Genomic DNA, 71,887 nt, shown 5'->3' with positions numbered 1-71,887 from the left:
CGACGACAGCAGACGATCGTACTGGCCATGTCGATGGCCTGCGCGATATTTCCTCGTCATATAAAGAAGTTCTTCCCTATTTGAAACGCTCTATCCTTTCGTAGATCTTGCTTCACGATAAACTGTCACCATACTGCGCTTGCATTCGATGAATAATTTCGGCAGGTTCAACACCTTGTGCGAACAAAAAGCTAATCACGGCCATCATTCTCTCCTTAGTGCAGATCGACAATGGAGCTGCCATGTTTAACGGTCTGCTACACTCTAACGACTAACGCGGGAGTAAGAGTGACACGTTCCATAGAAGTGTTGCAGACGACATTAATTTAGCACTTCATACTAGCAGGGTTACCAAACCCTAGTGCGAGAAATTGCAAAAGTCCCTTTGCTTTTTGACTTTCACTCGTACATATGCTAGTTTATATCAATAAGGGCCCGTAAGGCAAGAAAAACCACCGCATCCCTTACAAAGTGTGCCCACATGCACTATTCCATTTTTTTTCCTTTGTAAAAACATGCAAGTACAAAGTAAAGAAGGGATCAATAACACGTCTATATTTGTTGCTTTGTTCAAGTGGTTTCATTTAAAAGTATTATTATTGCCTGCATGCGAACTGAGATTTGTATAGATGAGTTTGTCACATGATTTGCGAGCACCTCTCGTTTTCATTACATATTCCTGTGAGCGAATTCGCTTCTTTAAATACAGAACATTGATGTCTAAAATAAGACCGTTGCGTGTGTTATTGGTTTGTGAAAGTTACCTCAAAAGTCCCTAACTTTGGGCTGCCAGACAGAAATGCGTCAATTTCTTCCATTTTTAACTTTAAATATCACAACCAATTTTATACCCTTTCCCCCACCGCAGAAATTTAAAAAATATACAAAACCCGAGAACGAAGAACCCTAGTTATAAATAACAATAACATTAGCACATTAGAAATGGTTCGATAACTAGCTCTCAAAATTACATTTATGAAATATAGTGTACTATTGATTCACCAGCTAGCAGTTATGAGAAAGCAAGGCAGTGCAAGCTAGAGGTTTAAAATAGAACAAATGTTATTGGTCTCTTTTCTTTAAAAGAAGGATAATAAACTATCGATAACTATCCATGCTTGCAAAGAAAAGCATGCAGAGTCGCTAGCACCGTAGCGCACAAGAAATAACATATTTAAACATTTCGATCAATGACAGCACATGACCGATTACTGCCTACGTCACTAATTAGTACTGAAAGTGCTGAACTTGATCCATGCTCAATATGTTATGGTTATCGCTGTCGTGCACATTCTTTTAGCTTTAACATTCGTACATTTTGCATGCCACGTGTTTGTTTGTTTTCTTAATTGTAAAATTGTTTGCTTTTTTGCACCCCTGCTTGGCTCAAACAGTCCTCCGGTATATAATAGATAACTAAATAAGTTATATATTGAATTGGTTACAAACTCTTACGGTATTAGTTGCAAATTCTTATGGTAGTGTGCCATAACCTTTACACCATACTTACTGACAGTGTTGCTTTTTTTTACTGCGCAGCCTGAACGAAATCCACAGCGTGAGCTTCGTGGCTACGACGGCCCGTACAGGGCTTCGGACCCAGCCTCCTTACGCCGAGAGAGGGACCACACGTCGCTATGAGAGCGCTCACTTCATGTTATTCATTTTTTTCTTCTGCAAGTCCTTTGTTTTTCAACATCTGTCATCACCACGATCGATTACGGGTTGCTCATTTGAGTGCTAGAAACGTGTTCCCCAGGACTTCGCTGTTTTCATACATGAGCTGCATGGCTAAGCCATTTGATGATGCGAGCCTTGAAAGTCATTACGAACTATCGAAATGAGCTGCATGGCTAAGCCATATGTTGCAAGCGTAATAACCACGGATGTCCAAACTAGCACCAATCAATGACAGGCAACTACATTTTTTCTGGGCAGAATCATCGATAGTAACATTAGACGTTGTTGTTTTTTTTTTGTTTTTTTTTTTTTTGAAGGTTGTGTATGTCGAGTAAGAAAAAAATAAAGGTGACTAATTATTTAAGACACCGTACTTTGTAGTTCATGGGTGGCTTTAGATCGATGTGGCCCTCTCTTTCCTCTCATCCTTTACTATCAACATTTATATTAGCTCTTTGCGCATAAGAAACACAGGGTCAGTGTAGACAGACGTAGACGAAGCGCTCACTTCCAACAATAATTTATTTTCACAAGCGTCGCACACACCTATATCGGAGACAGACAACCAGCTTGTGCAAGCGGATTTATCCAATTTGACAAATCAGGAGATGCATGAAGCATGAAATATATGAAAATAACAAATGGTGATAGAACCATTCTTTGTCTGCTGTCTCATTGGGCACATCATGGATTAACAACAAGCCCAGTCTCACATGTTTCCTTAAGGTACGTATTTCTAAGTAGAGATGACGCCTCACTGAAAAAAAGTAACAACTGAAGCAAGGAAACTTTTTGGGAAATGTAACCTCAACAAACTTGTTCGTGAAATGAAAGTCATAAAGGATGGTATCCTTGAAATGCTCTCTTGAGTCAAAAACGAAAAGTCAGGGTGGCCGTTATGCATTATTGTGCCAGAATTACCCACATGACAACAGTCGTTAGGCTTCTAAATTCAACAAAATTTGGATTGGCGCTCTTTGGCCATTATTGGCCCCTGCACCATAAGAACCCTACACATCATCGAAGTTACTGGATATTAATGATGCGTTTTTGACAAAGAATTCAGAAGTGATAAATAATCTGAGAAACCAGTCAGGCAATCACTTAGATGCCTTCTCGATAGACGTAAAATATCTGTATCATTCTTTACCACAATTAAGCGAGAGGACGCATTGATGTTCACGATGAACTGAAGATTGCGAATACCATATATATAGGTAGCAGGTTTTCTCGAGCTGGTATCTTTTTATTTGGAAGCCATATTTTCTGAATGGAATGGGAGCATTAATTCTTCAAAACAAGGACTTTGTATTGGTTCTTCTATCGTGGCTATATTACGTTACCTGTGTATTACCCGTGATAAAAGAAAATTGGAAATCCAGCTAGAGAATTCAAATGTTCGAAATAGCTTTTCCGGTCACCAGTGAATGGTGTCGCCTGGTGGTGGAATCTGAACTACTCGAAAGATGGCTGCTGTGGTACCTCCAACTTAAGGCACCTGAAAACGCACCCTCTCACGCACACCAAATTTTACATAGACGAACTTCACATACAGTCAATACTTACGAGCCACATGCAATACAAATAACCATTGTGAAAATAATTCTGCTAGCCTCAAGAAGAATTGCCTCATTGCAGCACCTTTGCAGTTGTCACTTTCTTGTACAGCTTTGCCTCTATGGTTATAGTACTAACTGGATGATTAGAACCACTACGATTTTACATTATTAAAGTGTACTATAATATATTCTAGTACACACTGCGCATGATCCCGGCGTCGCCGTGAGGTTCCCTATGAGTGAAAGCGTGTGAGGATTAGCCGGTGAACGCGGTACAATCTCCCGTGCGCGAGCGAGGAACGTGGCCCGGATGCGTGCCCTCTCCTGTGGCGCGCTAGGCAGAGGAATCAGGCAAGGGAGGAGGGGGCGTTCTTCTCCGGCAGCTGCTAGGGTGCCCCGATGTCCTATTCGCCCGGCGCTCCGTACAGAGTGGAGACAACCGCGGCGTCTACTACGGCGTTGGCCACGCGGACGCTGTAGTAGACACTTTTAGGCTGTTTCACATGACGCGATTGAGGTGAAAAAAAAAAATTCTGCCGCGCACGTCGCAGAGCGATTTTTGCTGACAGCTTTCACATGCGTTTGCGGCAGCGCGATTTCCGTCGCAGTGATGCGCAAGGTTGCCCCCTGCTCACGAAGTATCCGTGCCTGCATCGTTAAATAAAAACAATATAGAAAATAGTCAAATATTCGAATTTTCCTATTATTCGATAATAGAATAGGCAAACCGTTTTTTAACGTTTAAAAGCGTTGAGACCACGGCAGCTTGCAGATACGGTGAGTGAGGCGCTGCACAATACCGCAAGTATGAGCGTGTGGCTTGTGCTATGTCGGTGGGGTGGTTCCGTTTAGTATACTCTAGTTTCGTTGTTACTATGGAAGCCACAACTTTTCTTCCTGGATGAGTATTTGCTTTTGCAGAAGAACAAGCTACTGTTTAGTGAGCACGTATAAGCAGCTGGCGCAATTTGTAGTGATGAAGAGGTTGACGACGGTGGCGATCAAGTGGGTACGTGCGTTATGTTGAAGCGGCGTCCTTCTCCCGACCTGGATATCGTGCAGCTCCTCCTTTTAAACGAATTGTGTAAGTGGAAGAAAATACAAATGTTTATGAAGCTCCTAAGCTGCAAGCTCGTGGGTACGCCCTATTAAGACGTAGCTAAAACTGGCGCGTGACATTGCTCCACAGAGCTACCAACGCGCGCGCGGTAAAACGGGAGAGCGCCTATTTTGACGGCGTTTTATTTCGTCACACATTGCCCCTCCCACATCGCGCCGATCGCTGCGATTCAGCGACGGCGCGACCAACTTGTTGGAATTAAGATCCCTCTAGTTGGAATCCAGTTGTGGAGAGCCCACGACGTCGCGGCGGTCGCTGGGCGACGGAATTTTCTGTGTCGCTAACTGAAAATCGCGCCATGTGAAACAGTTCTTTGGCGGAAGCCGGACGCATTGCCGGCGCTCGTGCCTTGAAGGCGATCTGCGATGGGGCCAAAGTGCGCACCCACGTGGGCCTCATCTTCTAAGTGATCTGCTATGTTTGTAAAGTGCTCGAAGCGTCGGTAGCTTCGTTTGCGCTGTGCTTTCGACGTTTCGTTCGCGTTGAAGCGAGAGATGCATGAAGGTCAGTTTGCTTGCTGCTGCCGCGATTCCTCACTCCAGCGTTTTCCTAGACAGTTTCCGCTGTCATCGAGCGAGATGTGTTCATGTTTACCTGTGTGTGCGTGACACCATGCTGGTTAATTTTGTTAAAACACGTTGGCGGGCTATAGTTGGTTTGAATCCATGATAAAATGTGTGAGTGCGAGTGACCAAGGATGTAGAAAGAAGCAAACACACAAAGACAGCGCTCTCTCTGTGTGCTTGTTTCTTTCTACGTCCTCGTTGAGTCACACTTACACATATCATCATTGTTAATTTAGTTAGTAAGCGAATGTTTAACAGTTTATACGGCCCATAATACTACTATCCTTACTTCGTACAGCTATCTGCTAATTTGCTATCGCAATCGGTGCTTCGCCTTTCGGGCGGAACTGCGATATTAAGCGTAATGCGCTCGAATATTCTAATTGTCTCCTTTACAGAACTGCTCTAGCACACTTTCGCTCTCTTATCAGTAAACTCAATTGCTAACTCCGTAGAGAGGAACCGTAGAAAGGTGTAAGTGTCCTCGTTGAGTCACACTTACACATACCATCATTGTTAATTTAGTTAGTAAGCGAATGTTTAACAGTGTATACGGCCGATAATACTACTATCCTTACTTCATACAGCTATCTGCTAATTTGCTATCGCAATCGGTGCTTCGCCTTTCGGGCGGAACTGCGATATTAAGCGTAATGCGCTCGAATATTCTAATTGTCTCCTTTACAGAACTGCTCTAGCTCACTTTCGCTGTCTTATTAGTAAACTCAATTGCCCAACTGAACTCCGTAGAGAGCGACCCAAATAAGGCATATAATTCATTTTATGATAAACCGGTTGCTTGCTATGATAAGGCATTCCCACAACGCAGTAGCACAAGACATAAAAAAAATAATAAAGCCGTGGTTATAAACGCTGCACTTTTCAAGAATTTTGAAAAGAATAATAAATGGACCATACTTTCCTTAGAATGCGAAGTTATGTTCAAGTAGCTTAATTTAAGAAATATCGTAGCCTAGTTAATTCAGAATTAAAAAAGCGAAAGAAACCACAAAAAGGTATTCTCGCAGATTTACACCAATCCAAAGAAAATTTGGCCGTAAGTTAGGAACCCGACTTGAAAGAACGATCTCTGAGACTCTCCGAGAATATCTTCTCTTTAACTGACACCCTTGCGGAAGTTCACTTCGTTCAATTATGTTCAATATTGTAGCAACGCCGCTATCGGAGAACAAGGTAACATTTATTATAGAGATATTAAAACATCCTATCCCAAATGCTTTAGTACTTTTCCTGACAACATCTGGAGAAGTAGAAAAGGTGATCGCTGTCTTTGAGAGCAATACTGCTACGAGATGCGACACTAATACATTTTCTATAAAATATGTATCTACCATTTCTAAAGTCCTAGCCCAAATTATCAATAGAATGTATTGATCTAATTTTTCCAAAGAAACTTAAAATTGCCGGAGTTTTCCCGGTCCACAAAGGCGGTGCTCACCACACTGTGGACAATTTCAGACCAGTGTCGATCTTACCACTTCTTACGAAACTTTTATCGCGATAGAAATTATATGGACACTTCCGGGCGCATTTACGCTGTCGTCGTTGCTGTGACGTTTCGTCCAAAGTCCAAGTGCGATAACATCGTGGCAGCGCGCCGTCTGCTTTGGGTGCGAGTGAAAACATGCGAGGGTGAGCCGAGGATGGCGGCTCGATCTCGCGCGCGCAAAGATACGCACGATCTTCCATCGCGCGCAAGGCGCTGCAGGGGAGAGGCGTTCTACGGTTCTACTAGGGAGCCGGTTGCGTATGGCCACGCTTAGCCTGGCCTCGCGGGCTCTATCTTGAAAGTGATCTGCGGCTGGTACAGAGTCAGGTTCGCCGACGGCTTTTGGTTTCGTGTGCGCTGTGTTCTCGCCGCTTTGCGTTGAAGCGAGAGGCCGCAGGAAAGTTACTTCGCTTGCTGCTGCCGCTCTTCACGCCATCGTTTTGATAACGAGTGTCCGCGCTCATCGAGTGAGATGTGTTTATGTTTGCCTGTGACACCGTTAACAGACTTAGATGCGCTAGTTGGTTAGCTTGGTGAAACATGGTTAAATCGGCGCGTATAAGCACGGGACAAAGCCTGTCTGTTTTTTTCCGCAGTAAAGCTCAGTTGAAGTTCAGCGATTGTCCTCTGTGCACTCTTTCTTTGTACCGTCCTTACACGCACCGATTTAAGCATGTTTCGTCAAGCGTGACACCACGCTTGTTAACTTAGTTAGCGACAGGGTTATACGGTTGATAAACCTACTATCCTTACTTCGTATTAATAATTTGCTATCGCTATCGATGCTTCGCCTTATCGGGCGAAACTGCGACTTTTTTTCCATCTGTTATATAAATACAATATTAGAAGATGTTGTTAGGAAGTATGGTATTATTAGTGAGGCACGATACATGGCTTTCAAAAATATATCGTGAACATGCACTTCTAAATGTCAAACATAAAATATTACAAAACACTGAGACAATTATACATCATAAGCTTATTCTTGGACATGCGTAAAGCATTAGATAGTGTGAACTATGGTATGCTGTGGTGAGTGAAAGCGTCCACGACTGTGGTATACGTGGAACGCCATTGGAGCTAATGAAAGGTTACTTCACTGACTTGTACGAGTTTCATTTAGTCAGTTCACCTCGTCACTCCTTAAAGCATAGGTCGGTGTTCTGCAGGATTTCATATACTTGGTTCCTTATTATTAACCTCCATATAGACGACCTACCAAGCATTTCTTCCTCACCTGATATAATCATGTATGCAGACGACACAAATATTCACGAACACTTCCCTGCAATACACCATTAAAGAAATTGAGCACTTAAATCTACTGTATGACTGTTTGTATACATAAACAGCTTCAATTAGATAGTAACAAAACAAAGCATATGTTATTCAAACTGCCAAACAAGCAATGTCATAGTAATGCAGCTTTTATTTCAGAGGACATGCCTATAACAAGTAAGAATACTAAAATTCTCGGGGGTCTGGTTCCAAGATAACCTCTCTTGAGACACTCTTCTCATAAGCTAACCACTGATCTTAGTAAAGTAGTGCGTTGTATGTATAAAATTTGCGGTCTTGTTCCGTTATGGCTAAAGAAAGCAAATACTTCACTCTAAGCTTACTTAGTGTGTGTTAAACTGGGGAACAGCGATCTCAAAAAAAAAAAAGAAGGATAACAAAAACTGGTGCTAATACAAAAAAGGGTAATCCACATATTCGAAAACTATCATGGTAGGTTGCAAGATCTGACATACCTCTTCAATAAGCACTCATTGTTCCAAGCCAGCCAGATATATCATTATAAATTACTTTTACATTTAAAAAGCAATAGGCTTCAAAACTTCAGCACACCTACTTCAGCATTACGCTAACCAATACGCAAACAAATGAGGATACCACTTAGCCGCAGAAATCATGGACGTCAAGACCTGGACTATCAAATACTCCGACTAGTAAATATTGTTCAGCAGGAATTTCATTTTTATGCACCTCAATTTTAGAACTCATAAAAGCTTTCTTTGGTTAGATCATGACATTTCCTTAAAGTAAATTTGCTTCTTGTGCTGTAGTAGCCTTGGTAGGAAAAAAAAAGCTATTTGGGGTGTTGTATTTTTTGTTGCATTTCAAATTTGCCAGATGTGCAATTCATGTGCATGATTTTTGGTGTGCAACATGCTTGAAGAAAGTATGTCACGAAATGTGCTTATAATGCATGTCAACATACCTGCATCAAATGTAAAATGTACCTGTATGCCGGACGTCAACAAAAGCAAGAGCATCTGTCAGGTCACATGGCAGACCAAATTGCATGTTGGAGCAGCCTGGAGCAGACTAAATTGCAGTTTGGAGAAATTTGTAGCAGGCCAATCTGAATTTTGGTAGAATAATAGAATATGAAATAAGGCAGCGCACTTCGAAACCACATCGAAACAAAATAAATCAACACGAGCGCTGTGCTGCAGGTGTCTTAAGCAACGTCTTAAGCTGAATTTCGAAGATTACCCTGATACTGCAACCGTCTAGTACATGCGAATTTCGATAACAGTGCCTGTAGATCTTTCATTTGTGGTAGCAATCACAAAAATCATGCATTCTGCATCAGTTTTTCCCAAACTTCCAAAAGTAGCCCAAGACATTTTTTATAAATGAAATTTTCTTTAATGTCTCCACAGCGTGGGTAAAGTTCCTGGAAATGCGCTTCACCAACAGACCGTGGAGAAGCGAGTTATGAACTACGGTGGTTCACTATTGCTATAGGAAATATATGGACACACTACGCGCATTCCTGCCGTCGTCGTCGCAGTGGTATTCTGTAATAAGTCGAAGGATGATAACATCGTTGCCCCGTGCCGTATGCTGTACGTGCGAGGGCGAGCCGAAGATGGCGGCTCAATCTCGCGCGCGCAAGAACGTGAGAAAGCGCGCCGTCTTCCGCCGCACACAACGCACCGGGGGAAGGGCAGTTCTACTCCGCCGGCAGTTGCGTATGGCGCGGCCGCACGGGCCTTTCTTGAAAGCGATCTGCGATGGGGACAGTGCATGCGTCGAGTTATGACAGCTTCGCGTGCGAAGTGTTTTCGTCGCTTAGTTCGCACTGAAGCAAGACGCAGCACGAAGGTCACTTCGCTCGCTGCGGCTGCCGCGCTTCCGTACTCCGTTTTGACTGCCAGTGCGCGCGAAGATCGAGTGAAATGTGCTCACGCTTGCCTGCGCATGCGTCATACCATGTTTGTTAATTTAGTAAGCGAATGTTTATACGGCCGATAAAACTACCATCCTTACTTTGTATATCTGTCTAATAATTTGCTATCGCAATCGATGCTCCGCCTTTCGGGCGAAACTGCGACATCTATTTTTTTTGGGGGGGGGGGAAGCCATTTCTACGCAATAGTCCTGGGCGATTTCAAATCACCTAATGCTTAACTTTCTGGTATAACGTAAAACTATTCCAATGTTTTATTTCAAATCCGCCACTACCGTAGTGGTAGGAGAAAATGGCGCAGGCCTCACCCATATGAGTATAAAAACTTATTGGAATAGTTTTACGCTATACCGGCTTTTGGACAGCGACGCCCGCCCGCCCGCGCCTCCCTAAATCTAGTTCGCTCGCAGCGACCTCAGTCTACTTTTTGTTGTTCTGCACCTCAGCTCGACCCGCCTCAACCGTATTCTCGTACTCTTAATTCTCTAAATACAGCCGCCCTGGCCATTCCGACAGCAGCCACGACACCCGGGAGTGACCACACGGGACCGGCCACTTGCTGGAAGCGCCAAAAAGTCGTGTTATGAGCGCGAACATTACGAGAAACTATGCGGGAGGCACCGTCGCGCGGTGTGCGGAATGTGAACGGCTGCGCATTTTTTCAAGAAACGAATCCGCTCGCTGTTTGCGGCTACTGCTGGAGTACACATGCCGATGCCGTTCTGGTGCAGCGTGGAACAATTTCGGTCAATTTTCCAAGTTTGTCGCGGGAATTTGCGTTTGTATCAAATTTGCACAGGAGTCCCACTCTTGCAGTTAGTTTTCATATGATGCACCGATCAAGAAACGCTGTCAAAGCAAATTATGAATAGGCAGCTCAGCGACCTTTTACAAACCCGCTACATGGTTCAAAACTCAATTTAAAAGGGCCCTGAACCACCCCCCCCGGGGGGTGGTTCAGGACCCTCGGGCTTGGTGAAATATCATAGTCCGCGGGTAGCATACGCTGTTGTGAACATCTCAGCCAAGTTCTGCTGTCGTACGCGGCGCTCGCAAGCGGAGCGCGAAGTCACCTTCGAACGCGACAGCCTTAAGGAGCTCGTGTCGCAGAAAAGCCGGTGTCGTCGGTGGCGTTGGCCGTGAGCGAAAAATTTCGGAAGGCAATTCACAAATAAACAACTTGCAAGATGGGCTGGGTGGGAATCGAACCGGGGCCTCCGGAGCGCGAGACGAAGACGCTACCATTCAGCCACAAGTTCGATGGTTGAAAGCGCGACAAAAGTGCCTCAAGTGAATGCGGTGTTGCCTTAGAAACGTGCCGTAGAAAGTTAAACTGCGGTGTATATCGGTAATTATGAGCATGTAAATTACAGAAGTCGCACTTACATGAGTAGCAAAGTACGTTCCCACTACATTTCTTCTGCGCTCTGCGTACACGCAGAGCCATCTTGCGGCAAACACAGATCCCCTCCTCGCAATGTACGGCGCTGCCCCGACACGTGGCGCACCACTCGCCCGCTTCTCCCCTCCGTCTCGTTTGAGCGCATTGCGGCCGTGCGGGGGCCGGTGCGAGGATGCCCCAATACCCTTGCGTTTAATAAGCTTTCCCGCTCTCTCCCCGTCCAACTTCCAGCGTGCGTCACTCGAACCCTCGTGTTTAGGCGACGAGACTCCTCTTTCTGTTGACAGGGCGATTCCTAGGTGCAGCGTCCGATGCGGGACGCCTCTGACGTGATCGCTACGCCGTAGCGCGTCTGGTGGGAAAGCGTCCCTTGCGATGTTTGTCGTGCTGCTGGCGAGGAGTCATGCGTCTGCGTGGTGCTCCCAAGCGAGATAAGAGGACGACCCCATCAGGCGTCAGCACCATGATCGCGTCCGCCTTCATGACGCGTCGTGGCCCGGCTGTCCGTGCCGATCACGTTTGCCTCGCGTAGATCGTTTTGAGTGGGCGGTGCGAACGGGGTGCGATAATGCTGTCGCGTTCCACTCTTGAGGACGAAGCTTAAGCGTCCAATTTTTTTTCAAGCGCTCTCGTTTCAAAAACCCCATGATCCTCGCTCTCTTCTGTGTGCTTTATTACGTCATAAAGCACACTCCAATACGCGGCTGCTATTGGTCGCTGCGCTTGGCTACACCGCGGCCGCCGCTAGGTGCCGCCACGAGTCCAGTGGCTAAGCGCACTGCGGCTCTCCGAGGACGGTCGCGTTTGGCTTACGTTTAGCGCGGCATAGGCACCAAATCGGAAATTTGGACTGCGCGCCACGGCGACGTCTCCGCCGTAGCCTTCGCAGTGCAAGGCATTGGAGGAGGAAGGGGAGCACAGCTGAGGCCGTGTTTGATTGCCGGTACTCCGCTTCTGCTGAACGCATTGAAGTACTTTTTTGCGGCAAAATGGTTCTGAAATAGCCTATCTTCACTTCAGCTGTCTTTCTCCACTTCGATAACAAGTGTTTCAGGGCCCCTATAAGCACATTTACGCAGCGATGACTGTACAATACCTTGTTAGCCAGAGACAGTTCAATATGATGCATCCCATTATATCAAAATATATTACACTGTAGGTAGAACAAGCAGACAAGAAACGGGGCAAGGAGCAATTTGTACTTTAATACACGGCATCGCATGGGCACTGTGCTCTGTAGAGCACCCATGTATAATGTGCGCTTGTTCATGCAAAGATAGGATCACAGCAATGTTGTGTGTCCTGAACATGACAAAATGCACATGAAATACGGTAGACATGACATTCAAAGTGCAGGCCGAGTGAGCACAAATCAAACATACCAGGAAAAGAAGGAATGTGCCCAAATGTGCTAAAAAATATTGAAAGGTTTTTTAAAATTTTTACCTAACTCTTAAAGCCATGGTGATACAGGCAAATCATTAATACTGATTTCCCTCTTTCGAAATTCAAACTTCAAATCTCCACGTGATGTATGAAAACAGTAGATATAAAAATTTCCATAGCTTCATAGCAACAGTAACAAATTCATTACCACGAGATCACGAGTATGCCTACCTTCCAACAAATGTATATTTATAGTACAAGAAACAATCATATATCAGTACATTGAAATTGTAAATCAATGACATATTCATATTATACTTAAAACACTTTGCCAACGTGGGCAAGCTAAAGTCATAAAAGAAGCAGAATGTGCCATATGTATTTCTTTCACATCACCATAATAAAGAGCTCTGCAAGTGGAGCTGCTCGGAAGTGTTTTTATATCCCTGCTTTGTAAATACACCCTGAATATTTTTTTCGCTCACACCCATGAGTTAAGCTGGCTTGTCATAACAGCATTCATGCACAATTTTGCATGATTACACTGGCAAGAATGCGCCATTCCAGGATTCACCAACAGAAACAACAGAAGCACACTATCCTGCATACATCTTGCTTGCCAAGATATACAAGCCCCAAGTTGCTGCGATATTGCTGTGATGACTGTGCCCCCGAAAACTTGCCTCAGGATATATGTATTTAAACTTCTCGTAGGGAAATGAAATCTTGTAACAATTCATGGTGGAGTGCAGTTAATTAAGGCATGCATAGAATGCAAACACACATTTAATCGTTTGCATTACAATGCATTAACTGGCAGTACAGAAAAACCTCAACCTAAATTACTGTATCTTCCAGACTATACAAGTTTAAAAGTTGAAATTTCCTGGGGTGCAGACTGACTACGGGTGCAGACTATACACAATTTTATTTCTTAAGATCGGAAGTGCACTTGAGGAAAACGAGGCCATACTGGCCCAGTAGATTTTTCCCAGGATAAATCACATAGCAAGATGAGCTCAGCAATGATCGTCGCTATCCATGACCAATGTTTCCAACTTGTACCGGCAGCTCATGCAATGTAATTGAATGCTGCTCGAGACACTTAAAGTAGCTAGTTTTCAATACTTTGATTTGGGAGTGCATGCACAAAACCTCATTGCAAAATATGCAATGCATTTATATGCAACTATACATGCTCAAGAGACAGGAACAGTCATGATGCCATCAAAAATAACTTTCACGGCATAGTCGGAGCTCAGTGTAGCTGAGCATGCGCAAGAACTAAACATTCTGAAGGCAATGAAGACACTTAAGAGCCGTTCATCAAGCCGAAATACTTGACTTGCGTTCTGGCAGCCCCAACATGAGAGATTGCGATAGCCTTTTAGAAGTGACTCCTATATTCAGTTAAATATTAAAAAGGACATGATTTTTTACTGGTTGGTAACTTTTGGCTCCCCTACCATTTACTGGTTGAAGAAAAGCTCAAAAACCTACCTTCAGAAGAAGTTGAGCCCTGTTAACTACACAGCAGCTGTGGACTATCTAACAAAATTTATTTTATGCCAAAATTAGCTCATACAGCCTATTGGGTGAAAACTATAGTCCAGAAAATACTGTATACGAATATAAAGATTTATCAGATATAACGAAGAAAATCTGAAACTTTGTTGCCCATGCTTTATTTCAATGTGTGCTCAATAGCTATTTCAGCATGGAAAGCTGCTTACAGGCCATCAAAATCAACAGAAGGCCCTTTGCTTGCTTGTTGCAGGCATCACGTACAGGTGTCTCTTTCACATAGAATTGACTGCACCATTTTTTTTTTATTGTTAGCATGTAAGCTTATATTGAGTATCAGATATAACAAACATACTTTTATGTCATATACGAGTACGCTAAAGCAAGCTCCCACTGCACACGCTATATCAGTTAAGCAGCTCCCCTGGTTCAAAACAAAGGGGTACTTGTATGCTAAGTGTGAAAAGAGTGGTTCAAATCACTGTGGACCAAAGCACTGTTTTACACTAAAACCATATGATCCACAGCATCAAAAAAGAAATTTGTTTTTCAAAGCCCCAACCTTTACTCTCTAAGGTTTCCAAGCAGAAGTTGCAATGATTCTAAGTATGCCATATGACAAGCCAACTCCATGAAGACAACAAATGCTAAGAATGCTGAGACCCCATTGTCTGGTTCAGCTGTGACAGTATCTGAACCACCACATCCTTGAGTGTTTGGGGCTTGCAGTACTCTTCGAGCCAGCTGAACACACATGCTGACAGTTCAGCAAAATTGGAAACTGATATTGACGAGTTGAACGTCTGGAACAGGGAGTCTCCAATTGCCTGGAACTGAATACAGTAAAACAGAACAGGAAATGTGAATGAGGAAGCTTGAAGCATGACAATTTCAAAGCAAAACGAAGAAAGAAGGCTAAGCAGCATCTCATTTCAACCATCAAAGTAATCTCACTTCAACTATCATAGTACAAATAGCTATTATTAAAGCAGAACAATAATTCATTTTAAGTGTGCCCATAGTACTGCCTGTGTAAATAATTTGACAAACTTGAGCGAAGTTGCAGAATCACAGCCCTATATCCCAGCGATGCTGTTCGCACAACTAATACCTCTAAAGCCCTCCACTTTCTGCATGATCCCAACAGGATAAACATGCATATGAACATGCAGTTCATTGCAGCATAAAGTTCACTCCATATCCAATCAGCTTACCAGCTGCATTATGTCTATCAACTTCATAGCTATCAGCTGCAGGCTATCAGCTGTGTTCAATAGGTGCTGCACTGCAAATTGGCAAAGTTTACCATTACTTGGAGATGCTCAGGCAGAGCAATTGCCAGTATGCCTTTGCAAGGTTAAATCCACCCCATGGCTTGCACTATCTTCCTCACTACAGGATCACTATGATAGCATGAAGAATGCTATGGTTCGAGTGCTTTTCTAAGCACTTGTGTGATCTCCAAGATGCTTTTGGTCGAGCACTTTTCTCAATACTGAAGTCATTCTTTGCAGAAATATCATTACGGCTTCACCAACCACATAGAAAGCTTTCTGCCTTTTCTCCATGCTGTTAACACTGGCTGGTGAAATGATTTTTCCTCGTGATGCTGTTGGTTTTTATCTCACTATAGTGATCTTGATGCTTTAGCGCAAGGAAGGTCTGATTGTCTTACGTGACAATTTCAAGGCAAGTCGCTGCTCAAAAAAGCGTTTCTGCAAATTCTGCAGCACTTTGTTCAATTTATCATGGCTCCACTATTACTAAACAACCTCAAGCATGTTTATCCTAGTACACAATTAACCCCTCAAAATTGCTGAAAAACACAGTTCTTCTATGTCAGGAGCTTTGAACTCCCTGCTATGAGGCATGCCACAACAGTTTAATTCTGGTATTGCATTTTGGCTCCTTCATTATGCCTACAACTTTCAGACTCTGCCGGCAAGTTCAGGAGGGTAAATACTGTAAGTTTTGGTCGCTATCCAACAAACCCAAAGGTTCACTCACAGCCCTTCTATAGACCTTTTCAATAGTATCGCCCAGGGTACCATTATGTACTTCCTGGGTTGTGGTAATTGGACGTGAAACCTCGCGCAAAAGCACTGCAGGCAGTGATGCGGGTGCCTTTGTAATCCCACGCCACAGTTCAGAGAGGTTCTTGCTCTCCCTGATGAAAATGTCTATACAGCCTCAAAATGGACTCAAGCAAGCAATTGCTGAAACTACTACCCACAATGCACCTAATCCACCTCCAGATCTGTAACTTTGCCTGCACATCACCCTTGTTACATCCAATATTGCTGCCTATATTTGGCGAACTGCAAAGCTTGAACTGAGGTTGAACAGCGCCAAAAAACAAGGACACGAGGAAAGATACCACATCGCTTGTCTGTGGTATATGTTTTCTCGTGTCCTTGTTTTGTTTTGTTTTTCGCTGTTCAACCTCAGTTCTAAATATAAACCAACTAGTCCTCATCAAGATCTTACTAATGCAAATCTTGGTTCTCCAGATAGGTGCTTATACAGCGCCTAAATATCTGTTTCACATCTCTTGTTTAAGCTTATGAATTTACATTTCAAGTGCTTCTAGTCGCAATAGCTTCACTGATAAACTCACTGCCATAGCTTGAAAGTCCATACGCACGGCAGAGCCCAGTCCTGTTCAATTCCATGTTAAATTATTCCATACAATAGCAGAAGCATGGGCAGCCAGTTGCTAATCCACAGCATATGACCAGTACGGAAGACGAGGACACAACCTTTAAGGTGCACATAGTGAGCAGATGACAGAATGGCTTATGAAACTGACCCCTCAGTCATTGTCATGCATTGACATGACACACTTCGTCACTAGTCTTTATACAAACAGAATGCATGCAGCAGCACTACGATGAACACAATGAACTATGCACTTCCGCCACTACAAACTAAAAGATATGCAAGCTTTCAATGCTACAATATTGAAGATGTCTTATAAAACACAAATAAATTTTTGTGAGTATCTTCACTCATGTTGCATCATTGATGTCAGAAGGCCAACCGAAAAACATTGAAGCTTAATTAAATGTGTGTGCAATTTTATACCATATGATTTGCACTTCCTACAGTGATATTCAGATTTTGTGTGACAAGCTGGAATGGAGAATCAGAACAAGAATATACAACAAATATTACTTCTATTAAAGCACCTAAACTCGAGGTCACAAATCTTGAGGAGAAATCAAATGCACAAGTTTGCTGCAAATGACTTTTCACTGCTGCTTTCAGAAGTGCGTCGAAGAGAGAAGTTTGCAATTTAGACACCAAGGACACTTTCATCTCTTCAAAGGACAAGACCAAGATAATGAAAATCCACACATGTAACAATTGTTATCTTAGGTTTGTGATGTTCAAAGTCCACAAATGGCCATGGTAAAAGTTAGTGAGGCTTGCATATGCCGTGCAGCTGTGCTGTGCTTGCATGATTGCCCATGCATCAAACAACACAAGAGATGCATTCAGATTTCGTACGTCAAGACACACAGCCAAGAAAATGACCACATTGTGATAAGGCCAAGACCTGCTAAAAACAATAAGATGGTCACATACTGCTGTCTCTAGAGGCACCACAAAAGGGTGCCGCCAGTTTGAGTTATATTAATAAATTTCTTTAAGCTCAGACTAAATTACACTCCAAGTTTTCTAATATCTATTTCACACTCACCTACTTTGCAAACAGTCAGTTGTGTGAATAGCAGCACTTTTAATGTTTCAAGCTCCATAAAGTTACCTAGCTGATGTAAACCGTCTAAAACCATGACAGAAGACAGTGAATGCCCCAAGCACGCAGTATATACTTCTCTACTGTAGTACCACCTGCTTTTTGTGACATGGATGAGTTTTCCCATTATTGGTGGTACTGTTGCTTCACTGCCCAGCACTATGCTGCCGCTACACAGTTCAACTTCAAGTTTATTGAAGTGTTACAAATTCTTTTCCTTTTTATTTTCTTACAAAATGTAGATATAATACAGAAGCACCAATTATCAGCACAAAATTTGAAACGAAGCAGTAATGCAAACGATACATATTATTGTCAATGTAAGCAGAGGCGTACTTATTTGCATGTTATAACAATATCCTAGAAAGGTTCAGTTGAACCAGTACCAATATGTTTCTGATGTTTCTGTCCCGCCATGTCACCGACACGCGCATACTTTCTCCACTTTCTCCATTCACATGTGCACCGTAACACAAAGTTGGCAAGCGCCCACGTGGTTCTGCTGTCTATTGTGCATTTCTTGAAGTATATTACTGCAATTAGCATTCTTTGCCTACTTCAGCTGTTTTGAGCCTATCCATGTATCAATCTAGCCTGTCACGATGGCACAGGGACCCAAAGTTGTCTACCAGCTTGGGCCAGTAGGTTTGTGCTCATGGTAACGATGCCATTGTGCTTGCTCCATCGTCGTCATTCCAACTTCACGATATGTCTCTCGTCATGCTGTTGTCGTCATGCCTTCTGCACCGACCCAGTGGCGCAAGCTGTCCAATAGCTGGGGTCACTAAGTATGTGCTTGCGGTCATTGCATGATCATCATTCAAGCTTTGTAATCTAAGCGTTGGCACGCTGTCGTGTTCACGCCACTATCGTCGCGCCATCGCTGCATGCATTTATTGTCACACAGTCGTTGGGATGTTGCCATAGTCGTTCCATCGTCGTCACTCTATTCATCATCTGACTCTTGTCATGTCGTCATCGTCGCACAGGCTTCATGATGAAGTCTTCATCGTGCCACTGTCCTCCTACACTCGTCGTCACCCCATGATACTCGTACCACTGTCGTGCCATTGTCGTCATACATTTGTTGCCATACTGTTGTTGTGATGTCGTTGCAGTTGCTCCATCGTCATCAATATAATTTCGCCATCTGATTCTCGTGATGCTGTCATCGTCACGACATTATCGTCATCATACCACCTTTGTCATTCCACTGACATCAATCCTTTGCTATTCTACAGTAATCAAGAAGTCGTCACTCAAACGTCATTATGCTGCCATTGTCATGTAACTGAAGTCATTGGGTTATCGTCAGAGAGTCAGTATCACGTACCCATTGTCATATTGTCATCATGCCAGCATGGATCTGCTATTGTCATCATTCCAGCTTTGCCATCCATTTATTGTCATGCCATCGGCCTTACACACTTGTCATCATCCCACTGTCCTCATGTTGTCCTCACGCTGTCATTATATCATCGTCATCTCATTTTTGCCATGCCGTTGTCATACTGTTGTTTCACTGACAATTTCTTTATCATTCCATTGTTGTCATCCCACCATGCTCATGGGTGACCTTGACAAGCAAGCAACATAGCAAAGTGGGACGATACTGAAGTATGTCGCACATAGCCGAAGTAATGGAATGCTCAGAATAACCACTACACATGTTAAGTGTGACTTCAGAGATATGGTGTGTCGCTACATACCTTGAATGCTAATTGCATTACCCTTGACAGTCATCATGAGACGAGTTCTGCAGTATTTTTTTTTCTCTCTGGGTTTGCTCAGTCAGGGTTTTTGTTAGCGGCTGTGAGACATGCCCCTTCATTATGCCATGCAGAGCATGGGTGCCTGCAAGTAGAAAGGGTGGTGCCCATACTTTCTACACTACTATGGCAGCGATTCTCGGTTCAAATATTCACGCTGTAGCGTAAGGACACCACTCTGAAATGTTTATGCCATCTGTCATATGTCTATAAAAGCCTCTTTTATTTCTTTTGCCATCATCATTAAGGCGCACCTCCTTTCCAGTGGTGAGGGTACTCCTTTCATTGGTGCTTTCTTCAGGATGGCTCTGCCCTCTATTATATCTCTGATCTGTTGCTTCGTTTCTTTTTCTGGTCAAGTTACAATAAATGAAAGCACTCCTTTCTTGAGCCTGGCCATGTGATCACTCTGAGACGGCTATTCGGACAGCACCTTCAACTGTTGACTGGAGCGAGGGCAGCTTGTTTTCCAAGGAGGAGGAAACTTCAGCCGCATCAGGTTATGGCCCTGACACTATGAAAAAGTACCGAGAACGATGGTTGTAACTGCAGTATTTTTCCTATCATTTCCTAGTTCAACTAAAGCTGACAACTACACGTGCCATTCTGGCTACCTATCTGAGGTTTCCCTCACTCTGGTTCCCTTCCGCTCCTTCCTTAACCTGTCTTTATATTTACGATGTGAACTGAAAATAAACGCCTATTCTTTCAGCTTGTCAGCTTGCGTCTACCTCGCCTTCATCCAGCGCAGTGTCCAACTAACAATGTAACAGTAGGGACGAGGAAAGGAAACAAAACCGTGGCAAGAACCTTCAAGCACAGGACAGCAGCTTTGATACACTATGGGGCGACGAATCGATGATGGCGCACCAGCAACTGCCCGACTTCGACAGTGAAACAAACAACTGGAAGGCGTATGTCATTAAGGCAGAGGCATACTTTGAGGCAACAGGTGTGATGGAGCCAGCAAAGAAACGGGCGCTTTTGGTGGCAGCTTTAATCACGCTAACCGTTCAAATATTAGCAGGAAGAGTAGCATCAAAGAAGCTGAACTGTTTGGAATACGAAAACGTCTTGAAAGTCTTGGATGAGTTCTTTTATCCCCAAGCACTACGAGATTACAGAAAGCTTCTGCTTTTTCAACTGCTGCCAGCTTGACGGCGAGTCTGTTCAAGAATTCATTATTGAAATTTGTCGAATTGCAGGCAACTGCAATTTTGGTACCATGCTCGACCGAATGCTACAGGATGGAATTGTGTGCTGTATAAGATCAAGCGCACTGCAGAAACAACTCTTGACAAAAAAAAGATCTGTCCTTGGAGGATGCTGAAACAATGGCACTGTCAGCTGAAGTTGCAGATAATGATGCCAATAAAATGGCCGCAGACACGTCAGCGGTGCTTCAAATTAAGGCGCAGTCAACCACAACGAAATAGTTATTGGCCGAATGTGGGCGTTGTGGCAGCGTAAAAGAGAACAGAAATGCCTGCCGTAGGAGTAATGCTCGTTATCATCGCGGCCGACGTGGTCACCTAGCATGAAAACGCCGGAGCGAAGAAAGTGCAAGGTCTTGAACTCGAGAAGAGGCCCAGGGAATATGTGGCTGAGTAATGGCTGTTAAGGAAGGGGAGACAGATGAACACGTAGAGGACAGCCTGCACGTTTGGACGCTAAAATCGACATGGGAGGTAACTGCGAAGCCTCCAATGTGATGAACCTTTATATGGGGAGGTGTTGACGTACCAATGCTTATCGATACGGGTTCCCCGGTTTGCGTCGTGTCCCGACAGCTATTTGAGCAGCACAAGAACACTTGGCCTCCGCTGCGGCCTTCCCATACGAAGCTGTCATGCTGCCTGGGAAAATGGCCAGTTTTTGGAGAGTTCCTGCTGGCGGTGTCATACGACAGTGTAACTGTAGAATGCCCATTGGTGGTGCTGGATTGCCCCGGTCCGTGTTTATATGGCCGAGACCTAATTCCCATTCTGAGCAACGCAGGTTTCCCAGTCCTCAGCCTCCCAGCCAAGCCGCTGACTGCACAGCCATCTGCCATCACACAGGGCACTGCTGACGTGTTTGCTGAGTTTCCAGATGCCTTCAGCTTGGATCTAGGCCTCATCAAAGGACCCGTGGCACACCTAGAGCTGAAGGAGGGAGCAACACCTAAGTTCTGTAAGGCCCAATGTATTCCTTTCGTTCTATGCGACAAGGTATCTGAAGAGCTGGATAGGCTCGTGGCACTAGGCGCCTTGTCACCAGTGCCGCACTCAGAGTGGTCCACACCCATTGTACCCGTGCTTAAGAAGGACGACACCGTTAGGATTTGTGGCGACCTTATAGTCACTTTGAATTCGGCATGTGAGCTGGAACAGTATCCGTTGCCAGTAATCAGTGACATGCTTGTGTCCATAAGCGGCAGAAAACATTTCAGTGCACTGGATTTACGTGATGCATATAACCAAATTCCTTTCGATGAGGAATCGCACCAGATATTTGTTATTAATACACATAAAGGTATTTTCTCCTTCAACAGATTACCTTTCGGTATTGCATCTGCACCAGCCATTTTTTAACGAAGGATGGAAACAGTTCTAGAAGGCTTATCAGGCACACAAGCTTATATGGGCGATGTCTTGGTGTCTGAAAGAGCCAGAGGCGATGACGTGCTAAAAGCCGTTCTGCAGCGTTTCTGCGAGAGTGGTGTCAAACTGCACCTCGACAAATGGAAATTTTGGCAAGCATCCGTTACATATCTTGGCCATCGAATCGATCAGCAAGGCTTGCACCCGATAGAAAAGAATATAGAAGCAATCGCAGAAGCCCCTAGCCCGAAAAATGTAACTGAGCTTCGTTCCTTTCTTGGCATGATCAATTTCTACTCAAAATTTTTGCCGAACATATCACCTCTGCTCGCTCTATTGTATTGGCTTCTGGAAAAGAACAGACGGTTTTGGGGAGACGAACAACAAGCGGCGTACGATTAAGCAAAACGGTGTTTGCTGCAAGCAGGGGAGCAATTCATTTCGACCCCTCACAACTGTTTAAACTAGAGTGCGACGCATCGCAAGAAGGTATCGGCACAGTGCTGTTTCACACAAAAGGGAACGTCAACAAGCCGATCGAGTTTCATTCGAGAACATTGTCAAAAGCAGAAAAATTACTCGCAAGTTGAACGTGAAGCATTAGCCCTCGTATTTGGAGTAATGAAGTTTTGAGATTATCTTCTAGGCCGAGAAGACATCCTGGTCACAGATCACCAGCCGCTTCAGAGCCTGCTGGGATCGGATCGGCCCACTCTGCCTCTTGCTGCTGCTCGCATACAGCGCTGGGCACTGTTTTTGGAATGATTCTGCCACAAGCAACAGTATTCACCAGGCAGGCAGCTCCTGAACTCCGACGTGCTTAGGTTGCCAAAAGAAACTACGCAGCCAACCACAGAAGGGGAGCCAGCTGACTACGTTTTAGCACTTGCATGTGCCCAGGAGAGGGCGATCTCGGCAGAACTGCATGCTCTAACCGCAGGCGACCCAGTACTTTCAAAGGTAGTGCAGTCAGTACACAAGAGACAGGTGGCCTCCAAGTGCTAAAGCACTAGAACGAAGCCTACTGCCCTTTTATGACCGCAAACTGGAACTGTCGTTGGCCCACTGTTTGCTATACTTGAGTCGCAGAGTTGTCATTCGAGTCAATGTGCGACATAGAATGCTGCACATGTTGCACGAGACACATCAAGGGTTATCGGCAATGAAATCAATCGCTCGGTCAGCTTTCTGGTGGCCAGGAATGGACCGCGACATAGAACAACTGTCAGCGGGCTGCACAAGTTGCATCCGAAGTCGACCAACATGGGTATGTGCTCCGCCAGTTAACTGGCCGATCTGCCAGGAAAACTGGTTGAGAGTACATATAGATTTCATGGGGAAAATTAAAGGAAGCATGATCCTTGTTCTCGTAGATGCTCAGAGCAAATGGATTGAGGCCGTACCAATGAAGCAGGCGACCACGCCTTCGACTCTCACTTGCCTGCGCAGCTTCGGCATTCCTCGCACCATTGTTTCAGATAATGGAACACAGTTCACTAGCCATGAATTTGCCGATTTTGCAAACAAAAACAACATAACCCACCCGCGCATGGCTGTGTTCCATCCCCAGTCGAATGGCCTAGCACAGAGAGCTGTTTGAACCATTAAAGATGGTCTGAAGAATACGAGCCAGGGCAGAGTTGAAGATTGTTTTTGCAGACTACTTTTCAACTACCGGAGAACACCCCTTGCCTTAGGCAGATCTCCTTCTGAACTTCTTCTTGGCTACCAAATCTGGTCTCGTCTCGACATGTTCTCCTCCTCTAGTTGCAGGAAGATCGGGAACATTGGACTGGACCCTGGCGCCGGATACAAATGTTTACGTCCGTAATTTCTGTAAAGGTGAAAAGTGGAAGACGGGAACAGTAAAGTCCGCAAGTGGAGCGAGGATGGTGACAGTAGAAATGCCTGAGGGCCTCGTTTGGCAACACGTTGATCAAGTTCACACAAGGAAACACCCAACAGCTGCCGAAGGCTACAGGGAAAGTGAAAGCTCATCTATCCCAAGAACTCCACAAGCAACTCCTGGAGCAGGGCCAAAGGCAACAGCAGAAACCCATGAAACGTCACTACCCCTGCGTCAGTTATCACCCCAACCCCAGGATGCACCACAGCAGAGAAACGGTGAACCTACAGTGACCACGGAACTCCGACGCTCAACACGAGAGTGGAGACCTGTGCAGCATCTACAATATTATTGATGGAGAAATGTTGTAACTGCAGTATTCTTCCTATAATTTCTTGGCTCAACTGAAGCCGACAACTACACATGCCGTTCTGGCTGCCTATCTGATGTTTCCCTCACTTTGGTTCCGTTTTCCTGCTTTCTTAACCTGTCTTTATATTTTATGACGTGAAATGAAAATAAATGCCCTTTCCTCCAGCTTGTCAGCTTGCGTCTACCTCGCCTTTGTCCAGTGTAGTGTCTGACTAACAATGTAACATATGGCGTTTTTTAAATCTGCTTCATGTTTTACTCCTTTTGACAGATAGCAATATGAGGATTATACTGTACCAAGAGAGAATTAGTTATTATCCATGTTATCTTTCCCCTCTGCATAAGCAAAAATAAATCCCTGTTTGTTTTATAGCATCAGACAAAAAAAAATGCTGTGGGTACATCAGCTCTGCAAAAACCTGACGCTGAAAGGGTTAAAACTTGTTCTGTGTGTCTAAAACAGATGGAGGTGTTGTCATGCTCAGAGTCTATGAGAAAAAATAAAAAGATGTGAGAGAGGTTGCAGTGGGGAGCTAATGTGGACAAATGAGATAGAATGGTGAAAATAAGAAGCTAAGTTATAGTGCAAGGCATTACACAAGAACCCATTTAGGATAACTTGGGTTTAGCTCAGTTCAACGATAAGCTGAATTGTCCAGACAATTAACTTCCCCTGATTCGGTGCACTTAACCCTTAACATTTATGCCTTCAGGTAGCATGTGTAGGTGTATTGACCAGTCGCCTTCACGCAAAAAGATCACGTTCTCGTGATGCCTGTGGCAAAAAGGACGTTCCATGTTCGCCACCAACGTCTGTGAGTGGTGGCACTGGCTAACACTCCCAGGATTCTATTAGGAAACGTAAATACTTAAGAAAGGGGATGGGGAAACGGCGCTGCAGTAGTTCAATTGGTAGAGCATCGCACGCGAAATGCGAAGGTTGTGGGTTCGGTCCCCACCTGCGGCAAGTTGTTTTTTCATACACTTTCATTTCCATTAATTTATCGTTTCTTTATTTCATTTATTAAGCACAAGTAATTTCCCCTATGTTGTCCTTGGTGTCAGTGTTTGTTGGCTTCTTATGATATGACTAATAAAAAAATCGGGCCCCTCTGTTAATCCCCTTCCTTCTCGCTTATAATGCCCAATGCATCATATACAGTTAAATTTCAGTTTATAACTAATTTCGATATAGTGAAATTCTAGATATAACTGTATTTACATGTTTTATGCTCCTTGTCCATAGAACACCATGTATTTTTAACTTAAATATAAGTAAGTGTGCCATACACAACTTCAATATGAAGAGATATTACTGCCACCGCTGAGGAATACCGAGGCCATTATTTAGAACTGCCGCAGGTGAAGATGGCCAAATGGTTGAATTACATGTGGTTCCTTGTGAATGCGCCTCTGAAATTGCACGCCGCATGACAGAAGAATGGTATTGGGCCTATAAAGAATTTAAAAATAATAATGTCCCACTGCGTGTGAAGTTAGCGTTAAAGTTAATGTCTTCGCTGGTGGTGGCGAATTCAGCTGGGAATGGCCTCCCAAATCTTATGGCACGTGCCGCCTGTTTACCGAGGTCATAACTGGAGAATGCGGTGCCAGCACAGCATATTATACATTCGTATTGATGAATTTTATGCTCTGTATAGTTATGTGTTCTGAGCGTGGACAGCATGAGCACTCGATTCGGTGTTTTTTTTGTGACCAATTATCCCTGCCTCGTGTGGCAACAACAGTGTGGCAATAACACAAGTAACGGTGCTAGTACTAAATGCCCCTCTCACTGTCATGTTCCGTTTTAAAGTCCAAGTGCGATAAGATGCTAGCGGTCCATGTGCATGGTACGTTGTGGGTGCAAGGGAAAGCATGTGTGAGTGAGCTGATAAGGATTGTGCCTTGATGAGCACTGCCTTCCTGTACTTGCAAGAAAAGGGGGGGAGGGGGAGGCATAAGGGGAGGATGCTACAAAAAAACAACGGACTTTCCATGACCGACAGGTGGTTTTGACATTGGTTGGACTGTGCGGAGAGCAACTCGCTGATAGCATCATTCCACTACGGGCGACACTATCAGCAGCAATGGCAGAGTGAGTACAAAAACTTCGCAGGCTGAGAGGGTCTTGAATAGATGAAATATGAAACTGCAGTTTCGATTGCAGACCCAAATTCAACAAATTAATTTTTCTCATTGAAATTCCTTCTCTCCTATTGCCTGATAATTTGGAAATTCGTGAGGCTGGTTCTGTGTAAAAAAAATCTGTTGGTAACTGTACCCTAATTGCATAAAAGGTCAAATTACAATACAGGAAAATTCCGACATAATGAAGTAAAGTGCCAATTTTACCGACTTTGTTTTATGGAGGTTTATGTGTAGTCTGCTACACCGATCTTTATACCTATAGTTCTGACTCAACATGGAAACTTAATGCATACTCTATAGTTGCATTTTTTATACGCTGGAGCATGTTCTCCCCTCAGTTGTGGACAGTTCAGCAAACCAAACACTAATTAATTACGGGGTAGGCTACATTTTCGATAAGATGAAAATACTTCTGAGGTATTGTATTGATTGCACAGAAGTGTAGCGTAAAAGAAAATCGAGCTTAATTTAGGCAACACAAAGCCCTTACAATAAATATCGAAGTGGAGAGCCTACTCTTCAAAGTTAAAAGTCAGACTATATTAAAAAGCCATGAAACAGGTTAATTGCATAATGTTCTTACATACCACTTGAAACTTGACTTCATCACTGATATGATTGTTGTTTTGACCGGGTTGACTTTGGTGAACTTTGACGATTTGCTCATAGTTACTGTGGATGGAAAAAAAAGAAGATTTAACTTAAACATTCCCAATGGTAAAACTCCAGCAACACTTTTCACAGTGACAATCCTAAATGAGAATCTTACACTTTCATAATCTGCAGAGCAACAACTTCTTTCCTTAGTGCTGTAAGTTCTTCTTCGTGCTTTTTTTTCTGTTGTAGCAGAAACGTGATGTAATCTATGGCTGCAGAAAAAGAAAAGTACAACTGTGTGAGAAAAGATTCGTGAATATGACACATCTGCACAGAGGTGCTGCCTTAGCCATCAATATGGAGGGTGAACTTTAGCCTAAGAAGACACCAATGTAATAGCATTAAACATACACTAGAGGCAAGTATGGAGGCAAGCTAAGGAAATTAATGTTTAAGGTAATGACAGAATCACTTTTACCCTACTATTATCCCTCACCCTACTATTTTCTGATTTCAAAACACAGTCAAATTAAGAATGCAGGCCGAATGAACGGAGGCCAACTGCACCGACCGAGCAACTACAGTTCAATAAGGACCTATGGTCACTTACATTTCTGAAGCACTGTCGCCTTGCTCATCTTGAATGAGTTTGTGCTGTCTTGTTGGCATGTAGGCACGAGCATCTGTAGGTCATCGTAACCCTTTTTGATGGCATCCCTACGTTTCTGCTCAGCCTGTGTGTGGGCTTCCCTTCTGCGTTCCTTGTAGCTAATGGTGGACTTGTGGTCACTGTCCTCGTCATCTGCACAGACGGGAGACCTTACATGATCAGCTGCCATTAAACTTGCACTGCGTCACCAAAACAGATTCTACTGGAAAAAAATGTCATCTCATGAAGCTGTACAGTGTAAGGGAAGCTGTAGTTTTTAAAGTGCAGCAGAGTATTATTAGATGAATATTAAGAAATTTGCAGGTACTGGGCTGGTTCGGTTGATACACGACAGGGCTAATTTGTTAGGAGAGCTCTTGTAAGGGCATTTGTCTAACAGAAAACTTAAAGGGGGGATAATGAGAATGACATAATAACCTGCTGTGATGACGTGCTCACTCCCTATGCAACCAAAAAGGTGGCACTACTTGTGTCCCAAGGATGTTTCGACATAAACATAGAATACACTTGTTCAGACAAAATGCACTCATGGCCGACGAAGAGGTGGAGAGCAAGAGAGAAGCACAAGCTGGCCAGTACACCACTACCAAGTGACGCTGCCAAGCTGAGAACAGGCTGTGCTAGACGCTAATGTTTTGAGAAGTGATACTAATAATTGTATTTTGACATTGTCACATAGAAATTAAAATACTTGTTTGTTTGAATACATGATTGCGTTTCTTCAGTCTACCATTTTCCGTGCTACCCTTAGTGGCATTTTTCATTCACATTGTAAGCTGTCTGCCTAAGGCCTGGCACCTGCTATCAAACAATATTGCACTTCTTTTCAGCTGTGTCAGCAATATAAACTTTGTTGAAGAAAGAGTCGTATCACATAAAAATTAAAATACTTGTTAGTTTGAATACATGATTGTGTTTATTCAGTCTACCATTTTCCATGCTACCCTCAGTGGCATTTTTCATTCACATTGTAAGCTGTCTGCCTAAGGCCTGGCACCTGCTATCAAACAATATTGCACTTCTTTTTAGCTGTGTCAGCAATATAAACTTTGTTGAAGAAAGAGTCATATCACGTGGTAAAAAAGGGACATAAGTTGGCAGAAATTACTTTCAAGAATACACCACTTCTGTTTCAACAATACCTTCTTTATATAATGCAACATTTATGGCTTCTTTGCACCCTCTGGTTGAGTGAGGCATATTACACTTTGTTTAACAATGGCCCTGTAAATTTTTCAAGCTTTGTTTCTCATCTCTGCATACAGTCCTAAAATATTATTTTGTGAGTAGCATTCAAGTCTTTCTAGCTCGCTTAGGCTTTGTTACGTCTCAACATGGCTGGAGGCGTTAATTAGACGTTTGCCATAGGCAACCCCCACCCATTCATCAGCGCCTGCCAAGAAGTCAACACAGCATTGACACCGACTGCTGACGGGTCCACAAAAGGCACCCACCCCCACCACTACCTGACAGCCCAAACTAATGATGAAAAGGCCGAACGTCAAATGCTACTGAAGCCTGGCGCCAAACATGGATTCCAAGGTCGCTATCCTATCCCCTATTCTATGCTTCGGTTGAGTAGAGGCTTTGGAGGTGTGGGTGCTGCAGAGCGTTGCAATAGCATGGGCGTGGTATCGCAACTGATTCAACAATTGTGATTGGCTGCGACACAGTAATCAGATTCCCTAGTGGAGACTTTTCGTGCAGTGGGGCCGACGTGTTCTGATGTGAACTCAGTCGTTTAACTTGCTCCTGCATGGAGTGGGCTTCCATAACTGGAGCAGGGTAATTCGTGTCAGATAAACCCTTTTTCCTTCTTTCCTACTACTGGACGTATTCTTCGATGGGCTTGGTGGAACTTAATGCCACCTCGAGCCACAACAGCCTGTACAGCCAATGGACAAAACTGGGAATGGAGGCACTGGCTGCCATCTATGTATTTCAGTGTGTGATACATATTACGAAGCGAGACAGATGCTCCATTTCTTTGAACAGCACAGGGTACGTATATGACAGCATCACCAGCTGTATACCACATCACCATTCAAAGGCTTCCATTTATCCTATGGCTACATATAGCAAATTCTGCTGCCAATGTGAACCTCTGATTCTGGATTTCCAGCTCAAGGGGAGATCCAGATTTTTTCCTGAAGGAAGAGTACGTGAGCAGGGAATGATGATGACGGGATCTTAGATCAGCAAAAATGCACATGCAATTCTTATGGCCTTTGTTGAACATTTTAAATTAAAGAAAAGTCGTTGATCATTGTTCATTCAGCATAAACAAGCAAGTACTGCTACAAACCATTTCAGTAATTGTCAGTATCCAACAATATAGCTGTATACACTCTTTAGTCATAATATTCTATTCAGTACACAGTTCAGTATTGCATCAGCACCCACTGCGGTGGCTCTAGCTATAAAGCTCTGCTGAACACGAGGGTTGTGGACTTTATTCACGGCTCCTATGGAGGTGGAATGAAAAAAATGCTCATCTACTGTGCTTTAGGTGTATGGTAAAGAATCCCATGTGGCGAAAATTAATCCGGAGCCTTTCCACTACAGCATTCCTCATAGATCACTGTGCAGCTTCAAGACTCTGAACCCCACAACTTAACCCTTCCTCTACCATCGATGAGTACTGCCATAACTGAAATTTGTACCAATATAGCCAATGACGAGGACAGTTGCCATGAAGCCACGCTTCTGGAAATTTCTGGGAAATTTGGTGCACTTTTTCTCATCTCATGTAGTATAAAAAGTGTCAACTAGTACTGTATCAGTGATTGATTCCCCGAAATTTTTTGTATTTTAACGTCACGAAAGATCTCTTCGGTGTTATCCAAGGAATCTAAAAAACTGCAACTACATAGCAGGAAACTTGCGATTGGAGGAAGTTTTGGCAATTTCGCTAGCTACTATAAGTGAATGCACTCCATGGTGTCAAATTTACTAGATTTTCTGCCTAAATTATGTCTTTGGCTACACTGATAAAGTATATGTGGGCACATTAGATGTTAGTATTAGCACTGTGCAGCACTTTCTGTGGACACTGTATGAATCAACGTTACTAGACCAGCTTCAGTTTTAAAACTCGGCGCCGTTGCGCGGAACCGCCACCCGCCTGTGCCTTCGTGGCGCTGCAGTCGCGCCCGGCTTCACTTCCTCACTAGCCGACTACGCGGGCGGGCCAGACTAAGCACGCGGTGCAGCGTTGGTGTATTCTGTGGTTCGTTGTTGACAGCGAATTTCAGCAAGTATGTCATCCGTGGAACTGTAGCCTTCGCCGAGTTTCTTAAGAATATCAGCAGGCGATGCCAACGTGCTGCGTACCTGGCTGCATAGGCCGCTATCGGAACGATGTTGACAGTTCGGCGCACCACTTTTTCTGTGCTCCCAGCAATGCGACGCTTCGCTCGGCGTGAAACAGAGCGATTCCTCGTGCCGACCGGGAACTTTCTGCGAAATCCACGGCACGCGCTCGTGCCACTGCTCCCGCGTTCGTCGTCATCTTCCACAGCTGGCTGCGTGGTTGTTCATCTTTCCGGCGTAGAATTTCACTTCACTTCTGTCGTCGTAATGGGGAGGCCGCGTTTACGGGCATTGCTTAAGGGAGTATGAGCCAGTCATGGTCTTACATAACGGAAAGATTTAATTTTGAAGAATCACCAGTGGCAAATCGCAGGCAAAGGCTGCTCACCACGCCACCGAGCAAACTCGAGACATCGAACCAAAGCGACAACTGCGGACTGCGGGCATACCGTCAGTGACGTCGTTCTCTCCGTCGCAGCCGATTGTGTGTGTAAGCTCATAACTGAGAAATACTTTAATGAACCCTCGGGATTAACCCAGTGATAAACACAGGGGCCGCACGTTTCAGCTTTGCTGATTAAGCATCTTCACGGAATGAAAAATCCGACTTCATTCTTTTCTTTTTTTTTGGCAGATATTCAGGCTCGTGAGCCTAAACTGCGCAAAATGTTAAGACGACAGGAATTAAGAAGCACACGACATTTAGAAACACAGCTTCTGCGCTTCGCTGTATGCTTTTCTTCCTTTAGTGCAGTTGACCCTTCTTTCAGTATTAACGAATTGGCGCGATAAATCTTATTGCTGTAGGTGGATACCGCTTTCTCGTGGTATCACTAATTTGGACAAGGGAGAATGCCAGCGAGCGTGAAACACGGGCAAACTGCCCGTCCGCACAAGCTCAAGGCTGTGACGAGGCGTCTGCAGTGGAGCCCGATGGAACAGCGTTGCCACCTGGCGGCTGTCACAGAAGTGGCGACAGCGGCTGTAAGCGCGCGGGCGGGGAGTTTTACAACTGAAGCTAGTCTAGTAATGTTGGTATGAGCAAAGTGTCGTGGTCACTGAAATATAGTCAAAATTAAAAAAAAAACAGTTTTATTTGTAGATGGCAAGGCAGGAGAAAGGTGTGGTGTTGCTTCCACCATGGGTGACGAACAGATTAGTGGGGAGGGGCTGTCGGTGTTGCGGCTTAGGGTGGTGTTAGGGAAAGGAATTCACCAAGTCTATCGAATGCTACGTCAGGGTTGTAGAAAATTAAGAAAAAAGGGTTTATTAGCTTAGTCACACTGCTCCAGTTACGGAAGCACGCTCCAGTGTGGAGCATGTCAAACGTCCGAGTTCATATCAGGACCCTCTGTTACTTGCTCAAAAAGTCTCTGCTTTTAGTACCATCTTCTTCCCTAGGTGCGTCGACTACAGAATCTGAAGACTGTCCAGCAGCCAATCACAATCATCGACTCCGTTGCGATACCACGCCCATGCTCGCAACACTCCGCAGTAATCCTGCCTCCGAAGCCTGATGGTTTGGAATATGTGACAAGAAAGCAACTTGCAATTGCAAGGTCGCCGTCATTGTTTCCCCCTTGTCTTCCAAGTACTGGTAGGGTGATGGCCTTTCGTGGGACCCATCAAGAGTCAGTGTCCACGCTGTGCTCACTTCTGGATAGGCATTGATGGATTGGTGGTGATTTGTCTCATGGCAAACGTCTAATTAACTCAGTCTCCCAGGCGGCTGTTGCTGTTTCCCCCTTATCTTCCTTAGCTCAAGCTGCCAGGTACTGGTGGGGTGATGGCCTTTCATGGAACCCGTGCTGCATTGACTACTGGATAGGCGCTGATGGATTGGTGGTGGTTTACCTTGTGGCAAATGTCTAATTAACTGCGACTCCCAGGTGGCCATTGTTGTTTTCCCCTTTTCTTCCTTAGCTCGGGCTGCTGGTAACAATGGGGTGATTGCCTTTTGTGGGACTCCTTGAGAGTTGGTGGCCATGCCGCGTTGACCTCAGGATAGGCGCTGATGGATGGGCGGGTGTTTGCCTTGTGGCAAACATCCAAGTAACGCCTTTGTGGTGTTGAGACAGAACACAGGATATGCATGCAACTCCGCAAGTGTTACAAAACATGACTGCTTATATTAAGGGCAATGTAACAGTGCCTTCTGTCGCGAAAACTTAAAGGCCCCCTCCAACATCTTTTAAGAAGGGATGCAAGGCTAAAAAATTAGCTTTTGAACTGTTGTGCAGTTATATATAACAATTTGTAGGTTTAAGTACGTTTTTAATACATATTCTAAATTTCATTCATAGAGATCAAATAGAAAAGAAGTTATGGCTGTCACATGGAATGAATGAGGAATGTCACCTTAGGAAAACTATCATTTCAGAATTTAAGAAGATGCACTGATTATTTCTGTTAGATACCTTCTAGGGCGGTGACAGTCCAGGATCAGACCAGTCGCATTTTGCATTACATTTCTGTAACAATGTCATCACTTTAAGGATAAATTCAATTATTCTCGTGGTCATTATATGTTGGATATGGATCAATTTGTAATTTGAATAAAAATTTAGAATAAAATGTGCCTCACCTTGGTCCTGACAAAATTTCAGCCCAGAAACTACGTTGAAAGTAGGTTATGGTGTAGCAGTTTGGAAATTAGTTTTCCTAAAGGTTTTCTTTGGTCAAAAGAATGCAAACTGATAAGAAAAAGGCTCAAACATTTCAGGGCAGGCTATTTTAAGACCAAAAATAATTCACCAACGTGCCCAGCTCCATAGGTAGGACCCTCCGCTTCAATTAGAACCAGTGCTGCTGCAACTACTTCAAGTCATCATCACATTTTGTGACTTTAGAGCAGTTCAGCACACTTGTCTGCGATCACATGCAAGAGCCCCACAGCCATAATTATGCTAGTCATATTAGTTTTTATTTTTTGGTCCACTGTACTTTTGATATAAGGCCTACCACAATTAAAACGCATGAAAATCAAACTTTTTATGCAAAGCATTCCTTCCGTATTCCGTTTCTTGCCCACCCTCGAATACAGTTTTCATGGGCGCTCTCAAAGGCGAGCTTGCGCCAACGTCAAGAGAGAATTCATTTTTCTTCTTTCCTAGGCACATATTGCAACCAAACTTCGTGATAAGCTTCTTTACATGTCTAGAAATCTAAAAGACAAAAAATTAGAAAATGCGTATTTCTGACAAAAATTGCAGTTTTAGTCCAGCTTTGTTCCTTAAGAAAAGTGAGATGTACCTCACCACGATCAGAGCAAGCCGAGCATTGGCAATGCTGCTGGACAGAGGCGCGTCTTCTTACTGGTATTAAAGGACGTTTCCTTGTGAATGTATTCCAACCAAAGTTATCTTAATATGTATAACACGAACAGTTATCGCCAATCAAATACTGCAAATGCCATGTTTACATAGCATACCCCTCCTTTTACCATCTCAGTGCCACTTCCATGGCCACATAGAACAGTTCCCACTCTGCTCCACCAATCAACACAAACATTTGTACCGAAATGAGCTCAAGACTGTGCCACAGCTCCCGTCAGACTGTCCAATCTTGTAGGTGACTGTATTGGCTCAATGATATCATCCTTCGCTACCAGAGACCATCCGTGCCCCATTGATGAAGAGACTTGTACAATTTTCCTTCTGGCAGAGACACTTTGTTTCAGAAAATCCACCCAGTAGCCACTCTGTAAGCTCCTGTGTAAGACTAAAGAAAAGGAAATGGTGGGTGGTTTTTAAAGGTGAAGGGCAGACAGCTCTTTTAAACAAAATATTTGGGCTTCGAAACTGTATACACTGGAACATTCCAACTTATAGACTGATGACGGTATTGTGTAGCAACTTAGCACATTTTATAATGTTAGAAAATTGTCTCGGGTCATAATCGTCTTCAAGCCAATAACATGGACAGAACAGCTAAATGTATACAGCCGACAAAAAATAGTGCACGGATGGTAGTTAGGTAAACTCATACTTATATGTTTCAATCAATTTCAAATAAAAAAGTTGACCTCAAATTCCCGAAGTCGCTGACTACCTTTCTGTGGCAATTGACTTTTTATTTTCTGTATCGGCACAATATGTATGTACTCCCTTAAGGAAATTAATGAAATGTTATATCAAGCTGTACTCATTATCATACAAGCTCAGGACACCAATTTGCAAAATGCAAGTATGCAAAATAACCAACCCATATATAACAGAACAATGTATACAGCATAGTACATGCACAGGCTGGTTAAAGTGCTGGCAAAATCCATTGGCAATCTAACTGTGTCGCTCGAGACAGGCAGTTCAACTACACTGCAGCAGAAAAGAAGTTGCCACTAGCTGACGTTAATACTGGAACTACCTATCTTCTAGAATGTGACCAAATGTTGCTTACAAATTCAGTGAACTGGTGAAAAGATATGGCTTCACTTTCTAGAAGCGCCATATGTTCATGAATCTAAACTGTAACACCTATGAAAATTACTTCGGCAGACGTTTAGAAATAAAAAGAAGAGGCGAACGAAGGCCGCAGCGTCGTGAAGTGAAAGACCAGTTATCGCACCAAACGCTTACTAAGCAGCCCGCCATTTCTCTGGAAAGGAAAATTCTTAAAACAACGAATCGTCTTTGTTAGCCACTTAATTCTTTATTTATTGTTATTATTATTTTAATAAAGCTCGAAAACAGTAATTGTTCGACTTTACTGCAGATCTTGCAACGAAAAATGTTTTCGCATTCTGGAACAGCACCTAACCTGTGTTGTGGGCCGAAGACGACGTCAGGATATTGTCTATGGACCCCGTCGATGACGTCCGCGAGAAGCAAAACTTGTCCGGTAATGTTGGACTCGAGAGGCCCGCCTTTGGGTCCCAATCTGAAAGAGAACACATACATGAGAACACCTTTGCAGAGGGTGGGACAGCATAGGAATGTAGCATACAGCAGAAAACGAAAATACGAGTGGTCAACTTACCGGAATCGTGTTTCGAGTCGTTGCTCATGGCTTCAGCCATTTCTGGTGAGCATCCCCGGTTTTCTGAAAAGAGGACGTTCCGTTATGATTGCTATGCCGCAACTTATGCAACCACGCTTACGACGATGAGTGGCATTTTCGTTTAAAACAGGAGACATACGCAAGCTTTTTCAATGGTGCGGCACTGTTATGCAAACTAAAGCTCGATCACGCAGACAGTGAAGGCGCAACAAGTCAATAGACGCAATAAAATGCATGCATTATACGTTATCACACGAGGTAAACACCTGTAAACAGCCACATAGCTGCGGTGCCGCGCCGGCACTTTCTATTTAAACCGTGCTTGCGAAGCGAGTGCCAGCGGACATTACACTTGCCAATCCAAAGAAGGAAGGTAGCCGAGTCTTGGCAGTTACCGCTCGAGGGAAAGAACTCTCGCAGAGCTGCATACATCAACAAACATCGCACTCGAAGCCATCCTTACTACGCCATATCTAGAACACGTTTCGTGGTAGACGCATGTAGACGCAAGTTCCATAACATCATCTAGATTAGGGGAGTACACATACACATATCCTTCCACGCCTTCAAGTATTAGTATGATAGACAGCGCCAATAATAATAAATAAGGTTACGTTATATTTCAAAGTGCACAAAAGTTTTCTGCAACAAAAGAAACTGCAAATATGTAAAATTATAAATATTTTAATTTTATTAAGAATTCTTAAGGAGAATGAGATGTGGACACCACAATGCAACCTTAGTAATCGTTTCTTTAGTTCTAATTACATAAATTTGTAAAAGTTACATTTTAAGTTTAGTATTACTGAAAACAAAAGCAAGTATAACTGGGCTAGCTTTACCGATTGCTACCAAATGGCTTGACGCTTGATTCCTTGACTCTCGAGTGGTTTTGAGGGAAAGTACGGGAGTAAGCCGCCAGGGTCATATGTAGTCTGATGTAGCTGATGTTCGACTGGGCGTACCCAGCTAAACTAAAGCTTACTGGCGAAGACTGTTGTAATATTTGCCTACAACCTACCGATTTGGTGAGTTCATTTTGACGAGACGCCCACTGCGATAAAGGTTTACGTAGTTCCGCGAGCGTGCAGCGTGGTTTGCTTGTCCGTTTACGTGCTGTAAGCCTAACTGCTTTGAAGGGACGTTACTCACTCCAGTCCCTTTCGTGCCGGACTCGTCATAGCGTTCTTTTTTTATTCACACATTGTCATGCATTGTGTAGTTTCTGGCCTTGCTATTTCCTGGCATGCGTAGGTGAAGCATGGCTTAGATAAATCGCCGTATGCCGGCACGAGTAACAGCCTTCTAATCTCGCGAAATGAATGCCGAATGCTGCAACTTGTTGGTGCATCGGGTCGGTAAATGCTTCGTTGAAGTCATCTGATACTTTCTAAGCTACAAGTACTAGCATTACTGATGTCATCAGACTACGAAGGCGTCCTAGAGCGTTCCCAGTATGCGGTGTAGCATCATGTCTTTAAATTTTCCTTTTCAGTCGGCCTCAACATGCCTTCCGTCATGGCTGATCTTATGACGCTCATCCAGCACGAAATTCCCGATGGACGGCAAAACATCCATGACAGCCACACCAATCTTGAAAAGGTTGCGGAGTACTGCGAGGCCAACTACTTTCAGGTACTGGCACCCGACACTTGGCTCGTCGTTCTCGAATGCGCGGTTAGGTTGTAATTGGAACGCGGGGTGAATGATCACATGTATACGGTGTTACAAGTTCTTTAATGTGGTTGTTCGTGCCTGTGGAACTTAATCAGACAAACAGATCAGGACACACGAACAGAAAAAGCACTGAATCGAAAATTAGCATTAACACCCTTTGCACATGAGACCTGTTGTGTAACTGCGATGTCAGATTTCACTATCAAGATCGAAATGGTGCATGAAGTCTGCAGAAGTAGCAAAAAAAAAAAAAACCTGGATATCTAGCTACTCCGAAAACTTGGAAAAGTCATGGGATTGTCAGGGAATTCTTCGATTTGTTGAGTAAAGTCATGAAAAATTACTTATAAACTGCACAAGTTGCAAACTAGGTTCTGTCGCCACAATGTTATTAGGCATTTTGCAGCACAGCAAATTCTTTCCTGCACAATACTGTTTCAATCATAAGAATAAAGAAATTGTTGCATAAGTTATGTGCAGCATGAGCTTGCAAGACAGCATGGCCTTCTACCACAATACCATTGTTTACATGTAGGACTTGCCCTACGCAAAGCATCTTGTATGTTGCTGTGAAGGATGTTAATAGTGACAGGGGCGAACCTGGCACATCGGGTATATTGCAACGACGAACTGAAGGCCTTACTTTGCTGAAGAGCAGTATTCTTTTTCAGATGAGCTTTGATACTGAATAGTAGCTGCATTGCAGCCGATAGAAACACACGGTTATTACAGTTTTTATCAGTGTTACAAATTGAGTAGGTAGCGTTGTTACTCTGTGCTGTCACACACATGGGGAACATGTGGAGACATATATGGAGGAATGCGTTGTACCTAGCATAAACCTACAGCACAGAGGTGCCATGACTGCTGAATTAATGCATTTTGTTACTGTTGAAGCCCAGTTATAATGTGTCTTCGTTGGCTACTATAGGGCAGCCATGCGACATAAACCAAATCTGCCGCAATGAAGTAAGCTTCTGCTGCAGCGTTGAAAAAGGTCCAATCTCTTGAAAAAAATGCCCGTACACAGCAGAAATTTCAACTCCCTAGTGTGCAGTGCTTAGCAGGAAAATGCAATAGGAAGAACAACGTAGCATTGTGGTTAAAGCCACATGTACAGCACTCCTTCAGCGCTTTCACATAGGAAAAAAACGCTGTTAGCAATCGCACTAAACTTCTGAGAATCAATGACAGTGAGTGGAGCAGTGACACAACTTCAACATTCTTTTCCTGCAAAAAAAAAAAAAAAAATTGGTCACTGGTCTATGATTGGTCACTGGCCTATGGTCACTGGTCTGTGGCTTTTTCGAAGAATCCCTTTTGCACAATTTCACTTGATATTTTTGCTTGATGAGTGGTCTTTGTCTACAGTCTTCATATTTTCAGATTTTATCACGGCAGCATTACACACCTCATAGGGCCAGATCAAAGCAGTCGTTGAAATTTTAGATACCATGCAAGGTATCACTTGATCTCATTGGACATCATCTGCTGATATGGCGTTGCAAGTGACCGCATAATAGCCACATAATCCTAAGTGCATTTGCCCACAGAAGATTAAGAATTTAGAAACACTTGGTGCCTGGCATAGGTGCACAGGCTAAAAATAGGCGTTTTCGATGCGAGACTATGTATGTTTGACGCTTTCTCCCAAAGTACTGCCAATACAGATGCTGCCACTATGGGAGCCATCAGTGGGATAACCATTGGAGTTAGGCGCGTGCGTGCTGACCAGCCAAGTTGGGATTATTGAGCGCAGGGCAATTTTCGGATCAAAATAACACGTTTGGTCCATTAGAAGTCTGTGGGTGCTAAGCTAGGCCCTTCAGTCGAGATCGAATTAACCAAAAAGTTTGATCATCCAGAGTCAAATCCACACAAGTATACTGCACTTAGATTTGTTCTGCTTCAAGTGTAAGGTGAAAATTTCCCCAAGTTTTGTTTCTTCTGCATTGCCCAATTTTTGGATGTGAGAAAAATTGGGGTGAAAAAAGCAGTTGCTCCTTTGATGTCTTTTTTTTTTTTTGGCATGGAATATATACTGTGTAAGGAATTCGCTAGACATCCTGAATAAACAACATTTCAGCCACTTGACTGCTGTAAAGCTTAGACTTTCCACACACTTGTGCAAGCTTGGGAGTGTTGCTGCCTGGCAGTTCAAGCTGCCCTTGTAGCAAACATTGCTTGTAGTAGCAGTAAATCTGGCTGATGGGCTGAGTGACCATAAGTTTGAAGGCCTTGTTAAATGACGGCACCTGTGTGATGCAAACACTGCACATTTTTCTGTCTCTTGCTATTTAGTCTGAGAACAAGCATGCAGCACTGGAGGAGACAAAGAAATTTGCAACACAGTCTCTGGCCAGCGTTGCCTACCAGATCAACACACTGGCATACAACCTGTTGCACTTGCTGGACCTACAGACAGCTCAGCTCTCTGAGATGGAATCTCACATCAACCACATAGGTGGGGTTCTTGGTGTTGTGTGAACTTTATTTTTGCTAATTTTTTTCTACTTTACTGGGTTGCTTATCTGGCAAGGGAATTTCTCATTATATTTTATAAATGTAATTTATTCACAAGAAAGCTTCTTGGCTTCATTAGTTTGCGGTTTGTCTGGATTTTGGAAGGGCTCTCAGTTAATACCTGTAAAATATGTTCAAATATTGACTATGTCAACCTTGCCTTCATTCAACAAGTATATTAAATTTCTTGATACATCCATGTGTGCTATACATGTTTTAGTTCAACCACAAATAATTAGACAATTTGGCATGCCTGTGCCGAGCCAAAAAGTGGAAGGAGAGTTCATTACTTTTTGTCCTGATTGCAACCAACTTAATTCTACGGCCTATTTAAGTACCCTTGCTTTATTACTGCAACTACTCAGTTCTATCACTTGGATAAATTTATGTACCCATTACAAGTAGTACAAAGTGAAATGTTACAATTTGTGAAGTGTTTCCTGGAGACAGGAGCCATGGTAATGTAAGGATTGTATTCCTCTTAGTATTTTCTTTCTTAGGCTTTGTGAACGATCTGAAAGGCACTAATCTTACATTATCATCATAATAGGCAAGTCAAGAGCGGTGAACAATGAGGAAGAAGAATGGAATTGAGCATAAGGAATCCTACAATATACCGGCTGAGTGTCCACCTCATGCGTATAGATATTCGCTGCAGCAACGCTGCCTGCAACTTCTGCAGCCATTCAGCAGAGATGTGACGTGCCCTGGCGGCACAACGGCTTCGGCATTGCACTGCTTAGCGCGAGGTTACGAGATCGAATCCCGGCTGCAGTGACTGAATTTCAATGGGGACGACATGCAAAAACACCCATGTACCCTACATTGGGTGCATGTTTAAGAACCCCAAGTGGCGAAATTAATCCAGAGTCCCTTGCTACAATGTGCCTTTTAATTATATTGGCGTTCTGGCATATAATACCCCAGAATTTAGTTATTTTATGCACAGGTGTTGCATGGTTTGATGGGAACAACATATGCGTGCACCACTTCTGCAGCTACATGTCTGCTCATTTCTCACATGCGACTTCCTTGTTCACTAGAACGAAGTGGGTCAATTACATTAATGAAAAATTTGGAGTTCTGCCTGAAGGGGAAGCATTGAAAGCAGTCGCAAAGTTTAGAGTTGCACTCAAGCTTCTCGCACAATGTTCTTGCAATACGCAGAGGCAAGATGTTGCAATGCAGCATGGGAGACGACTGCTGCAGCGCTGCAGGAAAAGTGTCCTGGCATATACCAGACATGTTGCGGTGCTGGCACGATGAGGAATGCTGACAGCAGTGTTATTGGCATCACACGTTGATGGTGCATAAGATGAGGCTAATGGAAAACTGTTGGCATTTTTCAAAGCCCAGTGAGAGGATTGGATAGATTAAGCTTGACATTTGCTGTTTGTTCAACTCGCACCAGTTTGTGCACAGCTGCCCAGCATGAATGCTAATGTGCACACACAGAATGTTCATGCGAGCAGTGGAGAACAGAGCACTGCCCTAGCTCTAGCAGAGCCAATTGAGCGGAGCATGCTAGTGCATCCACTTGACTATGTCACCTTTGCAGTCAAACGTGCTGCATATCTCTGGATACCTTCCAAGTTTCCAACTGCTGGGCTGCTCCTACATGACAGCATGACTGCGGCAGCATCTACGGCAGTGGATCCTAATATGCTTTGATTGTCTAAATAATTGATGTCATGAGTGTCTGTATAGTTGACGTCAGAATAAAATGCCACAATTGGTTACATAGGTAGCAGATCTGAGTGGCATGCTAGCCCTGTCTGGGCGTGTTGACAGTGTTTTGCATCAGATTAGCCCTGTTGGGGCATGTTGGCAAGGTCTTGCATCAGATTGGATTCCTAATATGTGCAGGAAGGAAGATAATTGGTGAACTAGTGTTGAGGGTTGCATGTTTCTAATTAATACTTAAATAGGCTAGTTGGTTGCTGGCTTAATGAAGCGTAGTTAAATTGGCACATGGAAGGGCGGGACAAAGGAAAAAAGCATCGAGGCCATTCCCCGAACTTCAACTAAGCTTTACTGCGGAAAAAGTACATGGGCAGCAGTTGATGCACGAAAACATTGGAAACAAAACATAACCATTGCATGCATTGTCAGTGGAATCACAACATAAGATCGTCTGTCATGCATCACTACGGAGCAGCCTGATCTGTGCAAGATTAAAGACACAATTTGTGAAAACGCTATGACAACATTTCTTGCTCTTCATGCCCGTGAACTTCGAAGCTTTTTGTGCAAGTATACCTCTTCTCTTTTTTGACAAATTGAGTGATGCTGCACTAATGTAACCTTCTCCTTCCTTTTTTTATGCAAAATGCCCCAGACAATTCTCTCTTTCTGAGCCTTAAATTTTCCAAGTGTACAAGTGTCAGTGAATGCTGGAGTGCACACCCCTTTTGCAAGGGTCAGCCAAGTGACCTCGCACTACGAAGGCCTGCCTCGATGCTCGATGCTCCCTCAAGTGGTCATTAACGCATCTGCCAGTTTGGCCGACGTCGCACTTGCCACAGGAGAGCGGGATTCGGTAAACCACCTCCCTCTGGAGTGTACAAGGTGCCTAGCATGCTTTTTCGCACTTATGTAATGTTTGTGCACAGTTAACTCCTTGGCACATTTGCGCCAGTGTTCTCCGGGGGCAGGGAACACTGGGAATGCCGCACTCTCTGGCCACGTTCTTCAAGCGGTGGGAAAGGTTGTGCAAGTAAGGCTGACCATTGCAAAAGATCCAGTGCTCACTGACACTTTTATACTTGGAAGTTTTAAGGCTCAGAAAGAGGGAGAATTGTTTGAGGCATGTCTCATAAAAAAAAGGAAGGAAATGTTTGCTTTAGCACAGCGTCACTTAATTTGTCAAAAAAAGAGGTATACCTGCACAAACAGCTCTGAATTTCGCAAGCATGAAGAGCAGAAAATGTCAGTGTGTTCGCAAATTGTCTTCACTCTTGTATATATTAGGCTGCTCTGTAGTGAAGTATGACATGGATGATCTTCTGTTGTGATTGCACTGACAATGTGAGCCGTGGCTGTTTTTTTTCCAATGTTTCCATGCAGCAACTGCTGCCTATGTATTTTTTCTGTAGTAAAGCTCAGTTGAAGTTCGGCAGTTGTTCTTCATGCATTCTTCTTGTACCGTCCTTCCACGTGCCGATTTAATCATGATGCATGTTTCTACTCTTCCCGCTTTCTTCTCTCATTTTCTGGCTTGTTGAGAAGTCATCGGCAGCACAGAACTACACAGTCCCACGTGAAAGCATTTGCTTGACTGAGACTGATGCACGTGACTCACATGTAAATGTTTACTATTAATAGTTATTATTCATGATTTGCACATGACATGCAAAAAGGGGGATTTATACTAACAAATTAAAGGTTATGTGATATGGCTAAGGAAATCAAGTGTGTGTGTTTTTTTTTCCTGTCATGGAATTCTCTTTAAAATAAAATGGGAATGTGGACTAGTTGGTCTTGCAGGACGATTGAATCACAGCAAATTAGACAAAGGATGACTGCAGAAACAAGACGCAGTATGTGTCTGTGTTGCTTGTTTTTATGGGCATCCCCTGTTAGATGCACTGTGAATCACCCGTCATGCATTAAAAGTGCGTAAACACGCTGTAAACAAAAGTAAATGAAATTATTAACAAATGTTTAATTTGGTAACTACTACCTATAACATTGCCAACTTAGTGCACTTGGTGAAACTTCAGAATGCATCAAGTCTGGAATATATTTTACTGCTGAGCTCTTACATATAATGCTACAGGCTCTAATCTATTCCTTTTTTATCAACATCTGCTCACACCACTGAAAAAGCCATAGAGTTTGAAAATAATTGCAATAGAGTAGTTACATTATCCTGACCCTGTTTCATTTTCTTTTTCCATCACTTAGTGTCCTTGAACACTGAATTTTGCCAGAGTTAACCACCTTGCACATATGTAGGCCAAACGGTAATGATCCACAAGGAGAAAGTGGCCCGGCGGGAGATTGGCGTACTGACGGCCAACAAGAGCACGCTTCGTCAGCACAAGATCCTGGCCCCAGCCAGTCAAGAGCGTCCTGTCAAGTACATTCGCCGCCCCATCGATTACACAGTGCTGGATGAGGTTGGACACGGGCTGCGCACGTCCTCAGCGGGGAATGGCGGTGCAAACAAAGCTCGTCGCATCCCATCTTCTCAGGTGAGTGCCCTGAGGCTGGGATGTTGTTTTGGAATAACATGGGTCTAATGTGCTCATGTGCACATGGGTCTAATGTACTCAAGTTACTGATAGCTTGCAACATCCTTGTTATGCAATGCTAGGAGACTCCTGAGTATATGCAGCACCATATGTTCTTGCCCAAAATTTGTAAGCTGTAAATTTTGTGAAAATCTTTCTGATATTCCGTTCGTTATCTTGAATTTTTTTCCTCATTAAATTCAATATATGATCTGAAATTGCCTACAGTAGACTTCCGTTAGTTCGACACTGGTTAATTTGATGTTTGGGTTAATTCGGTCCCGGCCGAAGGTCCTGGCCAGTGCCCACACATTTCTAAGGGCCAACATTTTCGTTATTTCAATCTTGCAATTGGCTTTCGCCAGATAATTCGGACTTGACCAGTTTGCAAGCACACGCCTGACCTCTATGATGACCCCAATACTGACCCCTTTAGTAGCAGTGCCTGTCTCGGTGGACCTTAGGAGACAGTGAATGCACTGAATGCACATCTCTAGTCGAAAGCGCTTATTTTTGGCCTGCCCTAGGAAGATTCTTAAGCAATAACCATAGCTCACAATGTTTGCACTTGCGCGCCTTTTTTTATATTTTTTTAGAAAACTTGGCTGAAAATTGCCTGTGCAGTGCAATCAGACATGGAACCAAAACAGCCTTCGCAAAGGTTGCATGCTTTTCCCCATAACGCGGATGTATTGCGGCAAAGCGGAATTTAAAAGAACTGCATGACGAAGCGGACTGTAGAAAACTGGCTGCCATTGTGCAACAATCTTTCTTGCAAGATGGTTGGGTGCGCAAAAAATTTCTACATTGTTTAGGGGCTTTAATGTCATGTTTAAGTTTACTGCATTGTAGACATAGAATGTGGCCACGTTAGATTCGGAAATGCATTGGAATCTGGAAAATACTGGCCAAATGAATCGGCAGTGTGTTTTGGTATTTTCACTGCATCTTGTTTAATTCGACCCGCCGAATAATTCAGTCACTTTCGTTGGTCCCACCAGGTTCGAATTAACGGAAGTTGACTGTATTGGGCAGTGGCAGGTTTCACCTTGTTGTGAAGGGAAATGTAATGTCTCTCCTTACGACTCTAACAGGTCTGTTCTGTCGACCTTCCCTACTAGTCATCCAGCTTTTCCTTAGTTATCTCTACCTTTTACACATTAACCTCCCGTTAGCTCTTTTTAAGTCTCAAAGCTTGCTTGATCTTTGTACAATGATCTGCACCAGCACTTGTGCCCCTTAGAGTCATGGTGCAGCACCACACTGTGCCAGCTACGCGCACTGGCATCCTGGTAGATCGCAGAGCTAGTGACGTGCAGGCTTTCCGAGGAGCACGTACCGTGCATCTTATGAAATTCCTTCCCTTGACTAATTGCAGTGGCAGTTAACATGCATCTGACACCTCAATCTTGTCTCAATGTAGAAACAAAATTTCATAATGATTAAACTCTGGTGAGGTTCACTTGTACAAAGTGAAAATAGGGGGTGTTCTGTGTACTGAAATTGTGAAAAGTGGTGCATTTCATTATATAGGAAATTTGGCTACATTAAAGTGTGCTATATTGAAGTTTAAATGTGTGTTCAGTCTACTACTAGCTATTATTCTTGTTTGTCGCTGCTAGCTGTTACCAGCATGCTCTTTTTTTTGCCAACAGCAGGCACCAGTCTGCTAAGAATGTCTGGTGACAGTGCCACACATGTTTGCGACATTCTTCAATGGTCCTTGTGCTGTTGTGACAGGCACTGATGAATGCCGGACCAGCGCCAACAACAAAGCCACCGACACCGCCTCAAGCAAACCGAGGGGTCACCGTGGGGTCTCTGACACGTGGCTCTCGAGAGTACCGCACACCTGCACCACCGATTGCCCCACCACAGGTGCCTAGCAACTACGCCGCCAACTACCCCCTCGGCCATCCTCGGAGAGGTTGGTATACTCAGTGCGCCAGGTGGCTTTATTTCCTTTATCATTTATCCCTGTAGCTATGGCATTCTACTGCCAAGCACATTCAATTCCCAGTCGTAGCGGCCACATTCCGATGGGGGCAGAATGCAAAAACACTTGCTTATTTGCCATATTTTTCTGCATGTACCCCACCACCGCATATGATCCACAACCCCAATTGCAACAGCCTGGAAAGAAAAAAGAAAAATCCACCCGTATAACCCGCTGAAATAACTGCATACAACAATGCTAAAATCCTTGCAAAAGCTCTCAATTTACAAATCCACAACTCGTAAAATCTTTGGCTAACGTAAAGATGAGGAGAATGAGCGACCAAAGGGCACAGCGGAGGTTCAGCACACAAGGGTGGGGTTCCTTAAGAGGCATAGTTTCATGTTAGTATAACTAGAAGGAAATCTGGCGCTGTGATCGTTCAACCACCATGGGAATGATGGGTAGTACAGGCTACTGATTGGCATTCTGTTGACTGGCAAACTAGTCTACAAGTATTTTTGGCAGTTTTGGTTTCGCACCAAGTGCAATTGCTATAACCTGCAGTGGGACAGTGCAACGCCAGGCTCTCTGCCTTTGTTCTGTTGCTCGAAGTGGCGATTTCATTTTGGTTTCCCATTGCTGTCTTAAAACACTACACAATAGAAACGCAACAAAGCGCATCTCGGGCCACTCCGACCCCACCAGCTCGATTCATGTCGGCGTCTTGTGCCACAGTGATTATCGTCGAGTGGGCACATTGAAACTTTCCACTAGAATGCCCCGCCAGGAGAAGCTGCCGACCCAGACCAAATTCGAGGAGCGCAAACATAAGCTTGCCGAAGCTGCATAAGTCACAATGCATGTGTCGGGCCTGCCAGGTAAGCCCACATCGGTGTCTCGTGCTACTACAATTCTCACTGTTTTGCATTACGTAGATATCAACTACAGCTGAGTCTAGCAAACTTTTTTTTTTACTTTGGTCACTCCTGGTCAGCACATTTTTTTTTCTCATTCTTTCCAGAACTTATCAACAAGGTTCTACTATATCTCTCTATTCTCCCCAACAGAAAAAAAAAGGTTTCAGAGAAGCGGGCTGCTTTTTAACAGTAGACCCTCATTAACTCAAAGCACTAAAAAGGGAAAAATTTTCAAGATAAATGGATTTTCGCAGTAAGTGAAATCAAGCATCAACTGTCGGTTCACTGCTGCTGTGTTAAACCACAACAAAGTGCTACTCTGAAAACTCTGAAAACAGGCAAGAACATCATAGGAAGTTTATATCTGTGCCAGATGGCAAATTTCTCACGCAAGCCACCTGAAACTTCATGGGGATGTAGCCTAATGTATTTACGAGGGACGTCATCTCGCTGTAATTGACTTCAGTCGACCAAGTGTGCCACAAAACTTTAAAAGCTGATCATGTCTGACATCAGCCGCGCGTGGAGCGAGCAGTGCTTTTCGCAAAACTGTTCCACAAACACTTGCTGCACTTTTGTGAGTCAGTCAGTAGGGCCAGCAGCAGCAGTTGCGTGATGCAGCTTGTACACAGAAGAAATAACTGCCGCGGGGCACCAACCGTCCATAAACTTTAGCCCGAGTAGGAAAGTAAGGCCTTTTTGCACTTGCTTATGGGCCTAAGGGCAAGCTCACACATTTCTCACGTCGCACACATTACTCCACTCAAGTTGTGTCAGGGTGTCGATTTCACAGACTACTGCACTTGCATCATTTTCATCACTGGTCGTCTTGTTAGCTTGCCATGCTAGCAGCTTATTCTCCTACGAGCTCACAATATCTATAGCATTGTTGATAAAAGAGAGTTTTAGCAGAGCGTTTACGGTCCGCTCCGCTCAGACCGGCCTATCACAACAACTGGCAGGCAGCCGCTCAGCAAAACGCTACTGGGAACACTGACGCGCGTGCGCACAGCACACATAGCGGCAGCGGAACGTGAGACGCTGACCACGTTCCGCTAGGAACCTGATTTAGCGGTACGTCAGGGATCATGTAGTTGCTTTCGTAATCGTTTTACCGCCAAGCTGAGAGCACGTCAGTGGCATCTCTGGAAGGCGCTCATGTTAGATAAGCGAAATCAATGCATTCTGTGCAGCCACCGGCGCGCGTGAAACGTGTGCGGAGCGGAGCGCAAGCAAACGCTCTGCTAAAACTGTCTAAAATCTGACCCATTCAGTTGAGCAGCAATTGCATGGCTGAAAGGTCGGCATGGCGTACTTGCCGCTTCCGTTGAGTTCGTTGTACTCCTTTGTTTCTGTTTATATTTTCCCTTGAACGGTTCGCCACTCCATTTTTTTCCAAAGGCCAAAGTCACACTTTTCTTCAGCACTCATCGTAGTAAACTGTAGATAAAAAAACAGAAAAGTTAGTTCACTTTGAGATGATGTGCAACACATTCAGAAGAAAGCTTCATGAAGCAAACACAATTCTAAGATGGCGGTAGCCAATGGCAGTCCTGGATTCAGGTCACATAATTTAAAAGGCCAGTGAGGGCTCTTGAAAGACTCTGGAAGAAGTATTTTCTATATATTTTCCTGTGGATATACGATACCGATGGATGCCCCTATCAAGAGAAGAGGGCTGAGGCTACCTGTAAGTGGCAGCACTGGCGACCAACCATGCTGGTGGGACAGCTGCTAGAAGATGGGCATAAATGTCTGAAATCTGCGATTTCTTAAGCCATCGCAGCTCATTCAGATATATTTTTCACTTCTCACTCCTACATTATTTGCATTCTTGCTGCACAAAAGTAGGCTGTTCAAACATGATAAAATAAGCTACAACGGAAGAAAACAATGTAATGTGATTTTTCACCTTGTGTCACCCTTAGAGGACATTTGTGCTGCACTCATTGAAGTCCCGTCCATTCCCGAATGTTCACTGGCTCTTCCAGGGAGTGGCTACTCCACGCTGCCAGCACACGGCCATCATGGGTCCAGCCACCCGAGTTCATTGCCGCCATCCCAGATGACACCTCCTCCAGCACTGGCCAGTCAGCCTCAAGTGGGTATGGTGCACCCAATGAGTCAGCATACCATGGGTAGGTTTGGCATGTCTGGAGGTACGACTACATTTTTGTTTTTGCACTTGTCGCATTGCCTTATAGCTAACCGCAACAGGGACGGAAGTGCTGTGTCAATAACGCCATCTTGAATTAAACCACCGAGCTGTGCTAAAATGTTCCAAAACACTCATTTTGAATTTACTTGCCAAATTTAGTGGGATGTGCATGTTCAGTGGCAACCACACAGCTGTAGTCATGTGTTGGCTGGTGTTTAGCCCTGTAATCCCAAGTCTAAGCAGTTCATTTCGGCGTCGGCACCTTTGGAGTGTGGGTGTATTTGGTGGTGCATTGTAACTTGGCTGCAAGAAAATGAATGCCGTTCTGTACTCTACAATGCATTATGAATGTTTCATACAAGTCTTACATGTGTGCGTACTAATATACAGACCAGCTAAAGGACAATTTTAAATGGCATTTGTTTGCGGGGCAGTCAGGAAAAAAAGTCATGCTCTCAGCTGAATGAAGTCATACAGTTTGTTCAGCATGTAGTGCATCAGTTTGGTTATACATTATAGCACTCGCTTGTGCTCCCTATTGGAAAATCTGGGTCAATTATTGACAAATGCCATGCGTGTGAGGTTCCATATCTATTTCGCATGTGCACCACGTCTGGTTGAAGGGATGATAGTGCAGCACACCGACAAACAACCTGCTTGTTTTCAAGAAACTTTGGCCACAAATCTCCCCCCTCCTCTCTCCCCACCTCCTCTCCAATTCTATTTAGCTTCCCTCTGAACTTGCATGTAAGTAGAAGGGCAAGCACTGCAGCTTCTGCAATGCTTTTGCGGGGTGTCACAGATAATTACAGCTATCAAAAGGCTAAAATGGCAACGCCCAGGGAGTACAGAGGGCATTGCACACATTTGATGCGGTGCAAAGGTCTAAACGAGTTTCTCTCCTTGCCTTTCCTCTCTGCTGCGCTCCTGTCATGTTAACACAAGCTGTGAACCACCCCTCGACGCACTGTGCCAGACAGCAGCAGCAGTGGGAAACTCGAAAGAAGCAAAGAGAGCTTTGCTTTAAGAGAAAGGACATTGGCTCCCAGCTCAGTGCTGCTGCATGAGGCCACAACAAAGTGGCAGCGAGCAGCCGAGAAAGCTTGTGCTAGGGGTGATAGACATATGTTATATTGGGGTTAAAAGATAAAAATATAAATGAAAAGATACCCTGGCTCATGCCACTAACTATAACAGAAAGAAGGGGGAAAGATAAGTGGGAATCGCGGCCCAGCGCAGCGTCTGGCTTAGCTAGCAAGTGCAAGCAACGCTGCTAATGCTGCCTTGTTGCCTTTTTCCTGGTATTTTCAAACTCAAGATTTCAAGATATACGGAGCCTGGCTCTAGAACTTTTCAGGTTAAGGCGTGGAAAACACTTTGATTGACTCCATGGCCGGAAAAGAATTTCGACTTAAGCAATATTGCGAGATACAGTAAAAGCTTGTTAGTTCGTATCTCATGAGAACGGAAGTAATGTCCGAATTATTCAAATGCCAAATTAAGGAATGAACAACAAAGAGCATTACAATCAAGCTGTAGCAGCATACTTTGATTTGCTAAAGTGCCTTGTTATAGATGTCTGCGTTCTTGCTCAAATCCCAACTGACATTACAAATTTTACATGTCCTTCTAAGTGGTCAACAGCACACAAGCTGTTCAGAAGTGTTTGAACAAGAATTCAATTAAAAGCAGCTCAGGGGCCTCTCTTGAGCTTATGATCTGCCATCGGGGACAGCAACCTTCGAACCTCTCCTGCTTTCCTGAGCCAAATCACTTCAGCTTGGCGAAGCTCACAATGCATCCTGCCAGCATCGCCCAGACACCGACAAGGCCTGACGTAGACTGTGATGGATCAACAGAGAAGCTCCCTTCAAGGTGGTAATGACCACCAGCCCACTAATTCTTGCAAGGGGCCAGCGTCCACCGTGGAACAGTGTCAACATCAGGTTCCCAGATTGCCATGAGGTTGCACCATATGTGGAAGTGATTGTGCAACATTGGAGATGGAGTGCGGTGGAAGGGTGCGACATCAACGATTCGACGATTATGATTGGCCGAGACACAGTCATCAGATTCCCTAGTTTAGTCCCCTAGGGAAATGAACTGTTTTGAATGTGGACACTTTTGGTGTGCTGGTGTGTGCTGACGTGTCCTCCCAAAAAGATGTAGTCTGCTAGTCTAGCATGTAGCTCATGCTACGAGAACGATGTACTGTGCTTTGTGCTACAGCCAGTATGAATATCCCTTGTTCTGTAAATAAGTTTGCGTCTCCTATCTAAATAAGTCCCCTGTTCCATTTCTCCATCCTCGTGACCTCGTACTCTTCACAATAGAAGCAACCCTCGTCAAGAAGGCTCGGACGATCGCATGGGCCCACTTAGCCTTTGTGTAATGCCCGGTAGCGTAGGCCAGCTACCCGTTACGAGGCACACCGGTGATGTAGGCTAGAGAGCGACCCTCAGTTGACGCCAGACTCTGAGGCCATGGCCCCCAAATCCCACAAGGTGCGATGAGGTCACGGCTGGTCCTCCTCACATGTCCTTTCCTCATCAGAATTGTGGTTGTCTTGGATGTGCATAAATTATACAATTTCTTCTTTGGTTAGCTAGCGAGCTGTGACGATGCCATAGTCAATTGTGGTGTAATCTGTAATTGTTGCATCAATTTGCAAAACAGCTTGGAAGCCAAGGCAGTCATCACAGCTGGGCTCTGCCGACACCTCTTTTGCCAATGCCACACACTTGGGCTCAGGCCTTCCAAACTGCTGTGCCGAGAACAGTTGGCAATAACTGGTGGAAGTGTGTTCTTCATATGTCTGCATCGTGCTGAGAAGGTCCACTTCATATTGCCTCCTAACTTCAGAGTGCAAAAGCACCCGCTCTAGCACTTCTCTTCGGTATTTAGATATCACATACTGAATGATACCCTGGTCCGTGGGTTGAATAGCAAATTAGTATTAGGTGACAAAAAAAAAAAGCTTTCATGCTTTTCACTTCGATCATGCAGTTATGTGCACTGCAGTTGTCGACAACCGTTCTCATTTTAGCACCACTTGGAAGAGAACATTTGGTCCAGCTGCTGCAGCCAGCCTCGAAAAATATCTGAGGTCATCCAAGCCTTTCCTTTGGCCCTGTGTTCATCAGAAAGGCTTTTGATATTTTCAAAACAGCATGGATTTGGAGCCTTCTCAGTAACCATAAGGTGCAACCGCTTCGTCCCAGTCATATTGGCAGCAAGAAGCACAGTTATTCTTTGCTTGCACTTTTTGCCACCAATGTGCGGGTCTCCTTTGATGGTCACCGTCTTATCTGGGAGAGCCTTGAAAAAGAGTGCCGTCCTGTCAGCGTTGAACAAATTATTTGGGTGACATGCAGCGATGTGCTGAAGCGGCTGCACATATCTCCATTTGGTTGTCATGTTTTCATCAACACTGTCCTTTTTCTTGCACACACTTTGAAAACGAGCTCGTGTGTCTCTTGGAACCTCGTGAACCAGCCTTCGGAAGCCTTGAGTGAATCAGTGTTCATCATTGTTGGTTACTTCCCCGTTTGCGCCATTATCAAAGGTTCATTCAAAGGCAGGTGCACATTGTGACAGTCAGTCACCCACCGGAACAAAGCTACTTTCTTGAAGCAAGGAACATTTCACCTTTGAAGGCTTGCAGGATTTATTGTTTGTTTTTCACATACGTATCCAACGTGCTTCTCTTCGAGTCTTGCGTTTTTTTGTGACGTCTTGTCCCGATGCACCATCCTTTAACACTTGCAAGATTCCAACTTTGATCACTAAGTCCTTGGCCACGTACTTCTGTAGTTTTGCCAGCATTGCCATCAGTGTAGCACACAGTGACACGACTTGCACAACATGGCAAACAATGAAAAAAATTAAAGCCAGTTCCACGCTTATGAAATCTGAGGAAACAGCGTAGCTGTGGTTCTCCTGTTTTCCTTGTGGGTTTCTTTTGTATCTATTCTTTTCTTGTGATTATCTGTTCCTGTCTGTTCTTGTGATTGTCTGTTCTTTTCTGTTGTTTTCTTGTGATTATCTGTTCTTTTCTGTTCTTTTCGTGTGATCACATATTCTTTTCTTATGATTATCTATTCTGTGATTGAGTAATTATTGGTTTTGTGTGATTATCCTCAGTTTATTACTCTGATCTTGTCATTTATCATCTGTATCGTTGCTTTGAGCTAAGTTCTGCAGTTCATGTTTCTTGGGGAAGCACAGGAGAACCCAATGCTTCGACAAGCGCATGCTGACATTCTAGCTGTTCGGCGTCTGCTCTTTCCGGAGTGGGTATGGGCTGGAGTTCACTGGTGAGCATACTAAGGACCTCCTAACCGTTACGCGTCCATGGCGCAAAAGGCCGTCTGATGGGCGCATTCTCTCTTGTATACCCCTTTCCGCTCACCTCCTCCTCTCCCACCACCTGGTGCATGCTGATAATCTGTCGGCCCAGTAGGGAACCTTCGCCATGCAGACGCTTGCTGTGGCGGTTCCCCGCTGGACAGACAGATGGCGCATCTGTCGGCCCAGCCGGGACCTTCGCTTGGCATGACAGACGCGCTGACAACGACACTCAGCGGAGATTGCGAGCCCCTAAACAGTTCCGCTGTTAAAAGGGAAAACTTTATGAGAACAAACGACGATATTGTCCCAGATGTTGCATTTGCATTATAGCAGTAGAATACTCATTGAATTGAACCATGACCAACGAAAATTTAGGTTTACTTTTTTATGTTCGTGTTTGTTATATTTAATTTCGACTTGGACATCTGATGAAAGAGCATGTGCTGTACTAGTTTGGGCTGGACTGACAACTTAGCTTAATCTCTTCCCTTCAGGCCACCACCACCACTCAATGCCCCACCACACCTTGAACCACCCAAGTCACATGGGACAGCAACAGCAGCCGTCAGGTGTTGCACAGAACCCGGCAATGCAAGCTGGTGTTGCCCAGAACTCAATGGTGGCCATAGCACCAGGGAGTGTCGTTCACCCTATGACCCAGAATCCAGTGGCACCAGGTGCAATGTCGGTAGGTGCCATGGGCCACCAAATGCCCAAGGTGCCAACATCCATGGTTCCAAGCTCAATGCTACAGAGTCAGCACTATGGTAGCATGGCCCCTGCTCACCAGCCGCCACCACCAAGCGACCCCATGACCTCGAGCCTCACAGACAGGCTTCCGGAGCCTCCTCCACCACACATAATGACTGGAGGCATTGTACCTACTGCAGAGTATGAACGGCACGGGAATGGTAAGTGTGAAAGGACAGTAAGAGTTCATCTGTTTACTTCGTAAAAGTTTCTTGCTTTGGATGAATGAGGCAATAAAAGTGATGTCGCATGGTGACACATTGAAAGAAATTACTTCAGAAAGCTCTAAAGGAACAAGGCGGACCCCACAGTAATTCACAATATCTGCCGAAATTCCTAAGTACTAAATAGCATATACAGTCGCCGACCGTTTATTAGGACCTCACGAGGACTGCGGAAATGTCCGAATAAACAAGTGTCCGAAAAAGCTGATTAATAAAAAAAAAGAAATCCTTTATTTCCAAGCACTTATTCGGGCTCGGCAGTAGGCTTGAAGAAATTGTGAATGTGCTGTTGCACACTGTTCCGTTTAGGCGCAATCAGATAAGCCTGAATCTCTGAGAGGGTCGTACGGCCACTATAGGCGGCTGAAAGCACAGTCACTGCTTGTACACGCTCCTCATGCGACGGCAGCATAGCACATGGTGTGTCATGTTCCGACTCGGAGTCATCGTCCGGTGGCGCAGCAAAAACCTGACAAATGATCTCGCTGTCATCGAGTTCTGCGCATGTCAGTACAGCAGTATCAGCACCTGTGAGACTGTCAAGTGAGACGGTGTCTGGAATCGCAATGCAACCACTGCGCAGGTCTCGGCAGAACATTTTCGGCGTCAGTAGGGAGCACATCGGAAGGCGACAAATCCTAGGCCTCCCGGCACCCGCTTGCTGGCATTCCCCAGCACAGTCTGCGCGGGCACTGTCGGCGCCATTAGACAATTAATGTGATGTTTTCGTAAGCCACGTTGCATCACCGCAACCTCGACACAGCACACAAAGCGAACATCACCATGCCGTCACGCCAACACCAGTCGCACAAACGAAAAAGGTGGCCTACTCGCAGCGTCGTGCACGAAGAAAGAAACAAATCAGCTGCTTGATTGTCTTGACATGGCTTACTAAGCTGAGACCGAAACTGCTGAAGCTACGAACCAGGCAGAGACGATGATGAGCGGGGATTTGCAGTAGCGCCACTTCGTGGGGCAGCAAGGAGGCTCCATTCAAATAAAAAATCGCGTTCAGCAAGTCGAACTATGCACCAGTCAGAGTCGATGCATGGTGCTCAAGGAGTGTCTGAAAAATCAGACAAGAGGTTGCAAGGTGTCCGAACTTTCGGAAGTTATACGTTATGGTCTACGGGGAGAATGGCAGTGCCATGAAGCAGACCGAATAATCGAGCATGTCTGAATTTTTGGAATCTGAAAAATCAGTTGGCGATGGTATACTAATACAGCTGGCCCCCGCTTAGACAAGAGCAACTCTTCGGCAGCATGCTCATTGTTGGGGTGATAGTCCAGCCTACACAGCCCAGCCATCTGGTCATTGAGTCAGGCGTGATGAGCCACAGCTCGGCTGTCAAGAAAAATAAAAGCTTTCTTAAATTGTAACTGCATAAGTACGGTAAACCCTCTTTATAACGAAGTGAACGGTAGAGGGAAAAAAATTAAATAGTCGCCGAATGATAAGTCGGACACCAATAATCTGGACATGCTCGGTAATTCGGACAGCTTCACGGCACCGCCAACGAACCCACAGACAATGTGTAAAGACAGCCAATATTTCGCACAGCCGCCAGCTCTACATTCGGTTATCCGGGCTCTGTCCGTGGCTTTAGCGTATGCAGACTCTGCCGCCATTATCTCCTCTGGCAACCTTGACGAGACGTCAAGTACGGCCTCAGAGATCACACGTTAGATGGTAATTCCTGAGGCCCTGCCTTGTCGCAGCACTATGTTTCAGAGATTCACCTGCGAATGCCGATCTTGGAGGCTTTTCCTGAATTATAGGTTGCATCAACATCACGATCATCACATCCTTTTCTGTCAACCCTACTCATGGCCTGCTCATGCCATTCCGTTTGTCGAGTTTGCATTCCAGACAGTGCTCTGTTGCCTCCATGAAGTATTTCTCGTGAACTTATCAACAGGCCATGTCAAGTAGCACCAGCGGTGCCCTCACAGTCCGACTTGGAGTCGTTTGGACTGGGACTCGACACTCATTCCAAGTCGGACTGTGATGACTCCACAACTGAAGAGCCTGAACCTGCTGCCTACCACAACATGCTCAAATGTAGACATCATTGGCCACCCGCTAAGCTGCGGTGTGGCGATTTCTGCCGCCGTTACATTTGAAGACATTGCAGATATCTGCAGCGCGGTGTTGTCGTGTGCCGCACTTAACAGTGACGAATTGAGCAAGTTCTTCCACCATCAAACAGTGACTCTAACTCAGATGATGATCAATGTGCCATGTGCCCCGGAGCCTTCACATGCGGCCTTGAGCCTCTGCAGTCATTGCATCGGCCTACAGCGACAGCACAAAACTGGCAGAAATACAGGCATACTTGGTTGCACGTAAGCGGAAGTGCGTGCAGCAACAAATTGAACAGTTATTCATTGTACAGGGGCCTTAAAACGTAAATAAAATTATCTTTTTGAGATACATTCATTTTTTTGGACATGCGATAGTTCGAACTTATTTACGTTTCTCGTGGAGTCTGAATTATCGGTCATGTGGAAGGCATGTGGAAGGCGGCACGAAGTAACATTTATTGGCTCTGTTATGCATTACTTGCACAGTGCCGCAGCCACTATGCCATCGCCACTCTCCGCGGATAACATGTGGGCGCATCATGTAGGAAAAGGGTGTGCTGATGGAGAGGGTCGCTCGCTCCATTGGCGTAAATAAGCTCCTTGAAGTAAGCTAAAGGTAGGGACATTTATGACATTAAGCTAAAGGCCGACAATTATGGAACTATGGTATCACTTTATATTTTTTTTTGTGCTTAGCTTCTTTGTGGCCATCCTCTTCATGCAGTTTCTCTTGACAAGGTTGCTGTTTGCAGAACCTTTATTTATGCATGTTTTTCCCCCTTATTTTAGTAGTTAATGCACGGATTACGCTGCACTCCACTTCTGTCATTTGCAGCTGCATGGCAGTCTTCTCTACTGATGAGCCAGACAAAACAGTATGTACTAGTATCAACATGCACCATTCGTTTTGATCACAATGTGTAGTGGAAATCTTTTTTTTTTTTTCATTTTATTTTGAAAATGGAGCTTGCTTTTCGAGTCCTTTACGCGCCAGTATGCAAGTATTTATGAAGATGCACGTTGAAGGGCACTGGAAGTTGTCATTTTTGACATTACCTGTAGGTCAACTGTAACAGGCACAAATATTAATAGTGCCTATTTTGTGTTAACATGAAACATGTATCTCGTTGCTAGATTTTTATTAGTTTCCTCAACAACTAAAATGGTCATGCTGTTGAATGAACTACTTAGATTTTTTTGGTTATGTACGGTGAATTTGTTTCTTAGCTTGATAGATATTGCAAAATGTCTGCAGCAATGTTGGACCTTATATTTTTGTTTTGTTCTTTAACTTTGTTGGTTTTTTAGTCTTGGTGCTGAAGAGTACCTAGCAGGCCTTTAATGTAGGGGTGTGCAAATATTGAATATCACCGAATAGCATAGTGAACATTTGAATCGTTTGATTTGCGAATAGAATATCCATTGATTTTTCAAATATTCAACGTATTTGGTTTGTAGAGACATGCGTAGTGCCACATGTCACGTGCGCCGCGATTCCCTTGTGCTCGATGCCACCTGAGCAAGAGTTTCATTTAGTTTTGACCGTAAAAAGGACCGCTGAGTGCAATGCAGACGGGCTGCCCCAGCTGACACAGTAGTGTACTTTGTTGCTGCAACCGCTTCCCAACGTCTTGTCGGTGTGGGGATCACACACATCGCCCGAACACTGCAATTCGCAGAAGGGTACCACGTCAGGCGGGGCCATCTCTGCCGGTACAAGGTTCATCAGGGTCATCAGGAGCAATTGAAATGATAACGCAACACAGACAGAGGGAATGGCAACATAAGCAGCACACAAGTGTGAGAGAGAGAAAGAACTTTATTTTATGTTGGGTGGTGTGGGTGGAAAGGCCCTCAGTCCAGAGCCTCGCTTGCGGCATTCTTCAATGCAGCACTGATAAACGCCGCAAGGTACCATTGGTCGTCGGCGCTGGCTGCTTCTGTCAGCCACCCGGCATGGGGTTTAGGGGAAAGATTTGTAGGGGCAGGCAGGGGAGGTGGGGGTGGTCCACAGGACCAGAGGATATGGGATGTGTTTGGGTGGTCGCCACAGTATCGGCAGAGTGGGGGATCTTCAGGTAAGTGGCCGTGGAGGAGGTGCATTCGTGCTGGTGTAGGGAGTGTTTCAGTCTGGGCCTGACGAATCAGTACACCCTGTTCACGGGTGAGCACGTTGCTGAGCTTGGGGAACTTGCGCCTTGCCTCTTGATATGGCCGCAGAAGCAGGGGAGCCCACCTTTTCGTCTGGGCTGGTCGCGGAATGCAGGGTGCCTGGTTCAAAGTTACACAGGCGAGCTGATTAGCTCTTTCATTTCCCGGTAGTTCGTCATGACCAGGTATCCAGATGATCTCCAAAGGACCCTGAAGGTGCCCTTGAATAAATGTCGAAATGTGGGCCGGGAGATCATTGTGCAACAATTTCCTGCAAGCCGCCACAAGTGTGAAGATCGGGCTGATTAGCCACCAACAAACATGCAGATCATGTTGGATATGCAGCGACGAACTTCATGCCGCTTCAACAGCTGTCAGTCTAACCTGCACGTGTGACCTCGGGACCGATCGCATGATGAGCCACCTGTTTAACATACTAGTAGCAATCCAGGGAAAGCACGGGGAAGGTTGGAGATGGAAATTCAAGACGACAAGCAAAACGAGAATAAGGTGAAAGCAGGAGCTAACATATTTTGACAAGTTTCGACACCACTTGTCAAAACGTTGGCTCCTGCTTTCACCTTGTTCTTGCTTTGCTCATACTAGTAGCAAGCATTTCGCGGCGGCTTGTAGCGCATTACCACATTGGCCAGCGGCAGATTTTCATCACAGCCACACTGCCTAGGCCATCAGGTCTCGGTGCTGCTTCGTCAGGTTTCGCTGTTACAGTTTGGTGCCGAACCGACAAAGATCTATAAGCAGCAGATGTGCAACACTCAGAGAGCTGCCAAACCGCCTCTCAAACGAAGGCGAGTGCACGGGATGGCAACAAAGTTGTTCACGGCCACCATCTTTGCGACACACCGAATGGTCGTCTCTTGTTACTGATGCCATTCCTAGATGCACGTCAGGCTTCTTTTTTCTTTTCTTGGTTTGTAGCAATACACCATGAAAACTAGCTTTGAATTTACCTGGCGGGCGCGAAAATATCATGACTTGGTTGCATGCATTGGTGTTGATGGCAGAAGAACAAGGGAGGAATGCCACCATAACCCTGCAGATTTTAGAATTTTTCACTGCTGGCAAATCATACCGAATCTGACAATGAGACAGCATGGATGATGCCTTCTCTTTACTGCTGGTGTTGGCAGTGTTGTTGGTGCCAGCAAAGCAAAATTTTCTGTGGTAAATAAGATTGCCGCAATACAGGTCCACTATTTAACTGAGAGCTTCATTGGTATTGAGCTAGTACAGGAGAGCATCACTAATTCATTAGGTTCAGAGGAAGAAAGCACTTGATTGTATAAAATAGAAATTTTGTTGATAAAAAAGTATTTTCCAGAACTTCATATACTATAACTGAGTTGCAATTAACACTTGTATGCTAATTTGGTATTACCTTTAATTCAAAGAGTAGATCATACTATATGTCTCGATTTATGTGTACCTATGTTCAATATCTTGCTACATTCTTATTATGCAATGCTAGGAGGCTCCTGAGTACGTGCAGTCCCAGATTTTCTTGCCCAAAATTCATAAGCATTAAATTTTGTTAACAATTTTCCTAAATTCGATATTCAATTCAATATTCAGCTTTACTTTCTTTGTTCAATTTGAAATCTACTATTCAGTATTCGCACAATCCTACTTTAAGGCACACAAAACAAAGGCTGTGGTTACTGAATGCAAAAGGGATGACTGTGCTGCTTTCTTTTTGCAATTTGGCATTATGTTTTCCACGAGTTCATGGCGCGTGTGGTAAATTCAACTCAAATTCAAATGTGTCTATATTACCACAGCTCTCAGGCACTTTAATAGCATGTGAAAATGTCTGCGGCTTTATGCAAGGTGTGATGCCGGCACACATTTGCCGGCACAGCAAATGTGTGCTGGCAAAATTTAGTGACATTTGGATGTGATCTGTTTTTTTTTTATTATGCTAACACGGTGCCAACCCTTAAACTGCTGCAAGTCCTAACTTCCCCTAAACAAGCTGGAAATATTGTTTTTTGCTTGTGCACTAAAAGGCTGCTGTAAAGATTGTTGCATTTAATAAATAGCCAATGCTAACTTGCCTACTTAGCGTAAGATTGTGAATGCAAGTAGACTGAAACTTGCCTTTGCACTGTGCAATCACTAACTCTTGAGACCGTTGATTAGGGTGATGCATGGTTACTGCTGGTCTGTCAGAGGACTACACTGTTGGAAAAGATGCACGGCTTGCTTCTGAATGCAGTGCTTAAGGCATGTGGCCATGATCAGCAGATTTAGGTAGTATTATGTAGAACCATTGGCCTGACTCATGTTTCCATAAGATTTGCAGTTTTGCAGATTCCCCTGTCCTTGACCCGCATGACCTGAGGAAGGCAGTGGAACAGTGTGTGTTCAGTGCATGCTGCCTGGACGACCTTGATCAAGCCTGGAATGTTCTTTGTGTATGTGTGTGTGTGTGTGCGCAGTGTCACCTCCGCTCCCCCCTCCACCACCTCCCGAGCCCCTGTACCCTGGTAATTACGTTCCGCCTTCCCCACCAGCCTACGGGCACCAGCGGCCGGACGCCCAGCGGGACTCTGTACCCAAGACCTACCTGGAGAAAGGTACGCTTCCCATGTTTGGGGCTCCACTCATTTTTACTATAGTACTTGTACAGGGTGCCCCAGAATTGCTGTCACACAGTTTGCACAAACAGTTGGCTTTCTTTTGATTTTGAAATCCAGGGTGTCTACTCACCAGGAAAACTGGGAATTCTCAGGGATTTTGAGTAGTCTGGAAAAACTCGGGGAAAACTCAGGGAATTTGTGCCTCTATCAGGGAAAATTGGCAGTAATTTTGTTGAAAGGGTCGAGAGTCGCGATAATGCTGGCTTGAGTAATAGACAGGAATCCTAATGAATTCTTTGACGCCCGGTCGTCGGCTGGAGGAGTTTCCAGTGTACAGTCAACGACCGACTTTCAGGATGCCCGATAATTTGGACAGCATCGCGGCGCCACCACGTACCCCATATAGTAGTCAATGTATCTGAACGTCTGAAATTTCGGATGCAAGAACCCTTCGCCGTCCCATTTTCCGGACTCTTTGCCGTGATCACAGGTCCGAAGCGGCATTAATCAAAGCCACCACCGCTGCCGTTTTGATTACCTCGCCGCCTCGAACCAGTGCTCTCGCATGCAGTTCCGCTGGCAGCCATAGCCACCACTGCGACAACGCTAGACGTAGCTTCTTGCCGTTGGGTGCCGTGTTTTTCATTGAAAGAATTCGCTGCTGTCGGCAATGGCGCCGACTGCGCCTTTGTGGTCCTCGCAATTGGTTTCGAAGCTCGGAAAGCATGGTACCTTGGATAACGCTGGTTCCTGTAAGTCAGCTTCGCCTCAATGAAGCATACGCAAACGTATTGCGGTGAAGCATTACAAGCATCGGAAGGGGCAATTGTCACGGGTCACAATATGTATTCCTTAATTATACACGCGTGCATCCGGGATCTCCTGTTACAGTATGAGCACCCATATGCCTAATACGTGTACTGACAGGCCTTCAGAGCGTTTTAGAGTCTGCCTGTGGTGGTTTCAGCCCTTAAGGGCAGTAAATGACATGCATTTTTTTCCAGCTGGCCGATTTTTCGGTCGTTTTCGCGGCCCCTAGGGAGTACAAAAAATCGGACGTGGACTGTGTAACGGACCAAGATGATGCTTCAAATGGTCCGTGAGGCGAACGAGTTGCGGAAGGAGGACAAGAACAGAAAGAACCTATGCATTGAGGAATGAACGGGAAAGGAAGCATGCTGCCACCGTTTTTAAGGAGCTTGAGCTCAAAAATAAATGTGTTGGCTGATGCCGAGACGCAGGTGTCCATCATCCACACCAAAATAAACCCTTTAAAGCAGTGAAACACAACACTGAGGCGTCGTGCGCGGGCTGAGAGTATGTCAGGACAGCTGAGGTTGACTTGCGAGCTCTTGAGAGAGAATCTTAATTGTGACAGTTCGGGCCTTGTACCACTGAGCTTGCTATCAGTTAGAAATAGCTCATATTCGAAAATATTTGCTTCTGTGTGCATCTCCTTTTTATTCGTATTTGAGGATGTCCGACTTGATTTGCAATTTTTTTGAAGACATTTTATTTGCTGTGCATTCTACTACCTAACCCCTCCTTTCCATTCTCTTTTTGAATAACATAAACACTACTCCTTAGTATTCAAACTGGATTAAGTCGTTTTTTTTTTTTTTAATTTTTTTTCATATGCTTACTAGAGTGACAGCATCAGGCGACATGGTTTCAGCCCGTCTTGACATAAAACATAGTTCTGCGTCACTCAGGGAATTTTGCAAAGGCACACAGGGAAAACCTGGAAAGCTCGGGGAATTTCAAAATGTCAACTTGGTAGACACCCTGGAAGTCTCTCCTTCTCTCTTTTGTATATTAAACTGGCCATTTCAAGCATGTGGATTGAATTTCACATGTTTCAGTGTGTGCCACTCATGGCCACGAGTGGTGCTCGCTAGCACTAATCTGGCTAGCGCATGGCCATGCCTAATCTTGTATTTGTGCACAATACCTGAGAAAGTTGACAGGAGAAAGGCCGACACGGTAGCTCAATGGTTGAGCATTATATGTGTAATGTGGAAGATGTGGGTTTGGCTCCCGTTGGTGCCAAGTTGTTTCTTTTTTGCCCACTGTCACTTCCATTTTCGTTACTGCTTTAAATTACAGTTAGTAAAAATAATGGCCAATTTCCTCTCTGCTATTCCTTACTTCATTGTCTTTTGGCTTCACATAGTCGGAACTAAAAAAAATCCTGCCCTTAGCTTTCCTTTATTCTGCTTGCTCGTGTGTATTTATAGACTTTTATAGAAATTATATTCAAGTCCACAATCCTGTTTCTTATCGAAGCATGACATGCTGTTCCTGAGACCACAGCAAGTTTAGAACACCTGCAAGATTGCATGTTGGGCTCTCAAGTGTGGAACACTCAAGGACCAGTCCTGCAGCAACTTCTCTTGAACTCACCTGAGCTTCAGAAGACTGCAAGAAAGACTTCAATACCAGTGAATGAAGAGTGTGACAACAGTCACTTTTGGTGCTCAGTATGGCTTCAATGACACCTAGAAGGATCATGTGACAGAACCTCGAAATGCTGTCTTACAAGTTGCAAGAAGGCATGGACTCCGAGAGTTTTAGAAAAAAAGGAAGATGAGAAGAGTGTTCACTGTTTTTTGGCACGGGCCATATAATGGGAGCACATGACCACATGATGACCATCTTTTCTGGCAAGAATATTTTTGTAGCACAAGCCAACTCTCACGTGCTTCTTACATACCCGCACTGCTGTCAGTCACAGCTTTCCAACAAAGCCAGTCTTTTGTCTATCTGGGACACTAGTACAGAAACTGTCATGATTTGGGCTGAGATAGCCACCATGAACCAAACTCCCATCTTTCTATGCAAATGGGGCCAATGTCGACATTGGAATTCTATTTTGACGGGGAATGCTACAGCCTCGTTTGCTTCCCTTGTCACAGTCCCACTTCGGCGAGCAGTCCTGGACCTTTCACCGGGACGGAGCCCCTACAGGCAAATCCAAGCAGAGCCAGCAGTGGTGTCGTGCTCTTACCCCTCTTCATTCGAGCTGAAGAGTGGCTGGCAAACTCCCCCATGTTGAAGTCAGTGAACTTTCCGTGTGGATCAGTCTAGGGGAGAAGGCAAACAAAACAGTGCAGTACTAGCAAGGCTCTGAATTCGCTGGAGAGGATTTTTCGCTGGCTAAGGCAAAAGCGTACCCAAAGCATTTAAATGATGTGAGCCAAGCAAATGTGGCTCTACAGTTGGCGGCCTTTAATTTGACTCCGGTTAATTCAATCCTGATTGAAGGTTCTGGCTGGTGCTCATGCATTTTTCTATAGTTCCAAACATTCATTATTTCGATCCTAAAATTGGCGTTCGCCAGATAACTCGAACTTGGCCAGTAAGAATGCATGCGCGTGACCCCCCGTGGTAACCCCAAAAGCGGTCCCTTTAGTGGCAGTGTCCGTCTTTGCAGAGCTTAGGGAACAGCGAATGTGTTGAACACATCATTTCCCGTGAGAAACTCCTATTTTCAGCCTCCCAGGTTTCAAGCAATAACCATAGCTCACAATGTCTCATTACAATATTTACCTGATTCTAACGGTGACCTTTTTTTTTTTTTTTTCCCAACAATCACTGGTGCAGTGCAGTCAGACAAGAAACCAAAACCGCCTATGTGGCATTTGTACACTTTACTGCATAACTGGGAGTACTGCAGCAAAGCTGACTTAAGAACCATACAGTGAAGCTGACATGGGGAAATGGCTACCGTTGTGCGCACTAGGTTCTACATTGCTTAGGAGCTTTAATATCATTTCTGTGTTAGTTTTCTGCTTTGGACATATAGAAAGTCTGAACACATTTGATTTGGGGGCATGTTAGAATCGGACAAATGCTGCCAAATTAAGCAGCGGTGTGTTTTGCCATTTTTTCTTTATCTTGTTTAATTCAACCCGCTGGATAATTGGATCAATTTCGTCGTTCCCATCAGGTTTGAGTTAATGGAAGTCTACTGCATTTTCTAAAGTGTTGGATAAGAATTGGTTCCTGGCCTAGCTAGTGTTTACTTAAAAGCATGTTTACTACTGAAACTATCAACCATAGAGAGGAACAAGAACGACAGCATGGGTGGTGTCATAATTCATGTGCCTCTCTGTGTTTCATTTTTCTTTTAGGGATAAACATGTCCGTTCTTGCACAAGTATTGCACAAAACGTTCTGGCTATTTTACTCCTTGTGTAAACATGACATAGGAACTGTGTGACAGTATTTATGGCAAGCCCTGTATTTGTTATGAGTTGCTTAGAAATGCAAAAATGTGCAATGTGGCATTGGAGCAGAAGGCTCGTAAAGTAAAATCATGCCTTTCCATAATTGGTTAAAGTTAGTAGCTAGGTGGGAAAGTCATACTTGCTTAGTATGTTTGTTAAAAGCAAATTTTGATACTTTCGTTCATATTCTACAAGGGGCAGCTGACTTCAATAAGTCCTGTACAGTATTGCACAATGTTAACTGGACAGTTATTTGTCCAAAATCACCTTCACAATATCATCATGAAGAATGTTGTCTAAGCGAACTAGTAATTCATTGTTTAGTTGGAAGACTTCATTAAGTGCACTGATGTGCTACTCTTGTATGTGTAACTCAGTATTGCTACTGCTTACAAAATACCATTGTGCTGTGACAAATATAACCATGTTTGCCAGGTCGCAAACTGAAAACGTAGCCACAATATCGCATTATTTCCTAAAGTACACTCAACCCCTGTTAGTTCGATCCTGAAGGGACCACTGAAATTGATAGAATTATTTGGCGAGTTGAATTAAGCAAGATGCAGAAAAAAAATTGAAAATGCATTGCTGATTCATTTGGCAATACTTGCCCTATTCTAACATGCCCCCCCCCCCCCCCCCCCTGCGAATCTAATGCGCGCCCATTTCGATGTGTTTAAAGTAGAAAACTAACATAGAAAGGACATTAAAGTTCCTACACAAATTGGAAATCTAATGCTCACCCAATTTTTTTAGCAGGAGAAATGAGCAAGGGCCTAATATGTGTTGCATAATGGAGGTTGCTTTCCTAAAGTGAGCTTCGCCACAATATACTTTTGTTATGTGACAAAGCATATGAGCACCTAATGTGGTTTTTGTTTCTTATCGGATTGCACTGTGCAGGCAATTTTCGTTTCAATTTTTCTGACAAGGAAAGGGTGTGCGTTACATTTTATTTATTTATTTATTTATTTAACGATACCTTACAGGCCCAAAGGGCATTTAGTAAGAGGGATGTAGTTATTACAATGAAAGCACAAGCAAACTCTTGAGAAACAGTTACAAAGCAAGTGAACAAGAAAAATGCAACGCAACGAAATAAATTACAATATACAAAAGAATTTTAACCCAAGTGAACAAAAAAAAAGCACACAACAGAATACATTTGCGAAATAAGCACTAAAAGAGGGTTTGACTGCAAGTGAAGAAGGCTACACAACACGTCACAATATAAGGAAAGCAAAAATAAAGATGGAACCATGTTAGAGTGCTATTGCAAAAAATGTACTTCAAGCTTGTGGCAAAATGTTTTCAGGTTATCAGAGGCGATATCATTGGGAAGATCATTCCACATGCAGATGGCTTGTGGATGTGTTAAATGCATTCATTACCAAAGATGCGCATGAAGTGGAAGCGATTATGTAGCTTGCATGACATGTGAAGGGGGGCACAAAAGGTGTAATGTTGATATTTTATTGCTGTAGATGTAATGTGAGAACACCCATGTACTTAGATTTAGGTGCACGTTGAAGAAGGCCAGGTAGTCAAAATTTCAGGAGTCCCCCAGGGCTACAGCGTGCCTCATAATCAGATTGTGGTTTTGGCACGTAACACCTTATAATTTAATTTAATCTTTTAATTTAACCTGTGAAACAGGTGTAGGAGAGACATTTGATGGTGAATGACCAATGGATGAAGGGAATTATCGAGTTTAAGCTAAGTCATCCTTGGGGTAAATACTGCAATCGGACATTGGTGAGTTATGGTTACTGCCTGAATTTTGAAAATCTTCCTAAGGCAGGATAAAAATAGGTGTTTTCAACGAGAGATCATGTGTGTTCAACTCAATTCACTCTCCCCTAAGCTCCACTGAGACTGCCCCCTAAGCTCCACTAATGATCTCGAGCAATCACATTCCCAAGATATTGCGTGAACCGGCGAGAGGTATGCTGCCGACAGCGTTCTTGTCACTTTTCAAGATGGCGCTTGTGTGCAGTGTCAGGAATGCTGTCGGCCATCTGCTTGGACATGCCCAGTGTGGCGTGACATGAAATCTCCTAAAAGGGATTGTATCCCTGAAAGTTATCATTCGAGAAAACCACCCCAGGTTGCAGGCATGTGTATATGTGCGCAGCAACATGTTGACAAGCTTTTCTGGCCACCTGGGACATACAGTAATATTTTCTGGGGAATCCTATATTTAGGACATCCGATTTTTAAAACTTTTTTGGCAGTTACTGTAAGGTCCAAATTATCGGTCAGCGACACTATGTATTAGCCAAACCGCTCTCATAAAGCCAACAAATGTGGCCAACGAAGGTTATGACTTGAGTGGTACCTCTTTTTGTAGCTGCCGTACTTGCAACATTAAGTGCACACTTCACATTCAAAAGATGGAGCAAGGAGTCACATGGCGACTAAAGTTTCAGATGTTGGTCTTACGGGATTTGTGGAAGTGCCACATAAAAGTGCAATCAAGCAGGTCAAAGAAAATTGGCAAATGATTGTGTTACATTAGTGCTAATGTGTGCAGTCTTCAACTGTGCTAAACACTCCCGTTGTTTTTTTTCTTTGCCTACTTACAGTGGTTGCTATATACGACTACGAAGCTGACAAGGACGATGAGCTTTCCTTTTCTGAGAACTCTGTAATCTACGTTATCAAGAAGAATGACGACGGCTGGTATGAAGGCGTCATGAATGGTGTGACAGGCCTGTTTCCAGGAAATTACGTGGAACCTTGCATGTGAACAAGTGCAGCGGGTCAATGTGCCACCAGAATTTGTCACCTTTCTGTGCAGGCTTGGACAGCTTTATGCAACTGCTTGTTCCTGCAATCCAGGATGAACTTTAATTTCAGTGTGCTGTATTTAGTCTCGAGAAACTCTTCCATTTTCTGTTCATCGACCAGCTGTAACATACTGAATTTGGTCACTCCAATGGTATGAGACATCTCACGGTTAAGGCACAACTGGATGTTTAAAAAATTTTATTTAGTTGAATTGCATATGCTTTCCTTGTCTGAAAATGAGTTATTGGTAATTTATGAACAAACATGTCTAATGGATTTTATGTACATACTAAGTTATCAATTACAATTTATCCTCTGCAATGAATTACTCTTTTTTCCCCCTTGGTTGCCTGGAGAGCACAATCCTCAGGAAGTGTTTGGTCCATTAATCTGGATGCATAATGGTGATTGTTTGGTATCATTTTTGTTATCTCCCACTTCGGTTAGTGCTAATTAATTCACAAATGAACAGTTCGTAGAATTGAACACTAATGAACTGTTCCAAGTGCCAAGTTGCGACCGTCAGTTGTTTTTACAAAGTAGCCAAATGAAATGTATTCGTTTATGGTATTGCACATATTGTGCAGTTTTCTGGTTTTTGTTGTATGCTTTTACGGGGAGCACAACATGCACTGCAAGCTTATGTGGACTTTGGCCATTTTTATTAAATGCAAGCCATTTAACTGTAGTCGTAAACCTGTGCTTGCTGACTAGGCTGTAACCCAGTACATAAGTTTATTGAAGAGTTTTAGCAGCATTCCATTTTTGTCTGCCTGTTTTGGAAAATTTTAGTATTGCTTATTTGCAGTGTGCTTTCACCATTGCCATATTTAAGCAAGAAATCAAATTTCTAATCCTTCTGATTGTTCTGTGAGAGTTGGGAACAAATTATTTGTGTGAGTAACAAAGGAAGGAAAGGGTTGCAAGAGTCTGGCTCCTACAGCTGGATATTTATTGCACTTGCTTAACCCGATGCAAATGTAGTGTTCTATTTCTCTGTTACTACAATAAAATTGTTTTTTCTTTGTAATGTGCGGACTTTGCTTTACTCTGTGCTCTGCTTAGAGCTTTGGCGACATGTTGCTTTGGGAAATGCTAGCACTGCACAAACAATACCTCTTCAGAATCCACGCCATGACACTGACAGAGCAATGCGAATGTTGCACCACGACTTCCAAGAAGGAATGTGAGAGAGAGAGAATCAGATGCAATTTGCTGGCACATGTGTGCATGCCTTCTTACACTTTGCATGTGCTGCTGCATTTTTTATATATCTACAATTATAAAGGGAAGTATGTTGTGCTCAAGCACGGTAGTTCCCTTCGCTGTTGCCAAGGCTACAATGTGCACTGATGTGCCAGCTGCGTTGGGTGGCACTGTAGCACTCTACCGTCACCAAGGCATATATAGGACATGTCTAAAACATTCCATCTATGATGCGTTTCTGTCTCCCACAATTGCTTGTGGCACATAAAATTAGCAAAAGCTGAACCTTCAACATTAGCTTTGTTACCAAAAGAGCTGTTGCTAGGGTGAGGATTTGGACACCACCTATTTGGTTACACAGCCTTTATGTGAACAGTGACGGGAACATTGCCGTTTGGAAACACTTTTCGGTGCTGAATCTATATGGTTTTAACCACTTGTGGCGAGCAGCTTCCATATAGTGCTCGTCAAGGTGCAGTAACACTGAACAGATGCCTAGCTCCTTGTTTCTGTAGTTATGTATTGGCCAGTTCATTTTTTTTATCATGGGTGCTTTACGCTCACAAGATGATGCGCATTATCTGTCAAAAAATGTTGAAAACCCACTGTGGAGAATAAGTCGAAGACTCTGGTGGTATTAGGAAAACAGAAAAGATAAGTGATGATCGAAAGAAACGGAATTCTAATAAAGGAATGCATAATGAGTGGTCAGCCTTATAGAAAAGAAACGGGAAAGTTCTAAAAAATCTGGGAAAGCAAATGAGTGGTGTAAAAGAAGGTATACCACACAATAGAATTACTGGAATCGGTTTTTCAAAATTACTTGAATTTTATAACATAGGTTTTATGAGGTTCATAGATAGCATATATATATGGTGTCCCACGTAACGAGCCAAACGCAAAGTGCCTCAAACAGCTAATCGCATGGCAAATTCGGATGTATTTATGGGCTTCTTTCATGTAGCGCTTATTGAGCAATAGAAAGCTGTATTGCGAGTTTCTCATGTTGATCTACAAATTTTCTCATTGACACTTTTTATCTAATTGTAATATTTGAGAAGTTGATAAATTAATGAAGACTAATTACGTATTCAGGCAAAATGCAAAAAAATCTGAGTATCTCCAAGCAACAGCAAACAATGTTACCTTGGTTTTGTCCAGCTGAGTCTACTGGAATACTAGTTCTAGTACGCTTTAGCTACGCAGCATTTACATATCTTTTGTTTGGCTCAAATTACGTGGGACACCCTATATAAAAGCTATCTTGCATGCATCATAAGAAGTTAAACCAGCAATCACGCCCTGCAACAATGCATAGAAATATTCTCACCGTCTCTCAGTTTTAGTTCCAGATTGCACAACTATTTTTCAGGCGGAACCCTTATAGCAATAGCTTTAGATTTGCAAAAGTTTAAATTTTACCGCGTCCACAAATTTGACACATTTTATTCATTAGCCAGATGCGACCGCTCGAGGTGTTGTAATTTGCTTACATCACGGTGCAGCGTGCCTGACAAAGTCTTTCGCATCACTGTGCATAAAGCACTGGTTGTTATTTCCCATCGCAGAACAAACTGCTAAAAATAGTAAAAAAAGTGCGTGCAGAATACCTGCTTTTTTACTTTTTGTGCGTGTGTGAGGGACTTCCTGGCATATTAAAATGCAGCTCTTAGGTGCCCGTTCCTGCGGCGGCGTCGTACCTCATAACCGAGCAAATAAGTGCAGCAAAGTTGAAAGTGAACGTGGAGCGCAGCGGGAGATGAAAGTCGGCGAAGGAGTCGGGTATGGTGAAAGCGTGAGAAAAGCGCAGTGCCATAGCAGCGCGCAAGACTGACTGTGCGGCGACTATGGCTGCAAGATGGCGCCAGAGTGGCGCACATCGTCTGTATGAAGACAGCAATGCATGAGCGGAGGTCTGTCTGCGGCGGTTGCTGTGAATCGCACCCACGCGCTGCCTCTCGCGATTTCCCAATTAGCGAGGCAGTCGCGCCACACCTCGCTGTGTTTGCAACGTGCCGCACGAGACATTGCGCCCGCCAGCCAATAC

General features: G+C 44.1%; 3 protein-coding genes across 13 annotated transcripts in view; 2 read left to right on the top strand and 1 right to left on the bottom strand.

The window, feature by feature from the left end:
• The window catches only part of LOC126531608 (uncharacterized), a 67,426-nt gene extending 65,380 nt beyond the window's left edge, over positions 1-2,046 (top strand). Inside the window, exon 14 of the mRNA XM_072288452.1 lies at positions 1,540-2,046. Coding sequence (XP_072144553.1) covers positions 1,540-1,641 — 102 coding nt within the window. The 3' untranslated portion in view covers positions 1,642-2,046. The remainder of the gene's footprint in view (positions 1-1,539) is intronic.
• A 10,178-nt stretch (positions 2,047-12,224) lies between these two features.
• On the bottom strand, positions 12,225-36,516 carry bigmax (helix-loop-helix-leucine zipper transcription factor bigmax). Of its 5 annotated transcripts, none has more exons than XM_055071294.2 (7): positions 36,363-36,515; positions 35,986-36,048; positions 35,767-35,886; positions 27,637-27,828; positions 27,199-27,298; positions 27,017-27,101; positions 12,225-14,782 (listed from the first exon to the last, which is right to left on the bottom strand). In XM_055071294.2, exons 1-7 carry the CDS (start codon positions 36,436-36,438, stop codon positions 14,597-14,599), a joined length of 822 nt encoding a protein of 273 aa, XP_054927269.1. In that variant the 5' UTR covers positions 36,439-36,515; the 3' UTR covers positions 12,225-14,596. The 5 variants fall into 5 exon arrangements, with proteins under 5 accessions (XP_054927269.1, XP_050035169.1, XP_050035170.1 ...); XM_050179212.2 differs by having other exon boundaries at positions 36,402-36,510; XM_050179213.2 differs by having other exon boundaries at positions 36,357-36,445.
• Positions 36,517-36,897: 381 nt separating this feature from the next.
• Abi (tyrosine kinase Abl) lies at positions 36,898-69,664 on the top strand. 7 transcript variants are annotated; one of them, XM_055071293.2, is made up of 10 exons: positions 37,161-37,360; positions 37,502-37,641; positions 39,985-40,147; positions 44,164-44,402; positions 46,182-46,368; positions 49,226-49,435; positions 54,300-54,716; positions 61,550-61,612; positions 64,531-64,671; positions 68,430-68,520. In XM_055071293.2, the coding sequence occupies exons 1-9, from the start codon at positions 37,336-37,338 to the stop codon at positions 64,668-64,670; spliced, it is 1,584 nt and encodes a 527-aa protein (XP_054927268.1). In that variant the 5' UTR covers positions 37,161-37,335; the 3' UTR covers position 64,671; positions 68,430-68,520. The 7 variants fall into 7 exon arrangements, with proteins under 7 accessions (XP_054927264.1, XP_054927265.1, XP_054927268.1 ...); XM_055071288.2 differs by having other exon boundaries at positions 37,163-37,360; positions 61,475-61,612; XM_055071289.2 differs by lacking the exons at positions 37,161-37,360; positions 64,531-64,671 and adding an exon at positions 36,898-37,034 and having other exon boundaries at positions 61,475-61,612; positions 68,430-69,664.
• Positions 69,665-71,887: the final 2,223 nt, after the last annotated feature.

Source organism: Dermacentor andersoni, chromosome 5 (assembly GCF_023375885.2).
Source record: "Dermacentor andersoni chromosome 5, qqDerAnde1_hic_scaffold, whole genome shotgun sequence".
Taxonomy (NCBI): domain Eukaryota; kingdom Metazoa; phylum Arthropoda; class Arachnida; order Ixodida; family Ixodidae; genus Dermacentor; species Dermacentor andersoni.
Note: the sequence above shows the minus strand (reverse complement) of the source record. Positions and strands in the feature narration are given on the sequence as shown.

Coding starts and splice junctions, on each gene's coding strand:
- bigmax (XM_055071294.2), bottom strand. CDS start 36,438: ATGTATGCAGCTCTGCGAGAGTTCTTTCCCTCGAGCGGTAACTGCCAA. Junction 36,049..36,362: donor TACCTTCCTTCTTTGGATTG/GCAAGTGTAATG, acceptor TCCTCTTTTCAG/AAAACCGGGGATGCTCACCA. Junction 27,102..27,198: donor GCTCTGCAGATTATGAAAGT/GTAAGATTCTCA, acceptor TTCCATCCACAG/TAACTATGAGCAAATCGTCA.
- Abi (XM_055071287.2), top strand. CDS start 37,336: ATGCTGCAACTTGTTGGTGCATCGG. Junction 40,148..44,163: donor ATCTCACATCAACCACATAG/GTGGGGTTCTTG, acceptor GCACATATGTAG/GCCAAACGGTAATGATCCAC. Junction 46,369..49,225: donor CCTCGGCCATCCTCGGAGAG/GTTGGTATACTC, acceptor TGTCACCCTTAG/AGGACATTTGTGCTGCACTC.